We start from the raw sequence: 72,089 nt of genomic DNA on the forward strand, positions 1-72,089 counted from the left end.
AGGATACGTTACAATGTTGGTGTATCGTAACTAACCTGAAACATCACGTTATTTCGACACTACGTATGGCTTTGAAGATCTATTCGGAAGACTCAAAAAAAATGTATTGAGGATTCATTTTTGCGCCTTGAAAACGATTTTGAAGTCGCAGCATTCTGCAATTCCAATTAAAACTTGAAGCGGAAAAGTGTATAGCCTTGCATAAAAAGATAATAAACGTAAACTATTGAACTGTTATATCATTACATATTTTACCAATATAAGCATGTTAAACATCTTTATAGAATTAGGTAGATTAATTATTTGTGAGGTGAAATGAATGCCTGTTAATGTTGTTTTTTTTTATACAGAATATCGCTTGAGCCCAATTTGTGCTGAGTGATTGTTACCAGATCGGCTACCAAATAACGCTACGTACATATGCATATCGAAATGCATTTGAATTCTGTTTTTAAGACAGAACTGATTATGAATCAAAGTTATTTTTTATATGCGCGAGGTCAGTTGTTCTCGATTTGAATTGTGTTATCATAGGTTTTTATACGTATTGTTAAAAATAAATTAACCTACATTGATCTAGTTTCTTCTCTGAGATAGTAAGTACATTTTCTATTTTTTGCGGTATTCATAAGAAATCTAAAAATAGTATTTATTTTCATACTTATTGACGGTTTTCGTTTGTGGTCTGGAGTCGATGAATAATCAACTAAAAATAATAAGGTTCTGCACGTGACGCGTCACAAAGTCGATTGATTACATGGGTGCTAGCAGTACCCTTCTAATTTATTCATTTAGTTGCTTACTTTTCCAGTCGAACAGAGAGGCCTCATCGATTAGCAGGATTCACATGTAGAGGATCAGAAATTTGATTTCCGTATGAAGTACATTTAAATACTGTTTATTTCACTCAATATTACTGCAGTTTGTATCACGTATTTTCTAGGAGATACATCGTGGCCGGGAGAAACTGCCATATGCGCGCTCGCTGATATATCATAGTTACTTGGAGAATAATATGAAGCTGTAAAATAATCTCTAATAAATGGTATCATTTTAAAGAAAAACATAAAATTCGACTCATCTAGGATTGGGACCTCTCTTAGTTAAAACGAAAATCCAACTCCTAGCCACATTAGCCATTGTGTGTAATTTTCAGCTGTTTTAGCGGAATTCGATCTTGCTTTATCTTATGTAAAATAATCGCTGATTGGAAGCATTCGACTTAGTCTATAGAAAAATAGATAATTAAGCAAACGTATAAAAAACAATTGATCCTAGATGAGAAAGTTCATCGTTTTATAAGCGACCGTGAAAAGTTTTATATTACTGGACACAGGCGTGATGAAAAATGTTTCCATGAAAGTTCTCATGAAAATTAGCAGTGCCGAAAGGAAACGTGTTCTTGTCTTACAAGCCGTACAAAAGTTTGGATACATTAGTTATATTCCACAGTTCGTAATAATTTAGTTAATAATAAGTTAATGATTTAGAAAACTTTACATTTACAGTTAGAAAGTTACAGGCCAATTGCTGCATACGAAGCCTAGCCTCGTTAATGCCATTTACCATTTTATGGCATCGTTGCTTCGAAAGCATGCCTTCTGCAAAGCGCTGTTAAACTGTACAGGATTGCTAGAAGTATGAAGGACCATCGTTAGGCTCTTACGTGTAACCTGGCTGTGTCTCTTTATGCACTATAGTTGAATTTTTGTGTACGTTTAACTAAAGAAAGCACTATATTGTTCTCGAAATGATGCTGTCAAGGAGTTAGTCCTAAGGTGGCTACTTGATAATAGTGAAGCCTCACAGTGTCGAACTGCATGGTTAAGGTGACTCTGAGCTTGACCGAGTCACCAGATCTCTTAGGGTTCGCCTCTAGACTCTGCTGTGTATGACATTTACACACAAGGCCTAGATACACGTCTCCAACAAGGCATCACCTACGAAATGTATTCTGATGACCGTAATATGCGCCGAAATCTCAGGAGGTCGTCAGCCTCCTTCCCTTGTTGACCAACATATCAAACTGAGATATTAGTTAGCTGAAATACAGTTTAATTTGGTTAAATAGGGACGTTGCTTCCAGATAGACATACTGTGCCCACATATGTATGATCATTTGATTCAAAGGATAAAAAATAGATCTGAAACGATGCAACATTTCCAAAGACAAGATCATACTATCTGGCGTTGCTGAGCCCTGACGCGATGCTGGCATTCGATTATTTAAAAGCTTCATTGAAAATGGTACCCTTAGTGACTTTAGAGTTTGATAGAATAACCTAGGCAGGGGCTTTCAGCTCAGCCATTCAAGACGGCGACTACCGTTGTTGTAAATAACCCTTTTTTTTTTGCTGAATTGCCGACTGCAATTTTCGTATTACATTCTGATATCAAAATACATCATAACACTACTAGTAATATAATAGTATGCCGCAGAATTAAGCAGTCTTCATCGTAGATTGCACTCTAAATGACAATTTCGACTATACAGGAAAGAGCGATATAAACTAAGGACCTCTCTCGCCCAAAGCGAAAATCATACCCCTAGACCATCAATCCACACGTGACCATGTACCATCCTTTTAATAAAATTGTGTCTACTTGGGAACATTCGATTCATCGTCCGAAAAAAATGAAGTTACAGTGGTAATCGCGTGCACCTCATGCTGTTATAATGCTATGTTAGTTGTTATGCCGTTTGGTCCTTTTTGAACATAATGAAGCGCAGGAATTAGGGACGGAGAATATCGCTGTTGGCATTATCACGTGTCTCCGTAAGAATCGCATCAAGCTCATACGATTTGGGCCCTAGACAACACGATATATTAGGAGATCTCATTTTTGTTTTTTTTTTTTTTTTTTTTTTAACACGTAGTTGCTCTGTTTTAAACACAAGTTATGATGACTTTTACTGTATATATAATTAAGACAATAACTCAGGTTTTTAGTGGAATATACTCATGCTATGTAGACATTGCCAATCTACATCGATGGCTACTGCTCTGCGAGTAGATGGAGGCGGTTATCAAGGATGCTGCTTAATAAACTGGCCTTCTAGAATCTAGATCTAGAATCGATTACACTACGATTAAGTCACTTAAGGTGCATTCGTGTGTAAGTCAAAAGTTAAATATTTTTTGCCTACAGAACTTCAAAGATTCGCATAAATTTCTTATAAGCACATAGCTTTCCCTCTCTTTATAGTCAGTTTCTGGATTGTTTCTCTAATCTTTACTGCTTTCATCTCGTTTTTCAAAGCAATATTTAATGCAAACTCGAAAAATTTATTTTTCTGAGCCAGAAATACCGTTTATCCCTATATGTAACTACAACTGGAGTGCCTGTGTATCTTTGATTGCTGTAATTCCTATCCTTATCATTGTGGCTGTGTCTAACCAACGATAGATATCTAGATAACGATAAGCTACGAAAGGTACTCGCAAACGAGTTAACCGAAGATGTTTGAGCTGAATTTAAGAAGTGTTATTACTATGAAACCGAGTCTTTTTTATTCCACTTTAAATTTCTTAAATAATAATCATTAATTCTAATGAGGAATTTTAAATATTGTCATTAATAATCTTCTATAAATAATTCTGCCCGGCAAAACAGTTTGTGCAGAGTGGTAGAAACGATACAAATATAGATATATGTACACAGAAAAATAAGAACAAGGCGATCTTACATTTTTCGAAATTGACTAAAAAAAAGTTTGGAAAAACGCTTGCAATTAGACTGGAACTACATATATGTATATCTATTGAGCACTACTCACTGTTATCTACCCCGTGCGGGGTTCGCAGGTATCTTTATCGTATTATTCGACAATGTTATAGGCTTTCGTTTCGACTAGACGGCTAGCTGTTTTGATTTTACTATGTAACAACACATGAAAATTGAAGGTCCAAGGTTTAGGGCTTTCCGGCAATAGATCAGAACAATCTGTGGACATGATTATTTTTTGCATATAATTCTTTGACATTCATTCACCCGTACCAGCTCAGATTCCCGCTGGTTCGTACTAGAGGCTTTACACAATTATTCGCATTCTAGCTACGAGGTTCTGGTTATTCTGTCGCGTGGAAGCCTTTTTTTTTGTTTTAGAATCTCTACAAATAAGGTCGGAATATATATTTTCCTCTCAACTTTTGCTTCCCTTCTCCCTATTTCAAACGCTTTCAGAAATACACAAAAAAATAATAACTTATACTACTACCATGTCTGCTGTGGGAACAGTTAAATCCACGTTTATTATTATTGTTGTTGACCTTTTAGCTTGGCTAGAAATTGATTCAAACAGCCTATAACTTTTTCTGATAATTCAAAGTAGAGCCTCTCTACTTGTTGAAATATTCGTCAAGCCGTCTGTTAATCGTCGGATTCCATTCAGCGCAGAACGAATTTGCCCCTACCCAAAGCTCTGTGGTAATCTCAGATTTAATATTGATAACCGTTTCGCTCCATACGTGTTCTTCTTTAAAAGACAGAACAATCAATTAATTTCGTTTAGTATTGAATATAATTGCCTGGTAATGTTCTTCGGAGGTATGAGCACTGTTAATGAAAACGCTGGGCAGCGCTGCCTTCAGCGAAAGTTCATTACTAATGCAATGATTTCAAATACGGAAATTAAGATGTATAGGACCAGAAAACAGATAACTACGTCTCAAGACCTCAGTTAGAAAAACGAGTTATCACAGAAGTTCTCGAATGGAACAGAGCATAGATAATGTGCCTATAAATAGATCATCGAGGTACAAAAGAGGGCAACTTTTCATCGTAATATTGCGATCGTCGTATTGAAGCAGTCAGAATTGTACGATGGACCAACTACCCTCTTTATATTACCACATCATGCACCTATTCGAGTGTTCAGCGGATGTCGAAAGCTATGGAACAAAATTTACTAGTTCTTGTATAGGCCTGATCTTTTAGATCAGGTGTAAATGTAAACATCTGCTATGATAAATTTAATTACGATATTTCAACATATAAACTAATTTTAACATTGTTGTTGTTCCGAAATTTTATTGCTCACACTGTATTTACTTTCAACGACCTATCGTGAAATCAAGGTCCTAAATCATAAGACATTTATCATTGTGGGATGCATAAGTTTCCTGTCTACGTATTGTGTGCCCTCACGAACCGTGACATTATAATATATATATATAGAAATCTTCATCAAATATAGAATGAAGCAGTAAGTCAGAGCTAAAACGGGCACCAGTAAGGACCAACAAAAGTTAAAGCTGCCAGCTTACAAAAGAAACTCGGCTGCAGATAATAGAATGACGAGTTGAGATCTATACGATTACACTTATTATTTAAACGTTCATATCTGACGTTTTGGATTTGCTATTACTATTGTTTTATACCTTGAGATCAGTGAAAAAAAAAAAAAAACTGTTGGAAGTATAGGAACAGAAAAAGCCGTATTATTCTTTTAGAACCGAAAATTTTTAGTGATCGTATCAGCACAGCTGGCGTATAATAATATACATACGTAGACCAATACAAACGCCACAGCTCTTTTTATGTATTATTTAAAAAATCAAGAAAAATTGAAAATTTTAGTGGTCTAAGGTATCAAACATTAAAGCTATGATGGGTCGGCGGCGTCAAAAACTGCATTCATTTCAATGGCAGTAATAGATGTGCTAAAATTGTTACATTTAATTCAGACGTGGTACAGCGTCTTCCTGCAAAAATTTGTTATTAGTTAATAATTTGATTACGAAAAATGTTGGCCAGACCTATGAAAAATGTCTGCGGTTTGTAGTTCAGATGCGCTATCACAAGAAACGCCCTAAACCTGCTTCTGTCGCTTCCATTGAGAAATTCCTATCCAAAAGATGCTTCTCGTGCCATGGATCGTCCGTGTGGGACCGGTGCGAGCACTATTTTCAGCTCAGCTTACCTAACACCAACGGCAGGTATTGCAACAATGAAAGGCGCTGCAATCGGTCGCAAAGCCCTGATCGGCGCCAAAATAGGTAATTTTAGGTGTTTGGTAGAATTGGAAACGAAGCGTGCATTATGAGCTGTTGTCACGTGACAGGACGATTAGGCTGAACCTCTTCTAGTAACGACCGTCAAGATTATAGCAAGCCACTAAAAAATCGCTATCTTTTACCAAGGGAATGCCAGACCACATACATCTTTAACTAGTCGACAAAAAGAAATGAGGGACTTGGGTGGACTATTGAAATGCATCCACTATACAGCCTAGATTTTACCCCATCAGACTGCCGTCTGTTTCGATCTCTACAGAATTCCTTTAAAAATGTTAATTCAGTGAAGATATACAAAAGTCATTCATTGCGATATTTCACCCAGAAACCATAAACATCTACCATTATAGAATTATGAAGAATGACTAAAACTGTGCATGTATAACTTAACAATAAAGTTGTCAAATGTAAAAAATATTCGCTTCAGTTTTGGCTAGAGGAAAACACTTTTCCGAGTACCCAGTTGCAAACTTCCATGATAATTTGCCAACTCTGCATATGGATCAGAACCGATGATGTTATTCAGATGGAAATTTGTTTGACACGACCATTGAGGACAAATGTTGCTATTAGGAGACAACTATACCCCTTTTTTCCCTCCGGAAACGTCTCTGTTTTGAATTCTACTAATAATTCACTAGATTTCAAGAATGGATTAACAGAAAGATAAAAACACTTTTACATTTCGAATACTTTTACCGAATGTGGTGTTGTACTACTGATATCGATATCGTGCAAAGAACTTAACCGTTTTAAATACTTCGGCTACAGAAAATAAATTGTTTCATAATCGCTTTTTTTTTTTTATAGAGGACTTGAATTTTACATGTTACGTACAAGTGGAACTTACCACAGCAAAGCCGATCAGAATATGGGCCTCATGTGGGCCTTCACCCCGGACGACAGGGGTTATTCTCACCACTGCCTGCTAATTCTCAATTCCTTTATTACATTTTATGGCTTAATGGCAAGTTAGCTAAGTCTGTTTTCTATGAAATAAGTTAAATATCTACTTACAGCAGACTCACAGTTTAAATAGTAGTAACAGTATTGGAAGATACTAATTAGTACTACTAACTGTACTGTTAGGCAAAGCCACCAAATATATCTGCAGCTGACAACAATGGTTTTTTCTGACGGCTGCTCCAGAGGTTTTTTCTCGGGCGCAGTTCTGTAGAGCAGCTTCCCAAGAAATTTGATTTTCACTGCTTATGCCTAGAAACACTAACTCGATTCCGTCACCCAGTAGGCCTAAATAACGAGTAGCCTGTACCCATTCTGACGTACTGCATTGTAAGATTCAACAGATATATTGGCGCATTCGCTGAATATGAAATATTATACCGTAATTTATTTTTTAATAATTTTTTTCTATTTTCTTTGGTTGCTAACGCGAGTCGATCCTGCCATGCCAGTATTTAGAACAAGCCAGTTCACGAACCAATGTTTCTTTGAACTAGATGTTCTATCACACAAACATAGAATAATGGTTTTTTGTTGCAGAACAGAGTATGTTATCCCTAGGAGCTTGAATCGTGCTGGGCATCTTCAAAGGTATGATTCTCCATTGAAATTTACCTCCATAGTCAGTATCATCATTTTAGGTCAATTCCCAAAGCTGGTAATAAAAATAATGTTTGTATTCAGGTTTCTATTCAGCCGTTTCACCTCAATGCCGAACAGCCGTTTTCTCCGTGAGCACCGTTCACCTGAGATTCGAGTTAATTATAGTTACACATGAATCTGCGTTCTAGTAAACAGCAAAAGTGTCTATTAGATTTCAGCGAGAACTGGGTTTTACAAAGAGGCAACCTCCCCATGTTTGCAGGACAGTAAAGTGTAAGTGGAAGGAAGATATAGTCCTACCGAAGATTAGTAAACATCCTCCATTAACGTACCTAGATCACTGACTAACAACAGTTTTCATTCGGCAGCAGCCGGGACGGCCGCTGGAAAACTTTTTACTGCGAACCATGGACATTAATGATGCATATGTTACGTAAGAGAGTGTAATACACCTTTTTTTAAACCTCCCAAAATAAATGGATTGATAATTATTCGGAAATGTTGTTAGATAGAATTTCTTTGATCACATTTCTTAAACAAATGCGGTATCAAATTTGAGTTTTGATTTTTTTTATTTGAATTTTTAAAAAATGTTTGTTTTTTCATTGAATTTCTTCATTCATATTGAAGTTCGCCTGTACTGCATTTTTTTTAAATGTAAACAACTGCTGCTTTCAGCTCTACAGCACATGGCGTCCCGATATAAGTATTGACCAGTACAGGATTTTTAACGTAAATTCCAATCTCTTCCTACAATAGTCAAGAATCAACAATCTAGACGAGCGAGTGGATAGCCTAAATGATACTACATTTATCTGCAGCTATGTGAGAATACCAAGGTTGCGGCCTGATGAATGAAAAGGTTACACAAAACAAATTCTAAAAACTGCTAATACCCCTTCCGTGCCTTGACAAGCATGAACATGCGGCCACCGCAGGTTCATATTTCAGCATTGGCGAATCGTTACCGTGGCGTATAGTTACCGTGCATTTCCATAGATCTGTTGGAAAAACTTCAGATAGGTGTAGCAAGACCTACTATGCTAGGCTTTCTAATAGGGGCCCAGTTGATTATATATACCGATGTTTTTGAATAGGCAGTCCAGCAACTAAAACACTTAATGTTTGAGTGTCATCCAAAGAAAAGAGTAGATTCTTCTTTGATTTAGCTGGCTAGGTGCCCGATGAGCTGGTGCTCTATCACTTACCCTGTGCACAAAGTTCTCGTTAACATCGTCAAAAACCAGGACCCTAAGGCGTGTAGTTACTAACTAGTTTGATAGTGGATTCTGTGTATAATGTAAATTGTGAAAAAAAGGTGTGTAGACTCTGGAGAGTATTGAGAAGCTTTTATACTGCAATGTTTTGATAAGCTAGTTATATAAATTTTTCTGTAGATATATGCCTTGCCAATTTATCTAACACGTATCATGTCTGAAACTTACATTGTATTTAAAAGATATAGTTAAACAAAAAGCAAATAACTTTTCTTATAGCAAAAGCTTTTTTTAATAACATAGGGAAGTACATCAACTAAAAGAAGCAGCGCCTAATGTATAAGTGTCATTTTGAAAAAAGCCTCGAATTTCCTGGACTTTTACTGCTAAGGCAGCCAAGGATATCGACTGAACCTACTAGAATTATGATCACAGAATAAACAATATCCACTGTCTCATGATCGTCGCACCGTCGTTTAAGATTTCTAGACTGCTTAAAGTATTTGCTTGCAGTAATGTAAGACTTTAAAAAAGCGACTAACTCTGTTAACGAGTAAAATCGCTATCCTTAACGTACAGCTATAAACGCCATGTTCGATTCGAAAACGCTCACACGACATAGACATCATACAACGGCCATTCGCTCATGTGAGATAATGGATCTTGAATCAGTAATGATCCTTCCGCAGGTTCACCTACAGAAACCTTGTTACGACTTTTACTTCCTCTAAATGATCAAGTTTGATCTTCATCGCAATACAGCCATGTACAAAGTACACACCCGTCTACCCAGATGATCTCACTAAACCATTCAATCGGTAGTAGCGACGGGCGATGTGTACAAAAGACAGGGACGTAATCAGTACTAGCTAATGACTAGCACTTACTCGGAATTCCTCGTTCAAGGGGCACAATTGCAATCCCCTATCCCCATTAAGAAAAACATTCAATGATTACCAGCCTCGTTAAAGACTGGGGAAACTCATCTTGCATTCAACGTAGCGCGCGTGCGGCCCCGAACATCTAAGGGCATCACAGACCTGTTATTGCTCTGTTTCAAAGTGTTAAACACACTTGATCTTATTAAGGAACCTCACGGAAGACAAGATTCCGTGTATTATTTAATACGCTAGAGTCTCGTTCGTTATCGGAATTAACCAGAGAAATCACTCCACCAACTAAGAACGGCCATGCACCACCATCCACCAGATCAAGAAAGAGCTATCGATCTGTCAACCATTCTAGTGTCAGGACCAGGTAAGTTTTCCCGTACTGAGTCAAATTAAGCCGCAGGCTCTACTCCTGGTGGTGCTTTTCCGTCAATTCCTTTGAGTTTCAGCTTTGTAACTATACTTCCCCTGTAACCCTACTTTGGTTTCCCGTGGCCTCTCACTTAGTCGTAAGACATACGCAAGCAAATTGCTGGTTGGCCTAGTTTATGGTTAGAACTAGGGCGGTATCTGATCGCCTTTTTTCCTTAATTTTTCCTTAGTTTTACGAAAATTTACGAAAAATTATTCATTCAGTGCCTTTGGCTGTCTCTTGAAAAATTAAAAATGACACAGAAACACTAAGCGCTTCTGCTCGAGCTAATGCACTAGTTTAAATTGTTGAAAAACATCTGCATCCTGCTTACTAAAAAACATGTTCTTTTCGATTCTTTTACTTCCATACGTCTTATAGTTTTGACCAATATTTTTTGGTGCGTCCTCGCTGACCTAAGCCTACCACTGATTTCTCAAATACCCATAAGAGCGTGTGTTTATCAGCTAGTTGAGCTATAACACCAGATTTCCTTTCGATCTCAGTTACAGTTTGCTATAATGTTTCTTGAACCTACATGACATTTGAACATTTGATAATGTTTATGGTACTCATCAAAAAACTAAGCACCGACTTCTCCCGTCCATGATATTGACTCAAATCTTTTCATGCAGGTCGCCGTTTCAGAATTACCGTTTATTAAGTATTTTTATTTTATAAATAACGTTTACTTCAGCGACAAACAACACAAAGGGCCTGTATCCTCAAAGTCATAGCTAGTGATTAGATTGAACACCATTCTATATCGGAGGCAAAAAATAAGTTTTCTGTGGTATAAAAGCGTTTTTCAAGACTGTTGCGTCCTTTTGCGCTTATAGCACTAATAGTGTTTGTTTAATTTATACATATATACCCCTATATTCATGAGCATCATTCTAATCTAATTTACTAAGGTCACGATATGAGTGCGACTTGACAGACTTAGCCGAGGATTTAATTGCATTGCCACCGTCACGCGCGGTTGAACCCGGTTCGATTGATAACCGTAGATGTCAACCAGCAAACGTTTCGTTACTCACCCTGAAAGATAGATAGTTCAAGCATTTCGTTGATCGAGCAATTTCAGGTGCCAAGGATCCTTGTCGCCTCGCTGGGGTAATGAGTTCTGGTCAGGCGAGCTCTGGTCATGCCAAGGACCTTGGCATCTTTGCGGCTGCACATAGCAATAGTTAGTCCGCTGTGAAACTGTCATCATATATTTTATTCGACCTCTTCCAATGCAGCTTATTTGATGGCTATCTTTAATTATAATAGTTTTACACAGAACTACAAATGTGGCAACCACGATGTATGGGCTAAAGTTTGCTTAATGTGATCGTTGACAACAACTGGTGTGACGCTAGAGAAAAAATACACTAATATATTTGTCAAAAATTCTTCAATTATATTGCTTTAATGAACTCATTACAAATTATTCGTTTTAGAGAAAATATTAATTCATGCAAAGAAATCAGCCACTCAATAGAACTAAAAAAATACGTTTCCTTATAGTAAGGATTGTGATTCTGAAGGGATTATATTGACTTGTGAGGAAGTGTAACGTGTTTTTAGTCTTCAGACTTTGAAAATATAGTTTTGGCACAGGCTAGACAGTGGCTGAAAAAAATGCAAATTATTTTACTCCTTTACTATTAAAAAAAAATGATTCTACTTTTAAAAATTTGCTCACACTAAGAAACCGAGTCCCTTCAGTCCAAATATATAAATGTATATATTATTACATTTATTAGGAATACCGCCATGTATGACTTTCGATGTCTATCGATGCAACTTTCTTCGTCGTCTTTTTATCTCGCATACACACACACTGCTAAGCCTCAACGCAGCTATTTGCTTGCTGGTGTGGCTTTCTTGTTACGAGTGAATGGGTCGGCCCGACAAACCGCCGATCGCGCATGCTCACAGCTGACGCCATCTTGAAAGCCTGTTATGCTTGGGGAGTCGGGCTGTGTTTGTTCGGTGTAACGCTATCAGCCTCCCTCTGAGTCGCTGCCGTGGCGGAGCGCTCACTGTCGTTTGGGAACTCCGCTAACGCATCCTGACAATAACGAAGCGCTTGTGAAGTCTCTTGGATGTTTCAACATTCTCGCAAAACGTTAATGGTGTTGGAGCACTGTTAGAGGGGGGTTTTGTTTGTGAGCTGTGCAGACTGCTGTCATTCCGCTCACCTGATCAATTGTGGTCGGTATTCAGCCGATTGGCATCCCACTTCTGGGCAACAAGACCCACAAATAGTGTTACGCTCGAAATCGATTTTGGTGCATTTTCTTTGGGTGGCCGAAAATTCGGTGCATTGTGTGAGTGTATTTGCGCAGTTAACTATATAGGAGAAGTAAGAAAGCGAAGTTCGATACTGGCGCTAGTGTCAATTGCCTGTGGATTCAATTGTTGCGGGAAATATGGCCAGCTGTATAAACGGTCTGTCGCCCGTGGATCTCCTGCAGTTGACGATGGTAGCCCAGGACGACGATGAGCCTATGGCGACGTCCTTAAGTCCGACTCGAGCCGAGTTAAAGAGCGACAAAAGCCACGATGAGCCCAATCCCAATGAGCCGTATTATTGCCCGCTGTGTAACTTCACGACGAGACGACCGGGTCTATTGCTGCGGCATACGTTTGAGCACACCGGAGTCCAGCCCTACTCATGCTGGAAGTGCCAACAGCGGTTTACCCTACCCGAAAGTTTAGTCGAGCACTTTGTTCAAGAGCACAGTATCACAGGCACCCCGCTCAAGTGCGGTACGTGCCGAAAAACTTACTCTACCCGACGCGGTCTCATCACCCATCAGCTGCAGTTTTCCATACAGAAATCTCGATTTTGTTACTTCTGTGCCAAAGGATTCGGGTCGGACGGTGCTGAACGTGAGCATCAACGGGCCCATTCACCGGGTCTAGCTTCGTCTGATTGCTTTCTCCGCTGCCCGGCTTGCCGACGTCTCTTCCCAAATGAGGACGCCTTGAGAATCCACTCAGTATTTCACCTCAGCCTTCAGGAGGATCGCTACACGCTGCCTTCACAAGGTACAACTGTTGCTCATAAAGCACGGCGTTTCTTTCAACAGCGTCGTCACACGTTACACGGCTTCACACATAGCTTAAATTTGGAGTCTACCAGAGCTGGCACGCCGAGTTCATCATCGTCAAAACTGCGTCGTAAACCCCGAAAAAAGTTTCCCTGTGAACACTGCGATAAGGTAACTAAATGAGGAATATTTTCTATTACTTTTAATATGATTATTGTGAGTTGAGTCTGATTGGAACAAGAAGTTCAGTAACCCATGATGCATTTCATATTCCATTTTTTGACTGCGAGCGGTGCTGGTTACGACTATAGAAACGCTACTTCATTGATTTCATTTCCAAAAGACTACGGTTTCTTTATCAAGCAAATGTGTAGTATAAAAACAACACTATTGGCATTATTTCCATCAGTTTTAAATAGAAATTACGCAATCGTGCAATACGTTTTCTTAAATCCAGCTTACATAGATTTAGAACAGCATTAGCACTGGAAAGCTGCATTGACTACCCCTCACAAAGTGTTGCCACTAAAATACTTTAAATTTTGTGCCCAGTACCATCCCAGTTGAGCATTGCTTTAGATGCTCTCGGTTTCGAACCTAGGTAATTACGTCTATGAGTCAATATGTTACCATTCCATCGTCACACGGACCTACTTAGCTTAAACCATTTTCTAAGAGTAGCCCTTTTTATTAAACAAACGTATAAAAGAGACAAACAACGTTGCTCTTTGCAACACATATGTCACGAATTTCTCTTCTGAAACAGTTTTATGGTGATCATGCTAACCAGTTTGATATATTCTCTTTTGTATTTGGCTTTCCCTTTTCTATTTTCATATCATGTACACAGGTATTCGTCAGCCGGACATCGCTACGTTGGCATGGCCGATTCCACCGACGACCATTTACCTGCCGAGCGTGTCCTCGTGCCTATTCAACCCTGTGCGCCCTGCTCGTTCACGCGTCAGACCATGACACAATCGCTGCCATCGAAGAGGAGCATTTGCGCCATGTCGAGCAGCAGGTAGGTGCTAACGGCAAAAAGGTAACTGGTTCGTCGGGTCAGGGTTCGACCAGTGGCTCACAACTCGGACTGAGTGGCAACAACAGCAATGCTTTGGGACTGCCTGCGAGTATCGGCGCAACTACTACTAATCTCACGAACATTTCCAGTGGGTCGACCGCGCCCGCAGGATCAACCGAACGCCACGAGTGTCCAACTTGCGGTAAAGCGTTTGGCTCTGCCAACAGTTTGCGCGCACATAAAAAATCACACACTACCGGAAAAACCCCTCATAAGTGCCCGACATGCGGAAAACAATTTGTCCGATCATATGACATGAAGCGTCACATGCGTACTCACGATAGTAGCGCTCCGTACGTCTGCCAGATCTGCCATCAGAAGTTCTCGCAGAGTTCGTCGTTGAAGAAACATTACAAGACGCACAGGATTCACTGTCCGCTTTGCCTTAAACAATTTGATCTGCCCGATCAGCTAACGGCACACATACCCCAGTGCCCGGCGCAGCAGGCCCAACAGAGTTTGCTTGCCGCTGCCATTTCTAATATGTCGAATATGGGCCATATGACGGGTCTGAACGGAGTACCGCCTGAAGCGCTCGCAGGCTTAATGCAGGCTGCCCAAGGAATGATGCAACAAGCATCAGCCTCTGCTGGTGCTGCGGCAGCTGCACCAGTGACAACTTGCGCGACAAGCGGTGCTACAACATCTGCAACGTCAGGACAAGCCGGAACATCCACTAGCCAGGCCACGACTCCAGATAAGTGGTTGTTCAAGGAGTGAAGAACTCATCACTGAAAAAAGAAGTGAATCTATGAAGAGCTTCATCTTTAATTAATTCTAAATTATTCATTTTAGAGGAGGGTTGTACACATCGTAGGTAAGTGCAGTCGTATGTTGAAAATTTTAGTGCCGTTCATTTACAAGGAATTAATTAGAGAACTTTGAGGGAAAATACGTTGAGAAATTTCTTCATATAAGAAAGCTTTTCTACCAGTTTGAGGGCCACATATGATAAAAGAAAAAGGTAAATGCTTACTGATTGACTCTAGTAGAAGCTATGACAGAGGCTAGGAATAAGTGTAAAGTAAATTGTTTAACTGTAGTTCTCCTTTATTTCGTCATAGGTAATAATAATCGTTGTATTTTAGTTAAAAAATGAGCTTGAATAGAATCGTCAGCGGATGCTTTAGCGATATTAGAGCAAGTAAATGGAATCAATTCATAGGTCTAACCGGAGATGGGACTCTAATAGTACATTCTGCGCATATACATGAAGTGGTCTCTCTAGCTTCCATATGATCACAATAAATTATTTTAGGTGTTCGACTACACCGGTGAATTCGTCTGGTCGACAACCAGTAGCCACTTTTTCAACTAATTTTCAAGTAGGAAAAAGTATTTCAAAAACACGCGCGTTTGCTGATCTCTATATTTATGCATCGCGCAAACGTAAGGCCTATCGTATGAAATATTATTATATGATACATAAATATAAACGGATCCGAGGTTAATAGGTGAGACTGGTAGTAGAACAACCCCTACAACAAAAACAAATGACACGTGTTTCTCAGAACGCCATAATAGTATATGTGACCTCTCTCGCTTATTACTGCAAGGATCATATATCAAATGAAGAGAATCTCAGATCTACCCAGAGAGCCGTATACTCAAGACTCAAATCTGGCTATATATAAACACATAATGTGTATATATTTACTCTACGAATTGATTTACACATATACAATAAGTACAGGAATGACAGCATATTAGCAGACGAATTTTAATCAGATTGACGACTGTGCAGAAAACCAATATTAGCTGGATCAACGCAAATAATGATAAATAAAACAAACATCTCAATCTAATTAGGTATAGTTGTAGGTAAACAGACATACGCATAAGCAACGAATCGACGGTAACAGTATATGCTGCATTATATACTATGCTATTCTAATGATGATAATAGTATGCGCTAAATAAACCAAGCACGTATGTCCCGCTCTCGATATATATTCTTAGTAAAATTGTAGTAATGTGTATTTATTCTAAATAGGGTGTGATACCCATTCCCGTGACATAGAACAAGAAATCTACGTTGCATTAGGTTGCGCTTAGGTCTGATAGTGCCATTTCTACGGCCTGCCACGCGCGATATTTCGACGACGTAAACGAAGGAAGAGCTATCTAAATGTGAACAAAATCAAAAATAAACATGTCTCTGAATTAAAAAAAAGAGGTAAAGATAAAGTTGCTCTCTTTTTCTTAGATTACGTGAATAATATAAAAATAACATGACTCCAATGACAGTAGCGTAAAGTGGTCAATGAAAAAATTTACTGATGTTGTAGAGAGTCGCTAGCGTTTGGCAGAACATGAATCAGCAAGAGAAATCATTAATTCACGCTGGTATCTCAGCTTACAAAGGTAAGATGCGTTTGAATTGACAAACGATAAGTTGAACTAATTGTCACAAATCGAATCCTTAATGAATTTGGAGTACCACTTCTCTCTCTGATGAATTTCTCATATATCTGAGCAAGTTCGATGTAATTTATGACCGTACACGTTTTTTTTCAACGGCAATAGTGTAATCTCGGTAATTCGGACAACTCTGATTTTAAGGCTTCGACCCTAAATTGTTTCCGCTTTTACCGTAGCTTGACGTTTAAGTACTAGATTCTTCGATTCCTTCGTTGAAAATAACAGGCTATAAAAACTTACACATTTTATTATAATAAATGTCCACACTGTACAGTTCAATGATACGCCTGAAAAGCAATTTTTTTTCAATAAATCCCAGTTTACACGATTTGTTCCAGTACACTTCGTGACTTTTCGTATGTGCCTAAGAAAATGAAGCCGCCCAACGAGAGAGACATCGACCTCGGGATTACTCCAGCGTATAGCCTGAAACGCAACGTAAGCATTTTTATTTTTTGGTAGGCTGCTACGCAAATATAGCGGAACTTATTAAAGATGAAAAGCTACAAGCTCCACAAACTTTCGGATTCTGTGACCCGTTTAAGCCATAACTTAAACCAGTGGTAACGCTTGCAAAGGTTGTCTTTCTCTGATTCAATTCTGCTGGAACTGAATCGAGCAATCTCTAGTATTTTCCCAGTAGATCAGGAACGATTTGTTTAAACGCTGTGTCAAAGTAACATCTAGGGTAAGAATTCGAGTGGGTGCTGATCACATGTACTAAATGTAGCAAAGTAAAATAGGAGAAATGCTATAGAAAAACCCTTTTTGGAGTCAGCAAGAGCAAAAAAGTGCCTTTTTTGCTCTTGCTGACTCCCAGCTGCTTCTTCTTACCTTAAACGTCGCGTGATAGCCTCGGTTCAATACCCTATCAGGGCAGATGAAAATCAATGCAAGCGACACGGAATAATCATAAAAGAGAAAAAATTCCTTCTACACGTTTATCGCTATTTCTATTGTTTAGATTTTTACAAAATCTTGATGTGTGTCTACGGCCGAACTCGAATCTAGGCCATTTCGCATGCATCTATGATTTGTAGGCGAACACCCTACACTACAGCATTACGCGGGTTTGTCACACACTGCTACATTAAAAATTGTTTAATACAGACGCATACACACATATTCAGTTGAATTAGTTCTTTAACCGGATCCCCATATAGGAAACAGTATGGACAAACATTTAGAATTTGCAAATTATAATTTCGCTTGATTTTTACTAATGCATAACTAATATTGATATATCGTTTTCATTGATTATCCTTGATTACCAGTTAAGTGAAGTTCGTGTAATTTCCTACCCTTTAGCACCCCCTTGTTGATAAACCTCAGCTAGTGTTTGAGTCACTGTCTTGGCTTGCCCCCTATGGAGCATGATGCGTGTCTTAGCTACATCCAGAGGAGTTGTCGTTGCTGCAGCGAAACCCCCCGCGGCAGCGCCGCATAGAGCCGTTTCGAAAGGGGTGACCGAACGGCCCTGATAATCCGAAACGAATTTCTGAAACAACAAAGACATCCAAAGTGTAAATGCATCTAAATATACAAGACTCGTGCAAATCTAGGCCTAACAAATCTTTTAAAAATGAAAAAAAACTCCTCATATTTAGGAAGGACGCCATGTTTGTGATTTGTGTTTAAATATACTAACACAGAACATGCTCGTCTTAATAAAATAAATTACAAATGTAGTACGAAAGCTTTAACGACTGATGTATAACCGTATTTAGAAATCAAATTTCCTAGCGTAATAACGAGTAAGCAATATTAATAAACTCTAGGGTGAGCATTTTTACCTTGAGTACTTCCCAAACAGGAAATTGTATGAACGAGAAAGGCATCTCCCTTAGTACAGTGCTGCCATAGCCCCGAAACAGGCCTCCGGCTCCATCCCTTGCAATAATATCCTTTAGGGTAATCCAGGAAGTTACACTCGGTTGCGCCTGAGTTCGTTGCTTCACTACTTCCACTGGCACTCGAATTAAACAAGCCATAACCTCACCGAGCGATGCTGCACACATATGTGCTACTGGCTCCAATGAGGGGGAACTCCAGGGGGAGAGTATCCTCTTAAAAGAGTCGTACGTCACAAAAAAGGCCGCAGCTGAAACGAAAAGAAGGTGATGTAGTATGGGTGAGTTCCCACATCCCCCGTGATGGCGCAATGGCAACGTGTTTACCTATTGAACTTCAGGACATATGAAGTGGTCTAGGTTTGAAACTGGGCATATCTACACGTCGTTTTATACTGGAAAGGGCTAGCTGTTTGAAGCTAAGGCTAACGGAAATAGTGGATGTAAAAATTGAAACATTTATTTATTTTTCACGTTTTCACGCCCGTCTACGCGCCCATGTTTAAGTTAGTATGAAGGCAGAGGGAATCAGAAGTTACTTTAAATCCATTCAATTTTGAACATGCAATTTATTCATTAATCCTATATCTCAACATAAGTTTTATAACTGGAAGCACAGCTTTTTAAGCAAACAGAGTAGCTAGACATATAATTAACTTCGACATATAATTGGCTTCTATAACGTTGACTATCAATATTAAAAGATGCTCAAAAAGCTGTTGGCATGTAGTTGAAGGAATTGTTTTCATTTAGACGGATTATTCATATGGACTGGAAAGTTACCACAGTAAACGTAAAGCTGTTTTCCATTTTATCACAGTCTCGCGATCCAGTTTGTCTGGATAGCGGGGTATCTATCAACCATGATTGGCCCATAGGCATCTCCTGTATTTAACAGTAGCCAAATAGCGGCATTTTGTTTTGTACTATCCAGTACACACACATTTGAATTTCGCTTTAAAAATCGCTTCAAACTAGACTTAAAAATGGTGTAATCTTTTATTTTATAAACAGAAAGAGATCCCCTACATGCCATGCGAAATAATCTAAAAAGTTTTGGCTGTTTAGCATGGTATAATAGCAAAATGAAAAAATAACGAGAGTTACACGAATGAGTTGTGAGCTTGACATTATTTTTTCTTTGAAACTAGTCTTAGGCCTAATGCTGTGAATGTTCGTTATATTACGTGGTATGCTAACAAAGTGATTTCAGTGAAATTTTCATTATAGATCAATTGATTTTAGGTTTAGTTAAACGCCAGTTTAAAGTAGCTTTTGGACTCTATCTGAGGTCCGTATAATCGACATTTCCAATGTCCATATGATTTTCTGTCGTGGACTCGTAACTCAAATCCAGATAAATTTTTATGGAATATCTCCTAGACACATCAATAGGATAATGAAGATAACGATGTCTTAATAGGATTTTCAAAAACATCTATTCGGAAATGACAAAATGTCCTTTACACTAGTTTAATTATGATAATTTTGGTAACTTGTTAATTAAAGCAGCTATTAAGAGGCATAAAACTTATGAACGCAGATCTTGCATCTGTGTCTAGTGTGTGGGTGCCGAAATAATCAAGAGATATTAACGATCAAGCAAAAAAATTACTTACATCCTGGGGCGGCTCCAAAAATGACGGAGGCCAGACCAGCGTAAAGTTTGCTGAAACCACCCGCTTTTACGAAACCTTGAGGGCTCTGCAAACGTGTTTTTAGTGTATCCAGTGGAAAGATGATTAAGTCCACGCTTAGTCCGGCGCTAGCTCCCGCCTTGAAAACGACGAAATAAAAGATACACAAAAGCATATTATTCAATTATGTGAAGACACACAATTTTCTCACATAATACATAAATATTTGCCGCCAGCATCGTTAAAGCTTTACCTAAATTCGGACAGCTGTTTGTTTGACTATTTTAGATGATAGAAATTCAATAGTCCTTTAACTAGAACACATAATACGAACGAACTGTAAGTTTCGAAATAAACCTTTTAGATTTAACATTTGTTATACTGTTGCGAAGTTATTACCATGAATGAGAGGACAAACTGTTGGTCCCACGACGTCATCACGAAGCTTGGCGCACTTTGTTTATTTTTTACCTTCCGCAAGTCATCGACCGTTTCTTTAGCTATCTCAACAACTGAAACGTTAGTATCGACCATGGAACGAGAGGCAAGATGATTATGACATTGATTAAGGGAATTTCCTTGTTCATCTACGTCAGGGACCTGCCGGTAAAATCTATAATAACTTTGGCTTAGTGATACTAACGTTAGATGGTAGGTTGTCACGAGTAAACAAATAACATCCAAAAAAGGAAGAGGAGCCAGAAAAAATTCGTTCTTGTAATAATAATAATAATAGAGTCAATGCCATCTAACAGTATAGAAATCTAATATTAGAACTGACTTTGAAGAGCAGCTGGCACTGAAGGCATAACTTTCGCTCATTTAGTAATTAAGTGCATTGTTGTTCCGATTATTGTAGGCTTCATATACATTGAGGAAACATGTGCTGCGTAACATGGCTTGGACCTACGATGACTGCCTCCGTTGATCAGAAAAAGCGTTTTTCAGACGACCACGGTGACGTTATCAGGTCATTGCATTACACTGTACTCGTATAAGGACAGCCAGAATATAAAGGCACAAAACGTACGTAAATGTACCGTCAACACACAGATGGAGGCACATGTTCACCCTAGTACCAGACAAAGCCGTTTTTTAGGTAAACAAAAGCTTAAAATTGTGCTAACAGCAAAATGGAACGAATTAAAGGGTTTGGAACGTTTACTCGCTAATATGATGTTATAATTTTTAGGGTACTTCAGGTTCACCGGATATATTTGAAGTCAACGGCATTCACAGAAATACAAAAAGCAGCATATGTAGAAATGAATGCGCGATGCCTTTGTTCGACCAGCCTAACCTTGAAAACCCTCCATTATGTTTTTACGGAAATAATGGACATCTTCCCTGAGATGATGCCGAGATAAAGTAGGACGTATTCGTTAGCAAAATGTCAATAATATAGCCTTTAAAATAGGGCTGCTGCCACTTTATTTGTTTTTCTGTTGCGCTTGTCAATCACGCATGGAACGACGGGGGGCAGCCATTACCCAATGGATGAATTGTGTCTGATGCTAAACACTTCCCGGGACGGGGCGGACGCTGACAACCAGCTACTCCCCAAGAACAAAGCAGAAATGTTTTTACATACCATTACAAGTTCTTCTTTGATTCATAACAGTTTATTAGTGACGATTTAGACCACATACTGAACGAGATGTTTCATAAGACTGATGGCAATCGTAACATTAAGCGTAATCTTGCCAAGTAATCTTACGTGGATTCCAAAATTGGTATCTTCTAAGGCATCAGTTCTGGTGCACAGTATATCCTATGAATCATTCATCGCATTTAACATGATTGAAGCTGATGCACAAATGAATTACATTTTAAGTTTACTTGTGAATCTGACGATTAGGCCAATTTTACCCAGGCGAAGTGACACTGTCTTGTGAGCACTGTCACCGAAAAACAGGGTTTTCGGTCGATTTTCTTCGAAACAGAATATAATTTCCTCTCAAAATTAACAGATGTTAAACCAGTTACACACTGATGAATACGGCTCGACTAATTTCAGCCCGAAAAATTCTTCTTGTATAATTAATAATTACACAATAGAAGATATGTGGCAATTTTTCTTTTATACACGCATGCATTTGAGATGCAAACGGTATTTCCCGGCTACTTGATAATTGTACGGAAGCTAAAAATAACATCTGCTGAATAAACAATTTCGGGATTACATCTTTTTAGACGCAAAATAAACGTAGAATATATCCCTACAAGCGTAGGGATATCTTCTGCATTATAGTCGGGTTTATGCTAACAGATCAGTCAAAAATTTAAAAGGTTATGTAAATGTAAAGTAATCTGCACTGTTTCTTATAATATACGCAGCTGTAGATCCTGCGAATGATGTTAAGCATGCCACTAATCTGATAACACACAGCATTTCTGAAGACTAGCGAAAACTTTCACTTGATTTGAATGTCGTCACACTCGTGAGGTTCATATATCTTCAGTCTGGACCCATTTTCGATTCGAAAATGGAAACCAGCCAATTATGCCTACTTTATATTGACGTTGTCTATATAATATTGCTACAGATATACTTCGTCGTATTAGGGTAAATTGGTGTTTGAATCGTATTCCCACGCAACACATAAAAAAGTTAAGCACATATGTCTTTATAATATTTGTTTTATTAACAACTTTTACACTTGCAGCAATGCAAATATTTATGTTCTAAAATACCCAAGGTGACTATATACCTTACCGCGCATAATTTCATATATACACATACGCATTTATATATGTATATATAATTCATTTCTGTCGATAAGGCGCTTTTACATTGAGTGTCGACAGCAACTGGCCATGCATAGCTTGCATTTTCCGCGTGTATTCATATACAGCTTTTTTGTGCAGGGCGTCGATTTCTCTAAACTGCTTCCAGGACACAGCATATGAGTGAATTGCGTCCTCGTCCTGGAATGGGCCATGTACGCGTCGATGCAGCTTAGCAATATGGGCTTCCGTACCTAACGCCCTACCGAAATCCTCTGTAAATGTACGTAGATGAAACTTTGCTCCACAAAGCACATCCAGATCAATAAGTGGCGGATTAAAGTTCTTTAACGTGATGGAGTAGCAGATCGCATATAGAGTACACTTATGCACATCTTTTGGCATTTCAGAAATTGATTGACCAACCAAGCAATCATTGCACGTCGGCTTACGCTGCTCGATCAATCCTTTATACTTCTCCAGCTGTTTAAGTATAGCTTCCTTTGTTACGTGACTATAATCCTTGGTAGAAAGGAGTACTCCTTCAGAGATGGCTGGCAATCGTTCCTCGCCAAGCTTCACGGTGAGGTCGTATCGTCTCTCACCATATCGTATCCATTGAAGTTTATCGTAGTGCCGACCAATCATGATGGCCATAACCCCGGAAGCGAATTTCTCCAAGGGAGGACCACTTACACATTTGATGCCACTTGACGTTATTGTCGTTTGGAACTCGTGATCAAACTTCCGTTCTATGTGTCTGAATGCATCCTTGCTATCTTCGCCAATTTCTTTATAGTACGGAACAAGAGCTCGGACACCCTTCAATATTTTTGCCAGTTTAGCACCGGATAGCTTGGCTGTCGTCATAATGACGAACAGTCGGCAAAGATAGATTGCAATAAACACGACGAATCGGTACGATGGCACTTCGGCTAGGGTAGCAGCTGATTCTGTACGGTAGACTAAAGTCACAATAGTTTTACCCACTAATCGTGCACACTCCTTCCATAAGACCCCAGTCCAATTACAGTGCCGACACCAGAAAGTACTGCTTATGTTATTTATCGTAGAACATCAATTAGATCATTATAAATAAACAAAAAACTTTTGTTTTCAATAATAGAACACATGCGTCAGATGTTTTTGCTGCGGAGCGTTTATTTATATCAACACAGCGACTTGACCGATTGAATGAATGTATTCGTGTTCGACTGCCTTATTTCCATCTTATAGGGCAGCTAACCTCACAGAGCCAGCCAGGTGAAGTAGACTGGCCTAGCAGGTCACCTTGTGCTTCCAGCGTGAGATATAAAGCAAACTATTGCTCAAGATAACAATGTAAAATTGGAGAAAAACGTATCGTTGGCACTACTAAGTTGGCATTCCGGCTTCTACATCAGCGTCGTCCGCTACCGTCCCCACACCACAACAAAGGCCTCATCGTAGCTTTTGGCGGTTGTCGGTTGTGGCCTGCAGGGGCAAAGCCAGTTGTCAAAAACAATTTTCTTTGTAAAATTACAGATAGAAAATGAGGTATGAGTATGTGAGTGCTGGAAGCGGTGACGCCTGTGCAATGGTTGTCGTAAGATCGTTGAAAGAATTACCTTTTAAAATTATGTTATTAAGGGTTTATGATGCTTAAAATACGCACAAGTGAACGGGTCAGCTGGCAATGTGTGCCATGTAAAGTATAATACAGAAAGCGGGTATAGGATGATGTGTCTAGGATTTCCTCTCACATATATCGTGCTAACTGGATTGCCTTGCAACACTTTTATTAAGATTGTATTTCAATTCAAACTTCAGCAACTTCAGCGAACGAATACTAGAACTCTTGCGTGAACATGATTTTCCGGGAGCGGAAAAATTCGACGAAACTGACATCGAAATGATGGCAACAAACAGGCATGTTAGAGATTTTTTTGTAAAAGTAAGTAACTTTATTATTATATCGTTGGGTTTTTATGAAATGCTACATTTAAACTGAGTGTGTTAGAACTGTGGTGATTATATTATGAAATTTAAGAAGGAACTAAAAAATTAACTAGTTAATTGTTTAAGACTATGATAAATTACTTTTTATAAACAAAAAAAACTAGGCGATAGATCTTGTTTTTCGGCGTCGAATATTAGGTAGTTAACAAGATTTGTTTTGCGTAATTCCAGATAGCAAGTATGGACCCTCAGCTCTTCCTCAACAAAGACCAAGCCAGAATGTAAGTATGATATTGACAGATGTCGTTTGACTGTTTATTATTTATGTATCGCGATGCATAAAATCTTGTTTCAGTGATGTCATTTTTTACTGTTGTTTACAAAACAAATATGCTTGCTGCGTAACTATTAATACAGACAACGACATGTTCTTAGCACCATATCACTTTCCTATACACAGTACCTAAGCCTTCTGTTCTAGAACTCGTATTCATTAGCTTGCCGATATTGCGATAACTGTAAAAGTCCACCAGTATCCCAACGTTCCATTGATTTCTTTGTGATTTCAGACTTCAGCTCGCTGGTGAGATGAATGATCCTTCCTTTGTTCCTCTTGAACCAGGTGCGGTTCGCAAACAGATGTGTCTCATCGAGAGTAAGAGACGTCGTGATAAAATTCTGCAGTAAGTTAGTCATACTAACAAACAAAGTTATATTTATATTTTGGAAATGGTAAATAAATAAATTAAGAAGTGGCTGTTTTTTGGGGGGAAGAGGGTATTGGTTATAGTGCGATTGTAAAATGTTTTGCCCCTGTTGCAGAGTAATGGTAAGAAACCGTGTTGTTAATGTTCTGTCAAGGCCCTTATTTCGGTCCTATTCCTAACAGTGAAGAGACTTGCCCGATGTAGTTCGTAGAAATTGTATGAATACTTCGGCAGAATCGAGACTTTGATGCTTCCAACGGACTGCCGAGTATCCTGTGGTAGAATATAATACTAGTTAATTTCATAGTTGATTGTAAATAATTGATTTTATGCATGCTTTTACACTTCATCGGCGGCTGCTGTAGCTCACTGCATCGCTTTCAGTAATCTATTATCGGAACAGAATACCTACAAAGACCAGCTCAATTGTGAGGCAGTGGTTAGAATTTCTGTTGGCGGAACCTTAAAAAAAACCAAAAAATTGTATGATCGAATTTGCAGTTATGTGTAGCAGTACAGTATTCAACTCTGCTAAACTTGCCAACGTGATGGATTTTGCCTAGTTAAATTCGATCAGAATAAATTGGCGTGGCATTAATGATATAGTGGTATTTCAAATCAGTGGTTACGAACTTATTACCTCACTTTGTATAGAAAATTATTCATCTTTCGCGTTTTTAACCTGTTTTCAGAATGAGACTCCGGCATAAACATGAGGAAAAACGCCAACTAGAGGAAGCGATCGCCGTCTTAGAAGCAGATGAAAGATTTCGAACTGAACACCGCATTAAAAGGGAAGCTGAAATGGAATTGGAAGAATTACTTCGTAGGGCAGCAGACGATAAACTTAACAAGGCACACGAGCGGGTTCAGAATGCTATTACCATGGTGAGATGGGAAAAATTATGTACAGATAAAATAAATATTTCTACTAAATAAAAACATTCATGTGCACCAAAGTACCCTTCATAAATAGTAGGCTATCTTACTAAAGGCTTTCTTACGAATCAGGTGTGAGTTCAGTTACAACGTTACTAATTACTTTCAATGAAATAGAACAAAATAGTAAAGAATTTATTATTTTATTGGATCACCGTATTGTCCTTAACGCACGATCTTTTGGTCACAATGGAGCTGCCTAATTCCCCGGGAGGTGTCATTCATTTTGTTGCAGTTCATGACGAAAGGTCAGTCCCATCTGAAGAAATTGACAAACATTGTCGAGAAACTCAAGGAATCAAATGGACTGCGCAATATCATCAATCAGGAGAAATATGTCACTCTTGCGTACGTACAAAGTTTGAACCTCGATTAACTTTCTTGCGTCATTTAATGAAAGTGTGACGAGTTTATAAGAAGAAATCCATGCCGACGATAATATACTATAATGTTTATATTTGAGTTCACTAAATAACAAGAAACTAACTCATCGTAGGCTCATTAGTTTTAAAACACTGCACATGCACTAAATACAGCTGCGTGTCTTTTGGAGCATTTTGTATATGGATTATATGAGTAAATGACGTTTTTAAACAAGATTTGTGTGAACAAAAGTAAAACTATTGCTGGCTGAAGAAAGGAAATGCTTACCTTTACCATAGCCATTCGTAGAGGGCAAAAGGTGGGCAATGCGACGGAAGAACTTACACATAAGTTGAATGTTATGTATAATGTTCTTTATGCCTGTAAGGATGTATATAATATTAGTTAGCGGGTAGATTTCCGATAGAGAAAGTAGTCTAAAGTCACAAAAATAAAGACTTTCGTAGTTATAGAATTCGTCAAGGAATGAATTTTGATAGGTAAACAATCTTATATTCGTATTTTGTGCTTTTTCATTCATCAATAGAAATGATATCGTAGACGCGTGCGAGACGCTCCATAAAATTGTCAACCGACCGGACCCAGACCCGGAGCGCTACGCGGTACCACTAGGAGAAAACAAGGGTGTATACCTCCTGAAAACGCTTCGCGACGCGTCCGCTCAGTGAGTATTTATTTAATTATCCTTGAGCACCACAATGAAGCGTAAAGGGAGCTACGCACCTACTGCCTTGTGTTAAAACAATATCATCGAGCCGAAAACACCAAGGAAGAATAGAGTATGATCAAAATGAGGTTAAGCATTGTTTTCTATTGAAGTCCAGCTGTGAACTTTATTTTTCGACTCTTTCTTATTTTTGAAAAGTATATTCGAAACAGAACATTTGAGAATAAATCGAATTTGTTACGGAGCCTCTGTATCGCCGGACAATGTGTTACTTTTAAGGTTAGATGGGCAGTGCAATGACATTTTGTCTGTCATGAGGCAGCTTGGTGGCAGCTCTTTGCTATTCGGCCGTTTCGAAAAAGCTTTGACATCTTACCGAGAATTGATCCAGGACTCCATAAAGATCTTTATCAATGAGCTGTTCCAGTCGACATCAGCAGCTTCTAAACGACAATTGCAACAGGTACTAAAATTAGTTCAGACCAAATAGAAATTTTTTTTCATCAAAAGAATTAGTTAATCCTTAAAGTGTGAACAATCAGGTTGGTATAGCATTTTTTTTACGTGGTAGTTTATATGATTCTTACATATGTCGTTTATGAGGAAAGCTTTTTAAGACACGAAACAAACGTTGATGATTTGTAAAACACGATAATTCAAGTTAGTTGCTGCTTTTTCGGAATTTTCTTCAATTTTGTAGTTGGAACCTTTAATGACATCCCTGGAAGCTGTAATCTGGGCCCAAAGGTGTATTATTTCCGAAGAAACTGTGTTTCTCCAAAAATGTCACGAATCGTTTGAGTCAGGCGATGAATGGGCCAGATCAATAATGTTGGCCCTGCCCGGAATCGAAGGCGGCATCAAAAACACGACGGTATTTATAAAATTTGCATAATTCGATAATTAGTTATTCATAATATTCAAATAAGAGTTCTAGCGGGCGGTGTGGAGAAAAGTCGGTCGTTTTGTACTTATGTATCTTACGTACGTTTCTCGGTTATCGGTCTCTCTATTTTGCAGGCCACGAATAGAAGGCCTGCTAACGTTACCCAAATGGGTGACGGTTCCTGTCTGCACCCTTTATCTCAATGTAAGTTATTTCGGAACATCACCATAGCTCGGCACAGAAAAGTTTTTACTCCTTGTATCTATCTTAGAAAATAAGCTGATCTATTATTAATCCCTGCAACACATCTGTGTATTCGTTTGCTATAAGGAATGCACCCTTGTCTTTTACTCAACCAAACTAGATTATATAGCACATGGGGTCATTGCTTTGTTTATCTGGTTTCAGCCGCGATTCTTAGTTCAACAGTACTAGAGACATCGGTGAATGGTACGGTCAAGTCTTTCTGTACATCGATGTCGAGCGCAGGTCCTAGCAACGCAGACAATGGAGCTCAGCTTTGGCGAACTCCCCAGATAATTGTACAGATAGAAGATACTCTCAGCTCAATGACACGTTTTTGTAATGCACTACATCGGGCGTAAGTGGCAAATGTTTTGAAATTGTCTATGCTGTAATTGTTTATCTCTTTTTGCTACGAGACGAAGTGAGGCAAACACAGACAGTGACTGGAGCTACGTTTGTTAAACAGTAGATGTAGGGTATTAAAAAAAATATAGTTTCTATTCGCAAATTCAGTGAACAAAGTAGCGTTTGAGTATGACGATGAAGTCTGTCTTTTATCTCTTGTTTTATTCGTTTCCCGTACACGATGACCGTACAAAATATACGGAATTGGGTATTATTAGGTGTGAAGCGATTCAGAGTGATCGAAGGGTGCTTCGAGGATGTCAGGGCGTTGAGGTGATTTCGGATAGCGCTCAAACTCAGCTCAGGTCACTGAAAGCGGATATGGAGAAGAAAAAGTCTTGTATTATGCGGCTTCTTCAAGGACGAGATCAACTCCTAAAGGTACACGTACGTGTAGAGGAAGACGCGACTAACCCTAGCTTAGCTAGCAAGTGGTAACACTGAATAGCTTTAGATAATGTAACTAATCCTGTTAGTAGGTGGCAAATTTTGTATAAACTAGCTGCACCATATCATAAATGCGTTCGTATCTAAATGAAAATATAATAATACACCAAAAATTACTTAGAAAACTCTTATAGGGATTTGTGTATAGGCTTCTGTTATAGCGTCACCTCATTATTCCAACAGCATCGACTAATTATTTGGTTGATTTTTAATTTATTTCTATTTTTTTTGCAGGACCAGCAGGATCAAAACGAAGCTCATCAGCAACGAATTCTAATATCATTTTCCATTGTCAATCGAGACAGCTATGAGAAAGCTGTCGAACACACGAAGTTATTCAAATAACAACAAAACTTGTTTATAGAAGTGAGCAACGATTACCGGACTTTGTGTAGTGTTATGTTTTGAATAATAGTATTTGATATTTTGTATTGTGTACATCGCCAGCAGTGCTTTGCCTTCTTCTAGTATTTTCTACTTTTACCTGTTTTTAGAAAAAGTCAGTATAAACTGGGACTCAGGGTTTTTTGTATTGAAGAAAAGCTAGCTTTTATTTAGATAACTACTGTTGCTGCTGCTGCTGTCCTCTAGGTACAAGGGGTTTTTAGAAAAATGGATTGACGAAATAGCCATATAACAACGTTTGATCAAACATATATATTCCATATGGTTCTAAAAATTTCTTGGTTCCTATACAGAAGACCACTTTGTTGTTGTTTAGATGGGTCCTATTATATAAATAGCAGACGTCATTTACATGATAACAAGCCACATGTTCGAAGTTTAGGGTATACGTTTTGCTCAAATTATGACAGTAGATGTCCATGTTCTAACCTAAACTAGGTACTCCACACTCGTGTGTGTCGTTCCTCGGTCAGTATTTCCTCTTATACTTAGTTCCAGTGATGGCTACAACAGGTGGAGGGCTGATACAACGAAGAATTCGTGTGCGAGTTACAAGTATGCTACTGACATGTGAAGGCACGAATAATGATGGGGATTATGAATTTGCCTAGGAATGTAAGAGTAAATACTAGAAAATTGACCAGGACATAACCAACCCTTAACCTTTTAAAGATCGATTGCAAACAACACTAAAAGGGCGTATACTGAGATTATATGCTATGGATTCTTGACACTTGTTGTCGAATAGTGGCTTTATTGATGGCCTGTTGGCATTTTGCCTGCTTACTGGATGCAGGGGCGGATAAATCTTATCCTAGACACGTTTGTTTCACTGTTGAAGGTTCAAAGTGTAATGCAACGCTAATGCAGTTCTGAACGTACTATTCGAAACTACGGTCATCTCGTTGTGTGCGATCAAAATAACGAAAATCATATCTGACAACAAGGCCAAGCCAGCTCCGAGATCCGGAATTCAATAAAGCAGACATGAGTTATACTGTTAGGTTGTCTAGATCTATTTAGTTAACTGAAAGTGTGGGCTAATTTTCAAATCATATAACATAGAAGAGAGATATTTTGGTAAATGTTAGACACGCTACACCTTCCTGTGTCAACAATCAAGTCAGCGCTTTAGGTGCTTTCCCATAGTATCTGCTTGCAGCTTACATTGCCATACTAAATTTCGAGAAAATCAATGTCTATTGATACTACGCCACCTATCGTTTCTTTTAACGCGAAGAAGCAATTGAACTTATGAAGATATAAATATGGGAAATATGAAGACTAAAGCTACCGCTAGATTCACTTTCACTCGACCCAGACCCAGATTGATGTACAGCGATGAGGTCACATTGTGCATTTGAGTAAATATTTGACGTACTGTGCAAAAATATGGAAATGGAGTAATTCGATATTGTGCTAAAGATATGAAAAGAAGATTGAAAGCTAAGCTGTTGTAGAAGCTGTAGGACATGCGATTTGGAATCAGATTTATTTCGGTTTCCATTCTGACGACGGCTCAGGTGTTTTAAGCTGCCGCATTGGTGAGAGGATATTAAGCCTGAATGCATACTGAAAAAGAAATGATCACTCTTTTTCGCGGCAGAAATAGATTTATCATCAAATAACGTATACACCGTACACCGAATTTTTTTTTCTAGGGAGTTTATTCGTTAATGCGTGTATCGTTTGAAATTTCAAGTACAGAAGTGCTACCACCAACTATTTATACAACTGAGGTTCGTAGCTCTCTGTCTGAACGATAATACCGAACGTAAAATACATGTCTAAACATTCATTTAGCTCTATCAACTTCGACGCGATGAATGCTTTTAGTCAAATTGCATGGTAGTCCCCAGGGCCCTCATCAAATCCAGTGAATCAGGCAAATGAACTTTTATTTACTAGGGGCCTTTATGTAAAATATGTAAATGGCTATAATTTATTTCAAACCTGATGAAGTGATAACCTCAAAGCAGTAAAGCACAATCACGGGTAACATAGTTTTGAAATCGAAGCATGTGTATTATATTGGTGAGCTTTATTATCTCAGAGTTTACTGTTGATAGGATTAACACAAAAAATGTTCTGATACTAGTAGATTCTTCCATTAGCTAATGTTTGATGAAAATACCTTACAGTTAGTTGATAATGAACGCTCTTTTTCTCTCCACCAGCCACAACCGTTGCTATGAACTTTTCGCTATTGTAGAAATATAACCTTCTAGTAAATAATATATATATATATATGTGTGTATGAATATATATGTGTATGCATGTACGTATACTAATATTAGTCCCTTCCACGTCGACAGTCACGTCCAACGGTAAGGATTCCGCTGGAGCTGCTATGCAGGATAATCTGCTAGCACGACCCTTTTTGCGGTAGGAACCATAAATTGGGGCAAGCACGCCTCAAAAGAAGCAGCCAGGTTCTTTCTTTACAACGTATTCTTTGGCTCCCTTGGATCAACGCCGCTCACCCAAACTGCATCCTATTAGAAATGGGACGTTTCAAAGATAACATTAACGTCATATATTTGTTGGGACGCTGTACGATACACGTTTCAATTGCTTTGCAAGCTGTGAGAGAGCTCGGGTTTTAGGCATTTTAAGTGCGCGCGGGTAAATGTAAGGACTGGCTAACTGGGAAACGCGTTCGACTAGCCGGAAGTGCCTATGGGCTTACACCTTGGGCGTCTTCGCATAAGCCCTCTTTCCCGTACAAAGTTTTTTCACTGGAAAAGAACACTAACTATATCTCAGAACTCAAGTTTTATTGTATAAAGTTTATTTATCAAACAGTACTAACATAAGTTACCGACACCGAGCGCGAACGCACTTGAAATATCGTTTGATGATTGTTAATTTTAGAGAATTTGGCCGCATTGATTCAGGCACACAGCAGCGACAATGCATGGTCGAAGAAGGCATAGTTTAGCTTAAATCCGTACGTAGACGTAGATATATTAAAGTCCTCAGTTTAGTAAAACAGCCAGGAGGTGTGCGTCAGGCATTATTTAAAAAGCATATTGCAAAGCAGTGGATGTAAGAGCAGACCTGCTAGATAAATTTCTCTCATCTCAGTATTATCATAAAAATTGCCGTATAGTCTTTTGCAGATTTCAGCTGCGCCATGCATATATTCGTAGCAATTATCAAACCGCACTACAGATGCCAGCTAAAAAATCTTTTAATCTGTACGACAGGGCGTAATTATATGGCGTCAGTTATAAATCTACCAGACCTCTCAATTCAAGCATGTTCGAACCTCTGGCGTCTTTTGCTGGGGATCGCTGAACGCTGTTGGCGCAGGCACGCCCGTGCACGTTGGCAAGTTCTCAACCTCAATGCCCCTAATTGCTTAATGGGTAAGGTGTTTTCCTGCCGATCTTAAGGATACGTTATGCTCTACGTTCGAAGCCGCGCGTAGACACGTTTGGGAGCCAACAATCTGATGGAATGCCTAACGACGATACTGTACGTAAAACTCGAAACATAGAGACCCTGGGACCTCATGTAACGTGTGCCCCGCAGTGGTAACGTATTTATCAATTGATTTTAAGGACACGGAAAATAACCTAAATTTGCCTTTGCCTGTTTCTTTAAGACATTTTTGCTTAGCTCTGGAGTGATGGGCACTTCGGGGATATCCATTATTATTATTATTATACGACCAGGTATTCGACCTTCCAAAAGATCTATTGTTCGAAGTTATGGCAGATCCTCAAATAAAGGATAAAGAATATCACGAAGGCTCCAACCACGAAATAACGAATGAATCTTAACGTTTCTGTTGGCTGTTTGCCTGGTGCCTCGAATGCTGTACAATTTCCTCCAGACTTTGGAATCCCTTTGGACCGCCCTATTACCGAAGTCAAAAAAAAAAAAGAATGGTTGCTATTTACTGTGACTATTGTGTGTTGTCATCGTGCGTAATGGCTGAATTACGCCTTTGCTTATATAACCATAACTAATCATTTTTACGCGCTTGCTAGACGCAGCGCTCATCGACAGCTATAAAATCAAAGGTAAGGCCGCTTACAACATGGGCAATCGAATCACCGAAATATATTTCGGGTAACTTCTAGATGTTCACTCGCCGGCACCGGGTCATTTTTTCAGTGTATTTTGAGAAGAATTGAAACGATTACATGATATACATATGACAGGCGCAGTTTGCATATAAAAGACTTCGATGTAAGGGTTTAGTATAAATAAACAGTAGACTAAATGGGTAACAAACTAGATTTTTTTTGTGTGACCCTAAACTGCATTCCTGTTACATTAATGTACTATCCGTAGTCTCCGCGCACTCCAGAACAAAAGGTTCTTAAGTGAGCTGGTATAATTTATGTGTTATATTTGTCTGTTGTCAAGGTACTCTTTGTACGGCCTTTGTCTTTGTCAAGGTAAGGCTTTAGCGATTTTGCAGGTATAAAAGGTGCAGAATGAACAAGAGGAGTACCCAATGGGACTACTTTTGTCAATCCAAAAGTGCAAAGCGCTCGCTTTCCAACCAGTCAACAAGCCATCAATATACTTCTGCATGAAAGTTACGTATTCTGCAATGCATTTCAAACCAGGTTCGCATGTAATCTTATATATGTGTGTGTAATGATTTCCCTACTGTAAAGAATGAACTAATGCTAATTGCATGCAATTTTAGGGTCGTATGGGGTTAGATGATGTAGACAAAAAAATGAAAATTAGCTGCTAGAATTGTCTGCCTGTACAATAATGAAAAATTCCAAAAGTATACATTAGAAGGAAGCTACCTTATGGTAGTCTTGTCTTCATATCTAGAGATATAGCCAAAATTGCGGCACACGAAAGATTTGATAAGGCAGAGCGGCCGTATAGTTGCCTACGACTTGATTAAAAATTTGATCATGTTAGGAAAGCAGGTGCCTACAAACCACTAATCAGTAAAAAAGACAGTACACGAAGGAGCAAAAACTCTTACGAAAAAGGTCCGACAGACCGATTAGATATACTTAGAACAAACGCTAGGCCCGTGCGTGAAGTATTCCTTCATGGCACTGACAACACAACATAATAGTAGAACAACCACGTTTTTTTAAAAAGAGTTAGGTACGACATATCACGAAATCAAGCCACTACGTTCATAGAGAATTTAGCTTAGCCGGTAATGTTCTGCGATTTTTACCTGTTTTTTCCAACCCGAGTAGCGTGTATTCAGGTAGCATACACGTGTATCGCTCTGTCCTGCTCGTTCGAGCATGAGGTCGAAATTCCATAACCATGAGACACTGTAACTCCATGTTATATCAGTTTCACTAAACGTCGAAGAGATTATTTCCTTGTTTGCCGATTTATATGGCTGGATTAATCTTAGTTCGACTACTTAACAGTCGCAAAGGCGATGCTACTTTGGGCTACGATTCGGCCAAACTAGATCTTGCTCTAACTCAGCAAAAAGCGAATCCAAAGGTTCAAAGAATCATCATACAAATGCATAACTGAAGAATAGGACCATTCTGTTTGATTTAGTGTGGCCAACATTTTCTCTAACATGTCATAGGTAAGCAGCAGCCATTCCTTTAACATGCAAACATGAAAAAACCTAAATTACGTTCTACACACGATCAGTGGCTCAAGGCTGCGACTCACTTGCTAATCAAAGAAAGAACTTTAATAGCGTAAGCTGCGTGCAAACCCAGATTCCATTACTATCCGTGAACGCTTATTAGGAAGACTGGCAAAGACAACACGGAAAAGTACATCTGTACTTACTTCGGAATAACTTTCTTAACTTTTTTTTTTATTTGGTGCTGTCCGGAACTTTTATCATTATTGTTATATGCACTCGAAAAAGGTTCGATCCATGGAAAACAGTCATAGACGGCAATGATACGTTTGATGATGTTATTTGCCGACATAAAGATCTTGTCGAAAAAATCCGCTGTTGTACGATGATATTATTTGCATTAATAGTCTTGCTTCAACTTATTTCCGGCAATTGTCTAGAACAACAGCCTATTTCTCTAATAATAAATTATTAGTTACTGTAAGAACTGCAAGTTTAGTTGAGACGACTGTGAAGGGTTTAATCCGCCAAGAATGTAGGACTACAGCAATAAGGTCGTGCTACCCGAACATAAAAGGATCGTTCTAAAAACTTTCTCTGACTTAATAAAATTATTTCTGTCTAGCTTAACGCGCATTCGAACGGGTTTGGGATCAGTTTACGGATCAGCGATCGATGTCGTCTGGACTGATTAGAGCTGATCTTATAATAGTTAGAATATTTAAAAGCTTGCAGATTCCTATAAGAAAAAACCTTAAATAGCAACAAAATACATTAAGGAGCTACCAAGTTAACTGTGGACACTTCGATGTTAGCGTTCTCTGTTTGGCTGCTAGATCTGATCCATTATTTTTTTTAAATGCAGAAAACATTCTTAATAGAAACTCAATTTAAAATATGTAAACATTGTTATAAAATCAAGAATTTCGTCTGCTATAAACTTCTATGTGAAATATTTGTTCACAAACCATAAAGCACGATTGCTGAGAGAGGCTTCATACAACTCCATCAATTTGATGAATACGATTTAGATTTCCGCTTGAAGCTTCCACGTTGTTGGCGTGACGGGGTAGCGGGGACATGTTTGCCTACTAAACTTACAGGCACTTAAGACGATTAGGTAAGTTCTCGGTTGAAAAGTGAGCACCGACAGAGCCACGCCAGCCGCATCAAGCAGCAGTACTTAACTGAAATAGTATCAAAGTCGTACGTGAAACTCGAAACATTTATTTAGGATGCTTGCGTTGTCTAATCTGTTGCTGTTAGGGATTAGTCGAAATACACGCAATAACACAATGCTTCTCAATTAAAGTAAGCCGTTTGCATAAACTGAATTTTCTGAAAAATCAAAAAAAAATTAATTCTGTGAAAGCCCTCTTATTTCGCCCAAAACTAGCTATGTTCTTTGCATTGCATTATTAATTGCAAATGACTTTACGAATGATATGGAGCTTTAGCAAACACTTACGCATCTAAATGTATCTATTTTATTGTTGAAACACCGGTATATGAGTGGTATATACTGTGTTTACAACCGAGTGATTGATACGGAAAAGTATCAAAGCAATCATTAAATAATTTATATTCTAGTTAAAGTGGTTAACTGTGTTTTACTGGCTTAATTTTCAGTATAGCAAACGTGCATAGCTGAAGGCATAGAAATTGGCATTTCTATTTCAACTCACGGTTAAAACTAATGAAATATTTAAGAATGACTTGATTCATTTTATGTTTCTGTGTCTCTTCGTGCTAATTTCTGCACTATACGCAAACCTGATATAGACTTTAAAAAAAAATGAATGAATTATAACTAAATAACTATAACATGCGAAACTTCAGTATCTAATAAGATTATGAAGTTTCGACGTCCAACTTCGTTCCTGAAGGATACACGTTTGTCACATGGACCCTTTTATTACCCTGCCCCTTTTTCTGTGCGGAGGCGATCCCATCTGATGTGACCTCTTGTATAAAACCTTTGAAACGACTGAACAAATCCGTTCGTTCTCTCTCCGAAACCTCCTGTTAGATGCAATGGGCTGAGCATGAGTTTTGAACGTGTTCCTCTTCTATTCAGGAACATTATTTCTCCGTTGCTCCACATTGACCCATATATATATAGATATATATATATATATATATACTTTGCTTGCATTAGCTTCTGCTGTTCCGCGGAGAGAAACTGTAATTGTGCGATACCCAAATATGTTTGCTCAAGCCATATGCGGCCTGACACGGCGCTTAGCTAATTCAATTTTTTTCTTCGAACCCAACTCGCGGCGTTCGTGACTTCCGCTAAACGGCTGTCTATTTTTGCATGTTTTATGTGAACTTCATAATAGACCAAAGGCATCGTACGCGTAAGTTCACCGATAACTTTACCGGTTGGAATGATTTAATACAAACTATTTGAAAAAGCTCTATATTCAAATTTCGCCAGCATTGCTACTTATATTTATATATAAAACTTCTCGGGACGGATTCATAATCTACGACCAATCTTTGGTGGTTTTGTGCGTTATTTATGAACAGTGTGTCTAAATGCGATCAACTCACAAACATTTAATAATAGCGTAATTTAGCTGAAAATTTTTTAGGCTATTAACCATTGGCGGATCTCCGAAGCAATCAAATACCTGATCAGATTGGTATCGTATCATAGGTAAGATTTTCTCTTTGGGTGAAGTTTTTCTCCTATATCGTCGAAAAAAACGCAGGAAGAGATTTTTCCATTGACTGTGCCGTCTAACTAGGTGACTCTTCTCTTAAGGGCTAAAGAGTTTGCGTAGTTTAGTTATCGACACTCTGTAAGTAAGGCGTACATTAGAAAAAACTACGAGTTTTATTAAATTATGTTAAGATTTTTCCACAAGGTATAGAAGTGAATAATACGACTAATGAATGACTGGTATGCGATTAATTTTTATATCATATTTAAAATAATATTAAATATTTAATTGTAACTTAACACATTAGTGCCGTACCTGCTCTTCGGATGGATACCGCTGCTGTGAAAGCTCTTAATATTAGTTTCCAGAATACAACTGTCTTTCGTAGGTAACTAAACGTTTTTCGGGTTCTAGTAGTGACATATTGGGCGCCTATAAAACTGTATATTGTATGTCTCTCTTTACTTTGCTGGAATTCTATATGAACAAACGACTAATAAACCATTTTTAGATGATTTAATTGTGGAAAATATCGGCTAAGTTAAAGCGTCTTCGTGAATCCGGGTCTTTTTAATGCAAGTAACAAAAATTCAAACCTTCTTACGGCCTTTTTACTTAGAGTTCGCTATAGCAGGAGTGTAGGAAACATTTACGCCGATTGAAACCTATTCCTCTCGTGATACATTTTTCAGCCCACCTTATTTCTAGGGCCTGTATTATAATTCGCTTCACGTTTGACCCCGTCTAAATTTTCCTACTGACCTGTAAAATGGAACGGTTATATGCAATCAGAGCACTTCCAGCTTCTTATCGCATGGTTCGAACGCATTAATCGATGACAACTAACAGAGAGTAAAGCAAAATTATTTAAGGAGCTGAGAATTGCTTGTAACGTATCAAAGAAAACCCCTGAGACCTATACATCATGGTTTACTTGTATATAGGATACAATTTTAGAAATCGCACGATCAGAACAGGTTCCGAGTTTCTTTACTCAGTATTTAGCAACCAAAATTATCTGTAGTTTCTCTTCGCTATTCAGCAGGACCCTATTGCCTTCATCGTTTATTCTTAGCACGAAAAATGTACCGCGAGGGGCTGCTTAGTTTAGCTGCCAAAAACCTTGTATCTTAAGCAAACTTCAACTTTCACAGCTCTTTACTTTCTAAGTAGCCGAAAACGGAATTATTGTTAGACAACAATCGTAGAGAAGAAAAAGTGTAAAGAAGGGGTTCTATAAAGCTAGAAAATAGATAGCATTTATTCTCGGTCATTAGATGTATTAGGCAATATATGACGGTGTTATCGGAACGAAACCGACCTTGGCTTATGAAAGCGTCGAAATTTCTCAAACGGCAACGGAAGTTCTTTGGCGAGCACCAACCGTGAGAGATAACGACGCTGCAGCTTGACATTTATAACAGATAGTAATGTTCTAACCAGTGTCCTAACAAACAGGATAAACAAAAGTCTTTGACATTTCGGCGCTTTAAGATAAAGTTCGACGACAGGGAAGGACGGAACAATGCAATGGTGAAATCGCTGATGAACACTGCGTAAGGACTTACGAGAGAACAAAGTAAAGGATCTGGTGTTAAGTGGATGAGTTAAGCATTAGGTAATGGCAAAAACGGGTAAGATCAGGTAGCATTATTTTATATCAAATAACTACGAGCAGTTGGACTAAATGACGTCAAAGATTTCAGTCTCTGTTTTGAAGCTTTCTCTATCTACAGGTATATTTACAATGATGAGTAGACGAACATGCACGCCTGCCATTTTTCTTTTAGTAAAAGATGTGCAGAAGCAATTATGTTAATACAAATCTGTTGCACTTAATAGCACGAGATGCTATCTATGAAGATTATAGTGAGAAAAATAGTCCATAGGTTATAATAACGGAACGAATCTGAGATGCCGTAAAATCAATTGCACAAACGATTTCATTTTATGCATATGTATGTGCATGTATTTACCAACGGATGGGTAGCTCATGCGAATCGGAGTTCCTTGCTAAATGTGCATCGATGCTTTTCGATCCTCGATCATCGATTTTTCAGCCTTCAAGAAGCCTCGTACTCTGCATTTAGAAAAGGGCTATCTCAAAGCCAATACTGGGTTTCATTTGTCCTACCGTAATATCTAAACTAGTGTTTGAGCCCATACGCTAGTCGTACCGCAGATGCTATGAATCTGGGTTAACGACTACTCATTTGGCAAATCAAAGTGAATTAATTTCAATTCTTCGAATTTCTTAGGGAAACCTTAGTGAACATATAAGCATACACAGTGCTTCGTTTACAAATCTACATACCGATAAGTCGGTTACAATAATATTTTCCTATATGCTATGCTAATTACATAATATCTACCCAAAGAAAACTCCAGTATTCATTTAATTGTTTTCAACCAAAAAATAAATCCTTCCAAGCTTTTACTCAGAACCGCCGTCAAGTATCGAATAAGCAACATCAGATGAACCTAACGTTAAACTTCCACTTATCCTGCGCATGACGAGCGCACGTACGATCATAAGAAATCAAAAAAACGTGAACCGTTTATCTTCGTATTCATTCGCTTTGTTTTATGATATTTGTATTCCAGATAATAAATCGGGTTAAAGCTTAGGTAGTCGACGCATAGCTTAGGGCGTTCATTTGTCACAGGGCGACCTTGGGCTGAGTAGCGAGCTCCTAGCTATCGTTTACTTCCCCATTAAAGTCGTCAATGTTGTCACGTCTATGTACCTTCTTCTCACTTCAATAGCTTTCGTCTTGCCATTCTCGCTCGTCGTCATTGCCGCATCTTAAAACGAAACAAATGATGTTCCCATTGAGGCCAAGCTGTTTCGTCTGCGAACACTTTCGTCTTCCTGCAAAGCGGCTGGTAACGATAGCAGTAAGCAAGCCGTTTGCTACTCGGCACAGGGCGGCTGTTTTTCAGCGGCAGTAAACTTGCATGCTGGATAGGCTATTGAACTGCGCCAATATATCGAGTAGGGCCCTGACCCAAGAACAACGTTCTAGTACCACCGACGGCAGAGGTCATGATCGGAACTGCTACAAGATACCCAACAGCCACAGCTTCACAGTCCGCCTTCATTCGTTTCCTTATTGTGCACGAGATTTGGGCAACGAGGGTGCAAAGACCACCCAGCATGTGGTTGTTTTCTCAGCGGTGGCAAACCGAATCCAATCTAGAGCATAAAGGCAATCGACTGTAATCAATGCGTCGAACGGCTAGATATGAGGAAAACGATTTTCGTTGATTAGAACCCCCGCCAAACAACCTCAGTCAGAGAAAAGACGAAACAGGAACGAAATGAGGTTGATTGGGGTGCCAGCGATTAGCAGCAAACAAAATGTATCGTGCGGCAGCGTCTACCTTTGGACACAGCAGAAAGTGCATAGAAAGGGAAATAATATAAAGCGCTGTAAGAGCAAGAAATTAGGAATTCGAATTTAATAATACGGCCATAATTTCCTGTTTAAAAATACAACAAACTTTTCTTTCCATTCATTCGTTTACTATTCTTTTGTTGTTGAGATGACGCATGGTCTTCATACACTAGTTCAGAATACGCTAGTTTCCATAGTGGCAGAAAAATCCAGCTTGCAGAAACCAGCGTGGAATTGTGTCGACAACCTTGCAACAATTGACCTAAAACTATTAATATCAATAAAGTAAATAAAAGTGTCCTAATTTTTTCGAATATTATAGAATATTAGCGTTGCAAAAATATTTCATCAATGGCTAGTCGTAAGCTCACACCCACGATGTCAGCTCTCCTCTGACTCTCGCATAGCTGTTTTGTGAAATATACGAGTTATCGAAACAAATTACAAAAAACCGAATTACATTACGCTAATAAGTAAAACGAGTTTCTTATTAAAAAAAAGGCTAGATAAACCAGAGGCCTTGCGCATATTAAGAAATCGTATCAGCGTGCATTATGTAAAAATATTATAAATATAATAAATACATAAACATATTTAATTGGTAACAGTGGTGTGATATTACTAGTTAAATGCTTAACGTACAAATTATACGCGGTATAAAGAATATCTTTTAAAAGAGCAACATTGGGCGACTGCAAATCTAACGAACGAAAATATCTTTTGTTGGAATTTGCTGAAGCTATTAATTCCTGGCTGATTTTTTGCAGGTTGACTGTAACCTAACGACTAGAGCATTCCTGAAGCACGCATAAAGTTTTATGGCCTGTTCTCCAAGTGATCTGAAAAATTAGCCTTTTCCAGTATGTTTACGGTCTGCTGGCTTCCGACAGCGATTGTCAGACACGCAAGATGAAAAAGTCTAGTTCTATGCTCTCGTAATAGTCATTCGACGCGATTTAGGAGACATCGAGTAACTATCATATAAGGTACTACTAAGGACTGCGACTCAGAGAACACAAGAGCAGTTTGACATAGGACCACGTCTTGATTCAAAAGACATTAATTTTAATGATAATCATTCCATATTTCGCATAATACAAAATTTATTCGCTTAATAGACAATTCAAACAGCATAAAAATAGAAACCACTAAAACCAAAAAAAAGAATCTTACCATTTTGAAGTTATGAAATTGATATAACATTTTATTCGTGTGTAATAAGACCGTCTCTGTTTTGTGGCCTATCGTTGCTCGTAAATGTCCAGCGATATTTTGTTTATTTACGCATGATATAGGTATAACGTGAACCGTCGCCATCGGGAGTGCCATTAAAGTGGATGGTACCTTTGCGCTGTTTGTCGCAATAATTTTTGACGTGCCTATGGAACCTGCGAAACTATACGAAGAATCGATAGGAACTTCTACGTTTTGATTATTAACGAGCTTACTAACCGCAGTTATGAGTCCCTCCACTAAACAAATGGATTTAACAGTAGCCTCTTGGTGTGTGAAACGGACATCAGAGCCCTCTTTATGTCAAAAAGTAGTCGAGGGAAAATACAACTCCCTGGATTCATGTAAATTTGTCGTATGAAGTCCGGCCGTAAAGAAAGACGTGGCCGAGATTTTGCGAGTTTCAAGCAGGAAAATGAACAATCCCATCAGCGATGACAAGAGACACTGTCGTACAATCTCATCATCGTTGTAATCCTGCTCAGACAAGATAGAGAGAGGGTTCATGGAAGCATATAGCACTCAGCAGACCAACGGGCTGAAATAACCGAAGCAGCACAAATTTGAAAACAATGGACGAACACCTTATCAAATATAACCCCCTACCGAATATTCGGGGACTCCGTTTTTGTTTTTTCCTATTTCTACAATCGCCTAAAGGTTGCGACGCTTTTTAATGAGCTGAACTATGGCCTAAAGACATACTATGAAAGGCTTAGCGTCAACATACACTTGCAATCCAGTGACCATTCAGGGTTACCAGCTGTATCTGTTGTACGAATGGACTCCTCAGCTCGTTGTTTTATTCTACATATACCACAAATTAAGAAAAAGAAATCAGATCTCTGACGCTCATACCGTAAGTAGTTAGATTGCTAGAACTGGACTCTGCAGATCCTAAAAATGTTCCTCGTGTGACTTTTTACACAGGTGGCAAATTCTTTATGGAATGATAACCGCTAACTTGGAATAAATAACTTGCTCGAATAGTGACTGAATAAAATTACGTATATTATGGACCTGAAGGGCAACTGCCTGTGTCAGCGCTAATTTCGATATATTAATTTAATGAGTATTCTTAATTTTGATATGTAAACTAAATTAGAAAATAAGTTTATTACTAAGCTGTTTTAATGAGAAAACTACCCACTCGAAGAGAGTCCCTAGCACCATATATCACCATATTCCTACGGTGGTAGGAAGTCTCATTCCTTTAAAGTGCTAACAGATATGTGAATACGATGATAATCCAATATTCTACAGAATTGTTTCTGTTACCACAGGAACTCGACCCGCTGTTACTTCATACCACTGGCGTCCAGCACGAAACGCACTGCATTTAGGCCCGGATTCGATCGTAGCCCATCACGTATCCTTATGTTTTGAAGGACAATGCGCTACCCATTGCACTATTACGGGACAATATATTGTATAATTACAGTTATCCATGTGTGTAAGCCCATATGAGCGGTAGTTTGTGATACTGACGAGAGATCATTAAGGTCCTTGAATTTTGTATGAAATGTAGCGGTTGAAGAAATTGATGCTAACTAACTCGCGTGTACAGTTATAAATTAGTCGCGCAGATAGAGAAATGCACAACAAAACAAGAGAGCTGTGTTAGAGATGGTTGTTACTTCTGATTATCGGCATTTTTTAGCATTTCAGTGTTAAGTTTCTTCATATCGTCCGTTCGACGAGTTTTACTTATCACCGAATCAAGAAATTCAGGTCGAAAAATTCTACCTCAGTTACACTAAGAATACACAGATAACTACGACGATCAGCCTCGTTTAATCGAACAGGCGACATTCAGCATCGAAAAAAGTCTTCAACCGCCAAACGACTTCCCAAGCAGAACAATTCAAACGAATATTTCACTAGGTGCTAAAGTTGACTGTTCCATTGAGAAATGGAAGCCGCCAAAATTACAGTAGTCACGAGAACTGAGAATGGCAACGTATAAATTGACAAACTTTACAGAGAATAGGCGGGTTACAATATATTGCTATAGAGATAAGCGTAGTCGGACAATATGTGAAGCACAGGTTATCGCATTCTGACCACCTGGCAGAGCTGGGTATTCATTCGACCTGAAACAGGGCGCTCAAGGACCGTGCGGCGTCCTGGTCGGCTTCCAGGCGCACAGAAGCAGTCATCTGCTTTGGCCATACAAATTCAAGTCAAACTTTTACGTACTATTGAGAGCTGCTGCTGCCGTAAAAGAACTAGATTTGGCGTTAGTGAACGTCAGTGACGGTATCTTAATGTGCGTGGCTATAGAAGATTGGCCAATCTTTCGCTAAGTTTTGAAACTGCGCTTCTATGAACTCCCAGCCGAAACTGTTCTGCGAAATTTCGTATTAACCAAAACTGAGGAAACAAATCGTAGTGGAATGGTAACGTTTACTGCTTCGTTTATACTTACCCGCGAAAGGCTTAGCTGTATAGAAGATAACAGAACAGGTAGTTTTAGCTAAATTATTGGTAAGGTTACGTGGCTCTGCGAGTATAAGAAGATCGGCATTGATTTGAAGAGGATCTCGTACGCTACGCAGAACATTCTTAATATGAGTGAAGCTGCCAATGGTTTGATAGGTCAAAAGCTCGTAAATTTAGTACTGACTGGACGTGTCGCCCTAAGCACAATGGATGAAGTAAACCCCGAAATTTTTATATCTATACCTTAACATTGCGTCTGTGGCTTCCTTGGCGTTAGTAGTAAATCGTCTAGCAGACTGGGTATTAAGTGGTCGCATCCAATACCTCCAGTTTGGATCATCCTTAACACATGCCATTAGTTCGCGAATAGTTAATTTTACTCGACGACGAAAAACCAACCCCTTGAAATGGACGCGGAAATCTCAAAGAATAACCATTGCGAATGAGCTATTTGAATACATCTTCAAACACCCTTGTCGCTATCATGGCCTCTTAACCGAAAATCGAGGTTTCCCTGTAGACTCTATCGGCAAGAATTTTATTGAACGTTTCCCTTATTTGCTTTCCTGAACACCGTATGATCACGTACTACAACCCGTTGAAAGTCGGTGAATAAAAAAGCTGACAAGTCAACCGAGCGTTTGTGTGACCTCGTCATGGAAACATAAACGCGAAATAGAGCGCTAAGCTAAGGAAACAAGCGAAAATAAAATTATTCAACTTCATCAAAGTAAATAAAACGGCATCAGCGATAAGCGCTGATGCCTTTGTGGGAGGTGAAATAAAAGACTCACCCGTTGGTAACGATTGCTCTGCCTTTTCAGAGACTCTGTAATCGACGAAAATATTTTAGGGACAGTCACATATTTCCGAGTTTTTACGTTACAGTTCTACTGCCATAATTAAGTGTTGATTCAGACGGCTAACCACTCCCAACGGGAAACGTTCGGTTTTGGTCCTGTACTACTTTACTACTAAAAATCTGCACTTTAGATATTTCTTTGTCGAACCAATTGTGAAATTGGTAGTTTGGGCTGAGTTTTTTTGAGTTGAGATACATCCTGGAAGATAGAACCAATTGACCCAATGCTTTTTCTTTCGTAGGAAAGCCTGTTCCCATAAAGCATACTGTTAATTTTGTTAGTCGTAAGCCAAAGACAGCAGCCCATCTTACATGTTTACAAATAATGCCACACCAGCGCTCACAATAACCAGCGTCGTCTGCTCTGCTCTGCTATATCATTAAATGTATACTTCCGTACGAAATGTCTTGCTCGTATATAAAAAGCGCCCACCTACGGTTGATGGGGAAGAGATGATATTCACATATCATTAATAGCTTTCTGAAAATTCCGTCCGATCCTTGCTTTTTCAATACCTAGTGTTTTGCATCTCTTAAAGGTAAAACACTTTCTCTCGAGGTTTAGCCGGAAAGCCGGAATTGGAAAAGCCGGCTGACATACGGCCGAAGGTCACCGCTAGTGACAGCTAGTAGATCACTGACTGTAATTGTCTGAGCTCACTGTTTTATAAAAAAATAGCCATTAGCACTCGTTTAGTAAACTATCGATAGTATCTCTCGATCTTTCCAACAATCATGAATACGGTGAGGCGGGTGATGGCACCAAATTACCCTGGACAAATCCTCAATATGAGCCGCTCGAGGGTAGTACATTGTTCTTTGCTGGGTGTGTGTCGAATCGACCATTGCGAATGATGAGGTCCATTTCACAATGGCTGATTGACGTATAATTAATCAGACAATCGAATATGCTTTAGGCACCTTATTTTCTCGGAGTCGACCCACGTTTTACTTTATAAAATTGCACTAATATTCCAAATCTCGTTATCGAATATTCTGCCCACGCTGTTGCCGGATATTCCGACCAAGAAACAGCTACAGTATATCCAACCCGCTTTAAGAACTGAAATATACAATAGAAACTATACAATAAACGAGGGAGAGATATCGACAACATTAACAGCAAGGTTTTAGAACTATCATTTTTCCGATACGTACACAATGTAGGTAACCTGGCGGGTTTTTTTAGCTTTCACCATTTGATTTGGCACAGCGGAGCCTTCCATTAGGTTGAAGCTTTTCGTGAGCGTGTTGACTGTCACGATTGGGCGCACTCGCCAGCTTCTGCTGGCGTGGACTGATTGGCCTAGTTTTTCTGCGTCCGCAGTATTGAACTTTCCTAGACTAAGGCTTTACGTCGTCTGTGAGCTTTAGCGCAATAGCTTATCAACTTCCATCGACAGTTTGCCCCAGCAGATTTTTTATTAATAGCCGATACCAACATAGACGACGCTTAGGTTTCTTCTGAATAGACTGACAGACGAATTGTGTCAGTAAACACACTTGTCTTTGCATTTTTATGAAATCCACTTGAATATTTAGAAGAGGCGTACGGTGCGGGCCAGAAAGCAAGGAAAAAAATAACTAGAGAAATGTAATTTTCTACATCACTAGCACATATCCACCCACATCCAGTTGGGACTGAACGTAGATACAAAATGTTTAAGATCAATTCGAATAACGAACTCGGTAGATCAATACAATAAATGGCATAGGTGTATTTTGTTATCATCGTATCGCAACATTTTTATTTGCACCTCTGCGGGAGACTAAACATGTTGAACTGCTTCCAACATGTTAAACTTTTTCCATTTATAGCTGTGAGAAGTGACTATTTGGGCTTATCAACCAACTCGAACTTCCATCTAAATAGTCTCCAAATGTAAATGTATCATATTTAAAGTAATTGTCGGCTGTAGCCTTGCCACATTGCCAACTGTACGGTGGCTAAACGAGGTGCACATATAGAACACTATGATTCGACTCGAAATAGCAAAGACTAACGAGACCTCATATAAATAAATTCGCTTGAATAGGAATAAATGTAAAATACCCTTAGTTTTCCTTATTGATATGAAAAAACTTTTCTTGTACAACGCACGTTGTAAATGTTATTATTTATGGCGGAAATTATATTTTACGTTCTACACATATCGTGCTTAATTCTTTGATGTCACTCACAACCACCTACCTACTAGGCAAGAACAGCGTATCCAGTCTATTATAATGGCGATAGTGATAAACGGCAATTTCAGAATTACCCGCACATCTAAAAACAGCATTTTTTTATATCATGTATTCCGGTCCACTACATCAACACCACCCGTGAAGTGTCAGATAGGTTACGATTGACGTAATTTCATTGGCTTAAGCGTGTGGCGATCGCAGTACAGACCAGAGATCAACCCTGCAATCGGGATGACTTCTTTTAACAGAGGTGGCGTACAAAATCAGTGTCCTCAGTCTTATTATAACCAATAACCCTTGTCGAGCAGGGTTTGAAGTATACCTTTATATTTGCACACGTTCTGGTGGCCCCTGAAAACGTGCAGCTGAATGAGTCGTCAAAAAAGCCTGTAGCTTTGTATCATAGACGTGGGCTACAGTCAGCTCTGTTGTATTGATCTGGGTACAAAGCAGCATCATCATGAACTTGTTATAGCATTTATCTTTAACATCGTCGATGATATTCATCGTAGTTGCTTTGTAGATCTAAAACAATAGTGATCATGTGTCCTTCAGTAAAGCCCTCCCAGAACCAAAGCCGTCGTTGCAGAAGCATGGAAAACCCATCATGCCTCTATTCTACGCGGAAGTAAAAAGCGAACCTAAGTTCCTTCAGCATATCAAAGCTATTTTGAACAGATTTCAGCTGACCTGTTTCTTTGCCTCAACTACACTGCTGCCTAGTCCCGTCGGAAAAAATTCAGTAAGATAACCCCACAAGATGTAGCGTCCACTAACCTCATAAGGGTACGTGTCAGTGGAGCAAGCAGTGCGCAGCTTTTCCCTTTACCTAAGACGTCTAACAAAAGCTTTAATTCTTGGTAACTTTGAAGCAGTGCATTGATCTTTTTTTGCTACGGAATAAACACATTGCACCAAGCAGATCGACGGCACGGACGAAATTCCAAGTAACTTTCGGACTCTAGTGTCTTCGATGAGGGCTATGTGCCGAGGTGATTCAACATAAAAGAAAGCATAGGGTACGTGCATCTACCAAAGGGAAACGTATTGAACGAAAGACGAAGCTAGGATTACATTTGAATGTTTTCAAAATGTCGCGGACAATATTTTTGATAAACGAAATCACTTTGTTGCACTCATATCTGCACTAGATTGTTCTGAGGCCACATATATTGAATTTTTGGTATGGAATTGGGCATTTCTCGACGATAGCTGAACGATGTATTCTATCTCACGATCACAGCACTCTGTTGCGGAATCCTGAAAGCATCCAGTTGCACGTAGAAATATGTGCTAGATTCTCAGTAGGTGCTTGGACGGTAAACACAATACGGTCCTTACGTGATTTTATTATGTGGGGATTAGTTTTTGCATGTCACAATGTTGAAACAATGTTGCGAGACGACTGATTTATTGTTTTCCCGTAGGTTTTGTTTCTGCTTTAAATTCACAGTGTACGATAGTAAAAGAGATAAACGAACTGCTCGCTCTATTTCTGAAAGGCGTAAAGTACTATCATTATTTCTACAATCAACGTACCTAAATATAGGGCTATAGCATTTAGGTCTTTTACCAGTTTTGCTGTAGCCCGCTTTAGTTCGCTATCTATTGCAGATTCATTATAGTAGATGATTCAACAACGCTAAAGATAAGTTTGACTAAGTAACAGTGACTGATAACAGAGTACTCCAGACAGATTTAACTCAGCTTGGGTTTAAAAGGTCAGGTGCCAAGAAGGTGCGGCCGCGTTACGACGCGCCTGTTAAACAGTGGTCATATATCTCTTTCGCTTATAGTAACAATGATTTCCAAAAGTCATTATGAAAAATCAAATCCTTCAAATTCCACGTCCGCTACTATTATTAAGCATCTTCTCTAACGGCGGGCTTCCAGGACGATGCAAAATGCGTCTACGCCCGGTTTTTAAGCTAGACCACCGCTTGCCTTCAGGTTAAATAGACAAACACGCTAGCACTGTAACACCTCAGGGGCTATATAATTTTCAGTATTTACGAGGCGCGGAATTGAAATTAAGACGAACTTTAGCGGGCATGCATTTGTCTGCCACTCTCAAAAAAATTTGTCGAACTCGGAAAGACAAAATTAGATACCTAACTCTCAAGGCAACGTTAAATTACAGTGAGGCTGGCAGGGATGATAATACATCGTCAAAAAGCAGGTATCTTAACGTTTCCTCGACGTTTCAGTAAGACACTGTCTCCTTGATAGAAGGTACCATAATAAAAACTCATTATATTTATTTAGGTGGAACATAAATGTCTAATTTTGTTTTTAATACAGTCAGAATACAGTGTACAAATCTACCAAACGGACATAATAAATGCCATAAAATGTACCCCATGCTTCAGTGAGGGATAAGGGTGTATCAACACATCAGAGCGACGAAAACGTTTATTTGTACTACCGTTAATTGTCTATTACCATTTTAGTGCGACTGAATGTATCAATTTGAGTACTTATTCTCGCGCATAGAACGATCTTTTTGATCAGTTCGTGTGAAAAATTCATGCTATTTGTTACAATCTAGATAATGGATCGCTGCCGGGTTGTTCTATATATTAAGATTATCAATTTATTCAGTCGAGTTCTCTTCTAGTCTTTTAAAGTCATTTACCATGGAGACGCGTTACCCTTTCTCTTTCCGTTATAGACTACCAAAATTGGCAACCATAACGGACAAAACACCTTCAACGGATGCAAGATGACTCTCACTGATAACCTAAGTAAACAATGATTATCTTGATATTTGTCAGCACGAGTTTGTGTATCGATAATTTTAGTAATCAGCCGATTGAGCGCGTACTTTTACGCTGATAAAAACCAGTACTTCGAATTCTTGCTAACAACACACGTACATGTGTGTGACCATTGCGTCGAGAAGTCGTTATCAGGTGCCCTACAAGTAGGAAATAGCGGTTGTTCCAAAAATCTTTTTAATACACATCTTTCCTTTCCGCTGAAATGAATGAATATATAAATGAGCTTATTGTTAATAGTTGTCGCTTTTGGTATCATATTATGTAAATATATAGATATATTACTAAACGAAAGATTTGGGTTATCAATTAACGCCCAGCTGTACATTCTTGTGAAGATCGAAGGGTATGACCTTTAAATGGGATCGTCACGCTGCGGAGTGTACGTGACTTAATTGAAAAATTATTATTTATTACATATTATAATGAGATGTGTCATTTTGGCTAGAAATTTGGAGGCAAATCCACTGGCGAAAACGCTACGAAACAACGAAGTTATGATCATCCCTGTTTAGAGTGGTTTCTCGAGAAACGATTATAATTAGTCTTTAATTGTGTGTAATTAATAGTGATAATTTACAAAAAAAAAATCACTGGTGATAAATGGGTATTTCAAGTGTTTTATCAACACTCTAATTATATTTGCTGCGCTTTATCAGAGTTCCTATTGCCACCCATATTGCGGGGGTCTCACCGGCTCCAACTCAGCAAAGAGTAACCAGTTTATATTTGTCTTAATCATCGCATAGAGAGACCTTACTGGATGACCCCGCTGGCCATCAATGACGGCGTTATTAGTTAAATTTGAATTTACCTAATTAGCTAAAGTTATGGTTTGAGAAATTTTGTGGATTTTTAAAATAAGTCATTGCAATTATGTCGATTTTGATAATGATAAGCGAACAGTTTAATCTTCTTAAACAACAATTTCTATAATTTCCTGGCACGCCGTTTGATAGGCTTACCTTATAGCGAAAAGTTTACCCTTTAGTTGTATGCAAAATAGTCAAAGCACCAATTATTGTGTGCTATGATCGCTCAAGAACCGTTCAATACTAATTATAAGCAAAATTGAATCTTGTTATTATATTTTACCAATACGATAGTATTTTAACACTGACACGTACATTCGCAGCTAAGCGGGCATACGACAACATCCTTTTTTTTCCATTTTTTACCACCATGTAGTTTATAGCTAACTTAAGGACATGATTATACTGTGGTCCATCAATGAATTTCGTAAGCTTTAATTATCGCAGATCGGAGTTGCTCGTTATAGCTATGCTCCCAAAGATTTACTTTCCGTTACAGGATTCTTTACGACGATGTTATTACATAACAGCAAGCGAGGCCACCTAGTCCTTACATGAGCCTGGTTAGCAACGCGCTTCAACTATATTGGTCTAATAGTCCGGACTTTTCAATATGATACAGCCTTGTTTAACTGAGTTCTAACGTACAGGGTTGAAATGAAAATTCTTGTTATAAGGTTATTCGTCCGAAGTTTGTACACAGTAATGACGTGTTCAAATGTGTCAACATGCTATTTACTGCTGTGATAAAATGGACACGTCGGCGTTGACGTCGCGATGATGGTGTCAGCAGCGAAGTTCCTCACTGTTTTGCTGATTGATAGAACTGATACAGGACACAGGAACAACTTACTGCTACACGTTCAAATGTAACTTTTTTTTTTTCCACACTGTAATGATTTCATTTGCCTCATGTAGTCATGTTCGTCCTATATATATACCCTTCGAGATGCTCTTACTATAACGGAGCTGCTAACCTTTATAAGCATATTTAATTTTCAAATTATTAATATCATATCTAGGTACAACATGAGCAATTCTTCCTAATGGAGCTTCGTCATCTTGTCGTTCCAGCGAAGCTGCATAGCTTCGGGGCTTTGTTAACTCGCGATCCACCAGACATGTGAAGCGCTCGCTTCTGCGCTCGATCGAAAAGTAGCTATGGTATTTTTATGCGACTCGAATTCCCTCTCAAATTCCTCCATTCACGGCCATTCAGTTCTTCTTATGCCTGCAGGTATCCCCATTATTTTAAAACGGTGCCCCATGGCTCGCTTCTGACGACTAAAGTATTTTCTCCCACAAGCAGTATGCCTGGCCTTAAATTCAACCATGGTATAAAAGCAGGAACAGCAACAATTCGTTCAAATCTCTGATTTTTTTTTGTTTCAAGCGCTATGCTCTCAGATCGACGCCGACAGACAAACTGTGAGGGAGGGAGAAAGGGAACGGGTCTAGACAGAGCAGAGTATTGCAAACGGGAGTGGGGGGTGGGTCTCTGGAATAGAGGAGAAACGGTGTCATTTGCACCAGCAAAGATCGGTATGGCGTGCCAGATTAAAGCCGTGAGCTGGCTGGATGTTCCAGCGTTAAACGCTGTTGAGATCCCCAGGAGCGACATCAAAATGTGGAGCAGTGAACGTTCCCGCAATGTGAAGAGAGCCATAGCGGTGAAACAGTGACAAGGTGGAATGGTTAATCGCTTTGAGTCTTTTCACCGTAGCTGTGTATATATTGGCCTAATTTTTCCACGCCAAATACTATTTGATCTGCAAAAAGCGAATAAAAAAAGAAAAAGACTGGAAGAAGAAAAAGCCATCTTATAGCGTAGGGAATCTCAAACAGTTTCCACATTACCATTAGTATCTTTCGATTTTAGGTAATACGTAGCGGATCCGCCGTTTGACTTGGCTCACCAGTTCGTCGGCGACATCGGATCTACTCGGTTCTTTTGCCGGAGGGCTACGAAAACCTTACGTTAATATCAAATGGGTCACCGATATAGTATTAGCCATCCATGTGACAAAGTAAACCCATCAACTTGAATTCGTTTAATCATTTAAAAAAACTAGTTGCCTTCTTGAGCAAGAGGATTTCGCAGACAAGTACTCAATTAGTTTTTCATATATGTACATGTATTGAACTATGTTTCTTTGTTATTAGACGATATTGCTTTTACTACTTCGTACCGCGTTTTCACTAGCGCTGGAGGAAGTTTTTGAAGCCGTTGCATCTACACCTTTGAAAGAACAGGTAGAAATTTAGATGGATGAACGATTCAGCATACTTAACGGCAACAGTTGGATAGATCATTTATTGTCAGTTATAAAAATAAATTGCCTTTCTACGTTTGAACCGTTCATCGGCTAAGAAGACGTATTTTCTCGAATTAGATCAGCATTACCATTACCTGGGAGATGCTGCTTTCATGTACAGAAGAAGCTAAAGGGCTACTTATTCTGCAAACAATTATACGTCCGGTATCGCCGGACGCAGACGAATATACGGTAACGCAGATAGTTTACCTACAGCACGAAACGTGCCTACGCCCGGGCTTGAACCCTCACTACAGCGTGTCACTAAAGTTTGTAGGTAAATACGTTACCCACGAGCATACTACGGGTGCATGACAATAGTTATTATCCGAGCAAATCTCAGCTCACTAATATTTATTTTAATAATAATCCTTTCCGGCCCACTAATCACTCAACCGCCCACAGTAGCGCTGCTTATTATTTTTATTTTTAGCTATATTTTAGCCAAAAAAAGGAAAGCACCTGTTTTCATATACTTAACTATAACTAAACCGTACAGACACAATTCAGCTGACGAGCTCTTCTTCGTCTAAAATAGTAGGTGCTCCAAAGAGACAAAATATATGCCACTGATTGCCTCGTGATGCAATTTAGCTAGTTTTTATGTAGTTTGCAATGCTCGTTTCTACAAATACTATACATTTTAAAAGTCAGAGTCAGCTATCTGAACTGTTCATAATTAAAAAGTTTCGATTGGTCTTTTCCAACAATGTAGTCTGTCCTTTGGCCGTTTCCTGTGACGTTAGTTGACGACAGTTCCCTCTGCCTTAAGGAAAAGTCCCTCTCGTTACTTCTAAGCTGTGCATTCCTTTTAGTCCTGTAGCGTTCCACATTCCGGCGTCGCTCCCCCATATTCCCTAATATATGACTCCGTCCTAGTGAGTTATTTCCACCGGCGGCGCCTACGCCTAGCTAAGGGTACCGCTTCGTTGCAACTAGGAGCAGCAGGGGATCCCGGCCTTTTGATCGCTCCGTATCCATCGCGGAAAAAGTACACTTCAATCCGAGACTTTTAGGGGTTCTGAAAGAGGGGCTGGAGAGGCCTCTGCTGAGCCTGTTTCTGCCATTGCTTATGCCGCTCGGCTCGCGAAAAAACATGCAAGCACACCTTCAGAAGTGCTGTAGTTAATTCTGTTGCTAATTAGTAAAAGGGTCAGATCAGTTACGCTGACGGCTCCGGCCTAAGCCAGCTGCAAGGCGGAAACCCGAGCTGATCGAACTTTACTGTTTTTTTCTCCAGCAATCCTGCTTTTTTTTCGTTGTAAAAGACAGCCTGCCAGATGAATGGCTGATTGAGATGCGAGCCCCTAGCTTATGCCGACCAGAACTAGAAGGCTGCAAAAAGGAACACTCGGGAGTGAATGGTTAGCGGCAATGGTACATTATCTTTGTGAAACTGCCCCCAGAAGCTGGACTGGGGTGAGTGAAACCAAAGGAACTATGGATGATGTAAACGCCTGTCACACCGAGAACCATGCGCAATGCGAGGCACGGAGCCAGCATAGATCGCCGATTCGAATTCATCCCTGTCCTTTTAACCTAAAGCAATTTTCTATTGTTCTCGTTTGGGGATTCAACTGTAGGAAGAAAATCGAACACGCAGGCGCTCATAACCTAGAACATATCCCAGCCCCTCATATCTGCGTACACATTTTTCTTTTGATGGGCCGACTGGGACGTCGGCGCACGTGCCACGATTGTTCTTGTCCTCATTTTGTATATACCTACGTATTATGATAGTATTGACAAAGCTATTAGAAAATATCTCACACCAATGTGGGACGACACTGACACGTTCCAAGCGCCAAAAAAGTAATCCATAGACAGAAGCCCAAAGATATACGATAAAAACTGTCATTCACGAAGCTTCCCTACATAATGATCATTTGTTATGGTTCACCGGCCGACGGTTGTGAAAAAGGAATGATTCGAGAACGGTCAGACCGGGAACGAAACCACGACACCGTTGAAAACGATTGCAATGATTGTAAGGGCTACGGGTAACGAAATTGATAAAGTATCCCTAATTAGTGTCTTACTTTGGACTAGATTGTGGCGGCTCCGGGCTAGAAACGCGCTTCCTTCCTCCTGAAGGGGAGAAACGATCGGCAAGAGAGAGAGGTGATGATTTCGAGTTCAATAAACTTGGACCTCAGTGATATCAAAGTGCCTAACGCGGGTTCCGTTGTATTATTGAATTATCACGTTTATGAAAATGATGTGCTGAGAAGAGTGATTGGACCAGTACGGAAATTTTTGTCGCTAGGAGAGCTCCTACGTCGGAGAAAAGCTATTGTAATCATGAGTAGAAACACTGGTATATATATTGACATATATGTTTTATGACAAAAAAGGCATCTCACTCTGACGCATTAAGCGATCCCGTTCAAGGTTAAAAGGTTCGCGTTAGTGGATGGGCAACAATTAACATCCAATTCCGCTTTCTAATTCAAGTGCAGCATAATTTCATAGAATTATTCTTATATTATCATTATTGTTTTATTTTATGAAACGAAAAGGTGACAACGTTCAAGTGCTTGAGATTAGGCAATTTTTTTCGGGGGGCAAAAGCGAATCAGTACTAGTTTCATCATATCACCAAACTGGTTCGTATATAAATACACGTGTGTCCGTTCATTTTCTCTTTGTGGCGCACCATAATATGCTATTTCCGGTTCAGGAAATGCTTCAGGCCCTTCTGAAGAAGTTATTCCCCCCCCCCCCCCCAGTGCGTCGAGAGCAAGCTGTAAGCAAACCGGCTTCGTTTGGGGTCGGGGTTTTCAGCTTTTTTCTCCAGAAACATTACCTAATCAATAGGGCGCTATAAAGCTAAGAGATCTGCCTCACTATTAATGGCACCAGTGTAGTTAGGAGAGTTGTTCCTCTCTGCTATTCCCCGATGTAAGAGCGATTGAGATGCCTTTGTGGATGATGCAGATTCGTTGGAATCGATGATAAAACTGAATATGGGAAAAATTTACATCGCTACACCGAATAGAGGAACTGAGACAATATGACTGAGTAAAATAGAGTACATAAAAATAAATGCTTTGTTGCCGCGAACTATGTAACAGTCATGTGCTGTTGATTGAAGGGCTTGGCTTAAAAAGCCGTTTTCAATTGCAGTTTTACCCATCCAGACCACCCTGTCGACCTTGATAAATCTTATACTTCCATTATAGATAACTATACAAACATCTCTCAATGCGAATGCTTCGATTTTAGCTTAGAGCATCCAAGATTAAGGCGGTTTTATTCGATGTATGTGATGGTAACAATTCTCTTCCAGCATTAATCTATGATATCTATAATTGTTTTGGTCAAGAGCTTCGGTCGCATACAGCGCAGAATCTAAGCCAATTAATTCAACCTGATCACTCCTTTTTAGTTTGAACCATGAACAAAGCGTTCGAAACAAATTTCCGTAAGGTTGGTACAAAAAAGCGATTTTAGATTCCCCAGGAAGGACGGAATTAAGTGCAGATATGCTCTTTACATATGTACATTGCAATAAATGATACAAATTTTATTTGTAAGAGTATTGCCCGTTGCTATTTCAAGAAATCAAAAACCGGCTTAGAAAGAAATCGGGCAAAAATCAACGACGAAAGTCGTCTCGTAGCTGTACCACATTTATTAATTGAACTAGGGCTTCTCAGTATTTCACAAAATTTCAGCCCTTAACTTATGTGCTACTTAGAAATGTGCCTTCCAAATTCAGGCCGAAAATAAATGTTATTACAAAGAGATTAAAACAAATTCTTTCGCATACCTATATGTTATAGCTTATAGCTACCGCCGATTTAGCTGTCATTTTTGATAGATGATACATAGACGAAAAAACAAAGGAACCAACTTTGTTCTATCCGTCCCGCAACGAAAGCGCATCCGTTTCATGTTACTGTTGATGTTAAAATCCTGCACAGCCCTCGTGGTGATCCCAATTGCACCGCGGCTTCAACGGATAAATAGGTAGAAAAACCCTTTACAAGCGAGCTTTGCCTGCCGCCGAGTTGAACAAGGCCTTCGGCGCCTTGGGCCTCAGCTGCTTTAGGCACTTCCGATCGACCTGAACATGTTCCTTGTTTCCGCTATCACCCTTACGTACTTTAAGGTTCTGGTCTACCTGCCGGTCGCTTAGCAACAAAGGAGTAAGCAGTCACTGGATAACTGATTTGTTGAAACACGCATCGGGTTGCCTTTTTTCTTTTTCGCTAGCCTGTTCTTCTGTAGTCGTAATAACGCGGGCGGTCATGCGTTTTCCTCCGGGTGTTACCTAAAACGCACACAAACGAATGACTGCTGACACGAACAACGGTGAGCATAATCAATGTTGCAGATGCGTTTCCTAGGCAACTAACGGATAGGCAAAGAGGCTCGCTTCTAATCAATGATAACTGGCAAGTGTTTAGCGATCAGTTGTTTTTTGATCGATATATATCTATCTGTGCAACAAATGATCGATACAGTTCAGTATAAAAAAAAAAACTAACTTCTCTTTGCAGATACACATGCACACGCTGGGTGGTCGAGTTAAATTTTTACTTTTTCAAGTATAACCCCACATAATTTCACAATACATTCATCTAAACTTTGTTAAAAGCCTGTTACAAAAAGGACGCAGACAAGCTTGTAGCTGTTATTATGAGGTGCTAAGCTTCTTTGTGATCCTAAATGGAAAATATACGATATTGCATAGAATGGCTGCACAACAGGCGGAAACACGTTTCAGCATAGAAAAGGTTCACATTAGTTTATGCTGAAAGCCAGTTGTCTAAAGCGATGGCTAACGGTAATGCTTACGCGAACGAAAAATATCTAATTTACGTTTTCGCATAGCATTATGGAAAATTGTCGGTAAACAAAGATTTCAGATTTAGCCGAAGCCGTAGGAACGTGCGTGAGCCTTTTATCTTGATAAAAATGCTGAAAAAATTGTGGATACATAATACATACACATAAATACATAAGTTACCGATCATTCACGAAGGCGTTCGATACAAATTGTATGTCATAAAAGTCAGATCAGTCATAGATTTCTTCTGGGGGTTGCTTGTATTCCGAAATTTACTTGATGCCGTTCGCCTTTTATTCCTCTCGAAAATGGAGCCGCAGAATCCATCTTGAAGCGAAAATGTTTCTTCTCAATGCAATCATCAGTTCGAAAAACTTCGCTGGGTTGTTCACGGTTCGCCTATCGTAGGTAAAGCCCAATTTCCAACTAACGTTTGTATTTTTAGTGTGATGTTTAGCGAAAAGGACAGCATGTGACTGTACTTCTTCTGGAAAAACGAAACCATCGACAGAGAAATTTACCTGAGTGTCGTTCTAAAAATTGTTATGTGCTTGCAGATGGATGAAGGAAAGCCGTACGTTTTCCAGTAGAAATCATCGGCTCATACTAATCGGTCAGAATACTTTTCTTCGAAATCTGACCACGCTTTGAATTTAGTACATATGGCCACCGAACAGCCCACATTTATAGATCTGATGGATAAATGGGAAAAAAGCTACGAAGCGTTGTTAAAGAACAGTCCATCAGCCTAGCCATGAAACAGTCGTTCACACATAGTATTGTTTCAAAGATGTTCTTTAGATCATTTTAAAGGAAGCTTTAGAATGAGCCTCGGGTATATTTAGGCAGTCTCCAAGTTGAGACTGTAATTGAGGCAAGCTGTGGTTATATAGGATAAACGGTTACATAAAAAAGTTACGTTGAAATATATTTTATTATCACAGTCTCAGAAACAAGTGGTAAGCAGGATTTCATGTTTTAGCCTTTCGCCGCATACACATAATTCGAATCAATACACAGCAAAGATTTAAGCGTCTATTATTTCATGAAAGTCGGTGTATATCCTATTAGCTGCTTAATAAAGGTTAGCGTGAACTCAACACGTTAGCTTCTGGTTGAAATACGTTGGTCCAATTCAAATATCCTCTACAAAATTGTAGCTCTACATGGAAAAATAGGCCCCTTCACCAGTGGGCTTTCGTTTCACTTTACTGGAAAAATATTGGATGATAACTAATCTTATGTTAAAATAGTGTTCTTTTTCATATTTAATCTCACAGCTTTCCTTAGATTCCACAAATTGTGCTGAATTTGTCATTCGGTACCTTGATACAACGATTAGGTAGCATACTTGCCAGTTTCTACTCTTTTGTTGTAAAAAAATGATACAGTATCTTCCCATCACCAGTTTCTATTAGTCTATCTGAGGCAGTGATGATGGGGAGTCGACCTTTTCAGGACAGAACACTCTTCATCATAAAATATGCCTAGTGAAGCCATATACATGGTTACTGTTATTCGAAGTATAAGTGCCACTGTTTTGTGTTACGAATTCTGCTAGAGCGGACCCCCTACGCCAAAAGTGTCCCCTTCATGCAGGAGAATTTATCGTGTAAGTTTCTAAGACGAGTACTATGGAACCTTGAAAGAGTAAAATAGCGGTGTCATTAATGGATGCGTCGCTGAATGGATGACATGATAGCCCCCCCCCCGGGGCGCATAAAATAATCTTGGCCTCGCCAGGAATCTCTTCGGTCACAGTGGGGTGTAGGCCAACCGAACTTAATATACACTTTTTACACAGAATAAAGCGGTCATACGTTTTACAGAGTGTTTGCTTCAACAAACACTCCTTTCAGATTACAACCTTGGTAGGCCGGCAGGTTGATACTTCTATGCAACATAGGTTAGGTAGTAAAAATCATGACTTTGCTCGAATGTAGTTAATTGGTGTGAAACAACGTCCATTCGCTGAGGTATGTATCCTTTGTTAGGAGTATGCCACATATAGACATTTAATATTAGAGCGGATAGAAGTTCTTGGAGACTACAATTCCTTCTCAGCTAAAAACGATCCTTTCACAGAATGTGAAACTTCTCAGCGTCTATTTTGTGGCTCCACGACGGCATATACGCTCGGCTTCACTCAAGTGTCAAACGTTAAATGAAATTTTTGCACAAAATGTATACACTGGTCAAATTAATGTCATTCTAGTGTTATGCAACGGGCCTGTACCATCAACGTAGTACCTTGACCGAAACACAGCGTTTCTCGCTTTTTCAGTTCAGCAATTTTTCTATTTCTATTGATCTTAAGGCGTAATGCAATCTCGCCCTGCTTTCCCAATGCATTAAAAGTACATCGATACTATGTTACGAAAGATGTTTAGAATGTTTGTTTTCAATGCTCACACTTTGTCTGCTAGCTTTATTAACGAGATGTATTATACAAATTTATTGTATAATCATCTATTCTGTTCATCTGAAACAGTTGAACTCACAACCGCCATATATATATATATATATAGACTAAAAAAATTATAAAAAATCTTTCTTCTTTCAATCCCATATGTCCATCTACGACGATTAGACCATATACGACGATTTACCGCGTCAGGCGCGATTTTCATTGAATGTCTATAGCACGTCTTTTACAGAATGTTTTTCGTGCAGCGTCATTTGGTTGCCATTATGAAGGTTACTTGTAATGTAATATAGATTACTGTTTTATATTTATTGTTTAGCAAACGATGTCAATAAAAAATTTAGAATCTCAAAAACCGATTGACGAATGTATGAAAAGAGTATCTACAGAACAACTAGGCGCGGTACCGTAAATATACTTCTATGTATAACGCGTACATCAATATAGCCCTAATTGGAACGCATTTAATGATATGGTACACCCATAACAATATAAGTAGGGAATAAGATGGAACGGGCGCTATTGTTGTTACGTGTCATTTCATTATCGAGGTCATGCTGTTTAGTTTATCGGCATTTTGAATATACTATAACTGTCTGTTTCGGGAGGTTCACCGCAAGAATTACCTAACTTTATCCTATTAACAAGCTGATCAGTGCAGACAACGTTGGCGTTGATTGCAGTTAACTTATATACTTGAATTGACCTAAATGTCTAGAGGCATGAAATACGATTGTTCCACTTAAAACCTGTTTATTGTCAATACAGTTATCTCGTCGAATAACAGACTGTTTGCATAGTTGAGCAGCATTATGAGAAAGCATAGGCCTCATTGTAGGAGTTAATGAAACTACCTCAGTGATTTTGTCAAATAGAACAAGTGTTCCAGCTAAGGGATTGCCATGAGATTACCTATAGGGCTACGGCACGCAGCTCGCTCTATTATAGGACTTAAGCTAAACCAGCGTAACTGGGCGCCATGATCCGTTAACTACTAGTAATCCATACCTATATAAAATATTAACGCGCTATTTTCTCAACGTGGACTTATACAAGCTGATCTGTCACAAGCGTCAGAAATATCGAAATAGTGTTAGTCTAGGCGATGCAAACAAACTACGAAGTTCAGTGTATATTTTGTGAGCCCTACAAAAACGACCCTATCATTGCTCATGCAGGCATTAATGTAATACTAGGTAATTGAAGCGGTTAGCATGCCCAACGGGGTCTGTTACTTCCAATCATTTCAGACTTTCGCACTACAACCGCTAGAGATTCGGAGGCCTCACTAAAGAATAGTGAGATACGCGGTAAACTTTTCAATGAAGTATAGCCATTGTTTGGTATTAGGTGGATTTTGCAGAGGGACGAAACGAATGCCCAAAAAGGCCGGACTTACGAGCCAATATATCATGTTAGGCAATATGTTTGTTCATATTCCCAATTTTATAACTTTACTATGACTAAAGCTTTATGAGCACAAATTCAATTACTATAGATGAGCAGCGGGAGGTTTTTCGACCTCAATACGCTTTGCAAAGATAGTTTTGACCAGCTAAAAATCACAAGCCAACTTCATTGACCTATGTGCTATCAACGTTTTTATTTCATTAGGTACGATACATCACGAACTTCGTATTGTCGCACCTAATTTCAACAGCCCTCATCAGCTCCTTTCGAATTATCTTTTGATGAACTTTGCACCTGAGTGCAGACTTGTGTTATTACATGGGCATCTGCCTATTTTGGGTAGCAAGTTGGTACGGTGCAATATATACGGCGTTTCAGGTTAACTGAAGTCCATGTATAGTTTTCCAGTAGTCCTTTACTGTAGTACCGACTCATTCACATTCTTATGCATCAAAATGCCATGTATTTTTTTTGCATAAACCACACTGTAGGTGAATCCATCAAAATATGGGAAGTGGCGTATGGCTTTAAAAAGACAGTGTGTACTTAGTTTTTTTTTGCCTAGTACTTAGTCTTTATTTATATACGATTTACACTGACGAGGTATACGTACGGGTATACCACGACGTAACAATCAGTCGAACAGAATCAAGGACAAGTGTCGATGCGGAACGGGGTGAAGGACAAGTAGCGGTGCAGGCTCAAGTTCAAACATAGACCCGGCCGCAAGCGCGACCGCAGACAACGCCAACGCCGACACCCAGGCCAGCGCTGCAACTTGGTAGTTTCGATCCTTATCTGTGACCGACACATTAAGGGTTTTGTAAACGAACAGTAGACAATACATTTATGGTCTATTTCATATAATTTTATTAAAAAAAATTTTGCTCGAAATTTCAACTTCTAGGCAAACATAGCACCTTCTAGAGAACAGTATTGTCATTTTGGATATAATAGGGGTATAATTACTCCCTATAGACAAAAAATAGACAACTATGGCTTGAGCAGGTCTGTTTTTCGTATATAATGCTCCTACTCTGGTGAGAGAGCAGGCTGAGGCTTCCTAAATAAGATAACTAGATCGGGACTTCTGAAGCAGTTTAGCGTTCGGAAACCTAAATTATATATATTTGAAATGGAAATGTATAAATTACGTTATTATTAACGTTATATTTTCTCTTAAAAGCAGTATTGAAGTTACGTTCTTTAATCGACAGCACTAACAGGCAAACTAGGAATACACATGTCATAGTTGTCAACCGTAAAATTGTTACGTAAATGCAGTAAAATATATTACAATTATGTAAGTGTGCAAATAAACGTACCTAAAAATAGGGTCCGATATAATTTTTCACTCTAAACTGAGAGGAACTCGTTGTTACGAGTGCACGAAAATCATTCACCGATGGTTCCCATAATAGTCCACATTGAAGTGATTTAGTACTCCCAACTACAGTTATTACAAAGTGCTGCTTAAGTACGCCTGTCATTAACTTGTAGTTCGGGACCCGATTTCCTAAGGAGAAGGGCTAATTTCCTAATATCTCGTGCCACTTCACCAGGGGTAGTGTCATACCCAAAGTATGCACCGCGAGACAAATTTGTCAGATTTTTCTCGGTGTTATTTATTACAGTAATAGTTAAACACTATCTTTAATCACTTCTTTGGGATGTGGGTCTTATCTGGAAGATATTCACTGGCAGATTGTGAGGAAATGTTGACGACCTATGTAACTGAGGTTCTCAAATGTGACTGTTGAACTGTATTTATTCCTTACCAATGTATGCACCCTCGCTAAATTCTGTAATATAGCATGTAGAGTTGTATATGAACACAGTAGGGGAATCAATATAATAAGTCGTACATAAATTTAGTGTCAGACGAGTACAATCTCATAAATAGCTTTATTTGTTTTTGCAATACTATTTAATGTTCAGTTGAAGAAATATGATGCGACAGCCCCAACGTGGGTCAACGCGCCAACACAATAGCTCAAGACGGAAGAACTAGAAGTTGTTTATGGTCAGTGAATCCTTATGCACTTACTGACCGGTGGCCATAAAAGTACATCTACAAACTGGTACAAAATGATTTCAGAAAGTCATATCACATATTTTGGCATGTGAACAAAGTTGACATTTTGGCAGGCAGCAATTCTATTCATTATGTCAAGTGTCCAGTAGCCTGCTGACTGAGCACAGCATGACCTAAGAGCGTTGCCTTATTTGAACCTCATATTGCAAAAGCAGATCAGAACACATCACAGAAAGATAGAAAATGGTAGGTACTACTTCAAATCAAGGCTCCGTTCCCCTTTTTAAGGTTCTGCCAGCTCTGTAAAAACTTATATATACAGGCTTCATTATGCATATGTACATAAGCTTAATGGGCAGAAACATTGTAAAGACTTGTGCGAATATTAAGTTTTAGAAGTTTGGCGATAGTGATTTCTTTGTGTATACAAAGAAAACACAGTTTGCAGGGTAATATTACACATCACAATTCAGCTAAACTTGCTATCAGGTAAACATCGTTATGAATCGTTCTAGCAAAGTGAACTTCTAGCGAAATCAGCGCCATAAGTCAGTTTCAATAATCTCACCTGCACATTTCTAACCAGCATAGGTACACTGTTATGGGGTTATATTTACGTCGTTTGCTTTCGAACTCACGAGATAACCCGCACTATACATATAGAAAACCAACAACCCAAAGTATAAAAAAATCATTTTAAATTAACAGGTAGCAAAACAAATGTAAAACAAACAAATCGTATCCCTACAACAGCTCTTTCGCGCCGACTCACGCCATCTACCAATTCAAAAACAGGCGCCATTTTTTCCGAGCGCCTCCAGCCCTCTCCGCTCGCCTCGCAATACTCCCAGTCACATCAGCCGCTAGCCTAAGCAATCACGCGTCGCGAGCTCCCTCAGTCGGACGCTAGGCAGAGATGCAGGCGCGTTAAGCACTACGTTCCAGGTGCGCCTGTAATCGCAAACGGCAGAGAAAAAAAAGATACAGAACAAAGCAGAGTTAGTTTTCGGTCCTGTGTAAGCCTCACGGGTGTCAATGATAATCTATGGGAAGAGGGCGAAGCAGCGAATTTAATTGTGTGTGCCGTTACTAAAGATACACTTACTTACGCGGAGGCGGACCGTGAGCACCACTCACAAGCTCGGAAACAGTGCAATAAGAAAAGGGTCTAGCGGTATCTACGAGGTTGCAGCGGATAGATCTATTGTTTAGCTCTTCATAAGCCGAGTACGGCAACAGTGTACGCGTCGAGTCGGATATTAGTGCTGAATAAAGGAGACATCGCAACAAAACGGATTGCTGTTGTGTGTCGATAAATGTTTGGCGGCGGGGGCTCTGAACGCCCACCGCTAGTGACCACTCTACGCCGCCGCGGTGAACCTCACAACAATAATCACCAGCCTTCAGGACTGAACTAGCGGCGGGCAAAAAGCACAAAACAGTAACAAATCGAGCCGGTTGTATCACTAGATCTATATACAGTTTACGGGCTTCGTATTCTAGGCTCTGGCGTACGATTTCGGTCTTTTTGATTTCTCCAACTAATAGTACCCCTCATACTTGAATCATATGAGTGGTTTATCATAATATGCAGGCCTTTAACACACTTTACGAATGAAACACGTTAGAGACAAAAAAGCTGCTTGAATTACCTGAGGAGCCGTTGTGGCAAAAAGACGGGAGAACAGGTGAGGGGGACTACGAGGATAACGAAGAAAAATCGACGAGATTCGATTCTGCTGTATTTGAGACAGTGTATGGGCTAGACGAGTGGTGGTGCAGTTCGGAGAGAAGAGTGCACATTAAAGTGGCCGTTGAATCGTGTCACGATCTCGGGCGACGTACCAACCATATCGTATGTGGCCCTTTGTATATTTGCCGTCGTAGTTGAAATTAGGCCGGTTATTCTTTGCCTGTTGTGTTAGTAGAAAGTCAAAGCAAATGGTAAAATCACTCCTTCCCGAAATGTTTACCTAACAGGAATTCAAGTGAGAGAATGAGGTGCATATTATGAAAAGTGTAAAATTGAATCGAAGAATATATGTCGATGCAGATCATTACGACTAACAATTGTATTGCTGCAATAACAACAATTGACTGAACGGGAGACAACAGGGATCCTTATTGGCTTGCTCCCGATGTTCAGTTCTTCCTAAGTGCCATAAAGGGTAGTTTGAGAAAGCGACAAATTAGTCGAAGTGAATAAAGTGCTTAAGAGGTCGAAAACGTCTTGGAACGATATACACCATGAAACTGGATTACCGTCTCGTCAGCTATGTACTTGCTGTCTTCTTTTTCGCGTACTACACCGTCGACGTCAGCGATTCACAGGTGAGTGCCCATAACAAAAGTGACCATATAATGGTTTGCAACAACGAATAGCTTCAGCCATCACCTCCAATTCCCCATCATGTTTCTAGTGCAAGAAACTGTGAAAAATAGTCAGATTCTCTTCTTCGAAAAAAACCTCTGAAGGAAATCTCGAGTGCAAGCCACCGAAAACTCTTGGAGATATCAGTTCTCCAATAATTCTAACCTAAAACAGCCACTATACATCAATTGGTCTTCATCAAACATCAATTTTAGATTGACTACGATTTCTATCCGATTACCATATATATATATATATATATATATATATATATATATATATATATATATATATATATATATATATATACATTAGTGAACGACATATATTTTCTGCTGAATCGTCGCTACTTGCGCCGTTTGAACGGCGCTGGAGGTAACCGCGCATCTTGTTTGAATTCCAGTTCACCGTAGTACAGTGGCCCGTTCCCCTCTCCACCGGTTGTCGTCTGGTTAGTGAACACAGCGAATCGCGCTACTAGAACTACTAGCAGTTCTGCAAACAACAGGGAGTTGCATCTGCCTGTTAGAGCGAAAAGAAGAGCCGAGAACAACGAACGAGAGTTCCTCCTTCCGACTAGAAGCACAGCATATACATTTACTAGATAGTGATAACTTACAGTTAAACGACCGTCGGTCATCACACCGCTGCAGCGTTCATTTCTAACGGGCAATATTATCTCTGTGTTTGCGTTGGAAAAGTTTGCTTACGTTTGGCATCACGCAATACTGGACAGTGAAGAGCTCATTCACGATGAAACGCCATGACTTCGGTAGCAGCCTCTATGATAAATGATATATTACCGATTTGCAGACCCACTAGAGACTAATGTGCGTAAAGTAACAATAAGACAATTATAAGCCTTCGCCAGCAGGATACGGTTATTTATTTGAGGCACTATATGTAGTCTTCTGCACTAAAGGCGCACAAAAAGATCACATGGGTAACATACCTATATAACGCGTGCGTTTATTGCAGGTGTTAATAATAGATAATAAAAAAAAGATTTTCTCTCTTCACTGTAGATACAACAATGTTAATTTGCATAGCAATTAATTTGCAATTTTTTTCAATACCCTTCTGTCAAACATACTAAAGCCGTAGGCTTGAAGGTCGGTATGTAGGTGGTTGTTTGCTTGACAAAAAGTGGCCTTTGGTATGTCTATTTTGACTTCCGTTTCCATAGATAATGTAAATGCTGCAAACTGATGATAAGGTTGACTATAGGCCGTTGTAACTTGCCATTTTGTCGATCTGACTGGCTCACCATAATCTCAATTCACCTGGCGAAATCCAACAACTACTATTATCATAAATGCACTGGCTATCTCAACGTGATTAATAAATCGAGCCTCCGCGTACGTCTCATTTTTCCAAACGAATCATGCTAACCTCGGCTAGTCTTACAAAGAGGTCGAAATTACTTTCATGTTGCAGAATCTTTAAGCACGTTTTCCTCCATCTCTCCTTATTGGTCTTTATTCTTTTTCACCGAACCCGACGCCTGGTCCCCATAAACTTTCTTCTTGCACTGTTACATCTACACCGCACTTTTCCCTGGACGCGGTACGATGGAATCCTGCCATTCCGTCCTCCAACGCATCAGTTGCCTTATCAGCCATAGAAGACCGACTCTATACAGAGGCATTCAGTGATACCTTTTGTCCCTTTTCTGTGCTTCTATCATGGCCGTCAACGCCGTCACCCTTTCCATCATGATGAGATACAAATGGATACACGAGCACCCACGGGGAAACGAAAAGCCAAGTGTTATGCAGCTACGAGTGGCGCCGAATAGTGGATATGGATCATCCACTCACCCGGGTCTGTAGAGTCAGCCGGTAACTGAGAGTTTGTCTGCGGTTTGACTGAACGAACGCCTATTTTCACCGACACTGCTCCTTTGACGGGTGTTAAAAAAAAAAGGATGTTTGTGAAAGATTTAAAAAAACAACAAGGAACGCCACCTATGCTGCTGGGCAGTGAGAAACGTGCCTTACTTGTAGAGCAATGGTAAAGCGAAGGCTATCAGTGTACTCCGAAGGCGGATTGGCAGGCAACATTCGAAGGGAAAAATAGAGATAAAAACAAATTCCATCAAATAGCAATTGGAGACACCTCCAATTCCCTCCACTGCCGATATAACGATGCGCGAATAGGATACGTATATATAGCCAAGGACAAAGTGAAGGAACATAGAGATAAACCGGGTCAATCAATAAGAGACCGGTCAACGGCAGAACGGTGCACCGTCTGGCCACCGGGAGCAAGCAAGCGAACCATCAAACGCCGTAGAGACCAGTTCTTCAAGCATCGAAATAGCCATAATCAGCAATATTGTAATATTAATACTCTTCTACTGTATCGGGATGGCAGCATGAACAAACGGAAAGGTTTTCGCTACGAATGGGCCAAGAGCAACGGGACCGCTGACGACCGAAGTCGCACGGCGGCGACCAGCCGATCGCACCCCGCGTTGTTGTTGCTCGTCCCTTTTGCTCTATTTCTGCCGTTGATGGCGATGTTTTTTGGGAGGTGGTGACGCCGTTGTCGACTCTATGACGGTCGTTTCTACGACTAGACATTTGTGCGAGCTGCCGCTGGTACGCTTGCTGTGTGTATCAGGAGCGTTGGTGGCCAGAAGAAATGAACGGAGGGGCCTTATGGACGTTAGATGAATGGATGGATGGTTGAACCCACAGCGTACTTTTCATTGTACCCCGGTTCCATTTCTGATGACTTGAAAATAACGGAAAGGAAGCAGGCAAGGAATTAAGTAGAAGATGAAAAAGAAAAACAGTTGCTGTGCTTACAGCCGCAGCAACAACGGCGGTACGAATAGCTTGTGATTTGCTGAAACTGTCTGCTTTCAACAGCAACGAGCGAGCGTTGCCGCGGATGCCATACATACGCAAGTGAACACCAGCGTATAAGATCCGCTCATAGAGACACGCGCACATCAATAGCAAGCCAACAAAAACCTGACGTCGGAGAAGCTGCTGTTGCTGTCAATACTATGAAAGGTTGTTGTAGCTTTGCTGCTGAGATAGCCTTCTAGAATAGAGTGCTTTGTAGAGTTTTTTCTCGTTCATACGATGAACAGCAACTTGCGGATTGTCTAACTAATTGGCTGATCATTCACTACAGGAAGAAGGGATGGACTCACAGACAGATGAATTGGGTAGCACGATACCACAAGCTGAGTAGAAGCCTGTTCCAGTGGGGCGGTTAGGGAAATGCTTGGTATAGGCAAATAGTCAATATAGCAACCTTTGGAGGCGTTACTGCCGTTGCTGGGGTCGTCGGGGATGGTGAAACAAACCATAAAACGAGTGATCTGAGTAGCTCGATGCGTTTGCTCGAATAAGAGCATCAAGATATAACAGCTATGTAAGTGGCATGACAAACAACGCTCCGAATACGGTCGAGCATCGTAATGCTACCGTAGGCGAACGAGTAAAGAGGGGAAGTAGCAGAAATCGGTCCTGCTCATTTCTGAAGACTTCGCTAGCTGCTCTGAAGACTTATGGTGATGCCTCAGCTAGCTAAAGCGAATAAGTCTCCCTATTTTCTTATATTTACTGCCAGCTTCGGTTTTCTGGGGTCTCTACAGAACAGAACAGAATGATGTGGACGGCGACGGGAACCAAGGAAGGCACCGAAACGGCCACCTTTTTGTTATGCCAGCGACAGTGGACATTGCCGGAGAATCTAGATAAAGGTTTCAGTGATTGCAGCAGCCGGGGAAAGCAACAGGCAACGGCAAACTGAACTATTAGAGATTCTCTGCAAGGCCAGTGTTGGTTTGCGATGATGCAATTTGATGATATATTATACCATATCTGTAGTATCATATTCGTGCTGGTGACAATTATGGAATGGTTACGGTAATTAAAATCCTACGTTTGTCTACGCTACATATATATACATATAGATCTTTGTTGTCAAAAATGATAGGAAATATGAACTAGTTCTTGTTGCACACACATGTTCACTCAAAACTTTATTAAAAGGTCCAATAACTGTTCTTGAAGATATTGCAGTGCGACGGGGTTTTGTATAAAAACGTGTATTGTTGTTTTGTAATGAAAAAAAAATAATTCAGATTTCAATATGCCTAAAAATATTATTTGCAGTTACTTAACATGAGCTGTTTAAGGAAAAGCAATTTAGTAAAATTTGCCTAGTTAAAAGATTGACTGGTTTTATCAGCACGTATTGAATGTACGCCTTCTATTACACGTCCTTCGGGTACATGCGGCTTGCAAGCGTTTAAGTGTAGTTTATACATCTCACACGTGAACGCACACATAGAGGCTCGTGCTCCACAATTTCTGCCTCTTCTGTGTTTTCTAGTTCGATTGTTTGTTCGTACCCCACGCCACACCTTCAGCAAATGGTCGACAATTATGTGTCCTTTGTATCGCGAGGGTCTTATTATTACTGCGGTATCTACGATTACTACAGCGACTGCTATTAGCCAAGTCAGTTGTACATCTACACTGGCGCCCACGACTTTTTACTTCGGCCTTTTCTGTCAACTGGGACATCGTCTTACTGAAACAACACCAGATACCAGTCATTCATCATTACCATGACCACCCGTCTTAGTATCACCATTACGTCGAATGTTTCATCAGTTCCGTTCCATGAATCTACTTTGAGGGAGCTCCTTGATGGAAGGGGCGCACATTTCGTAGAAGACAATCGATTGGCTGATGGCCAACCATCGCATCTCCGGCCTACTCCGATCCAACCATCCCCTTTGCGGTGCCATGCCGTAACTGGTTTTGCTGTTCAGTGGTAGATGTGGCGAACACCGGTGCGTCGCACTGAATGGAGACAAAGAAAGGTAAAGCAGGCGGCTTTGTACCCTATCCGGTGTTTTTATCTCTATCGCCTGTCTTTCTCCGTACAC

At 39.5% G+C, this 72,089-nt stretch overlaps 3 protein-coding genes, 2 long non-coding RNA genes and 1 pseudogene across 14 annotated transcripts in view; 3 read left to right on the forward strand and 3 right to left on the reverse strand.

Moving 5' to 3' along the window:
- Positions 1-9,472: 9,472 nt before the first annotated feature.
- Positions 9,473-10,435, reverse strand: LOC147757794 (small subunit ribosomal RNA; annotated as a pseudogene; the record flags this gene model as incomplete).
- A 1,596-nt stretch (positions 10,436-12,031) lies between these two features.
- LOC111244318 (uncharacterized) lies at positions 12,032-16,417 on the forward strand. Its single transcript, XM_022791279.2, has 2 exons — positions 12,032-13,317; positions 13,997-16,417. The coding sequence occupies exons 1-2, from the start codon at positions 12,523-12,525 to the stop codon at positions 14,948-14,950; spliced, it is 1,749 nt and encodes a 582-aa protein (XP_022647014.1). The 5' UTR covers positions 12,032-12,522; the 3' UTR covers positions 14,951-16,417.
- On the reverse strand, positions 15,927-21,644 carry LOC111244320 (mitochondrial S-adenosylmethionine carrier protein-like). Of its 6 annotated transcripts, none has more exons than XM_022791284.2 (7): positions 21,439-21,644; positions 20,538-20,650; positions 20,121-20,277; positions 18,445-18,752; positions 17,953-18,149; positions 17,486-17,519; positions 15,927-17,077 (listed from the first exon to the last, which is right to left on the reverse strand). In XM_022791284.2, the coding sequence occupies exons 1-7, from the start codon at positions 21,452-21,454 to the stop codon at positions 16,802-16,804; spliced, it is 1,101 nt and encodes a 366-aa protein (XP_022647019.1). In that variant the 5' UTR covers positions 21,455-21,644; the 3' UTR covers positions 15,927-16,801. The 6 variants fall into 6 exon arrangements, with proteins under 6 accessions (XP_022647019.1, XP_086835498.1, XP_086835499.1 ...); XM_086979372.1 differs by lacking the exon at positions 21,439-21,644 and adding an exon at positions 21,308-21,436; XM_086979373.1 differs by lacking the exon at positions 21,439-21,644 and adding an exon at positions 21,169-21,270.
- A 2,607-nt stretch (positions 21,645-24,251) lies between these two features.
- LOC111244319 (uncharacterized) lies at positions 24,252-30,892 on the forward strand. Of its 3 annotated transcripts, none has more exons than XM_022791280.2 (13): positions 24,252-24,401; positions 24,675-24,798; positions 25,035-25,084; positions 25,373-25,486; positions 26,203-26,398; positions 26,685-26,797; positions 27,360-27,497; positions 27,780-27,963; positions 28,201-28,374; positions 28,521-28,590; positions 28,795-28,987; positions 29,256-29,418; positions 29,719-30,892. In XM_022791280.2, the coding sequence occupies exons 1-13, from the start codon at positions 24,397-24,399 to the stop codon at positions 29,827-29,829; spliced, it is 1,635 nt and encodes a 544-aa protein (XP_022647015.1). In that variant the 5' UTR covers positions 24,252-24,396; the 3' UTR covers positions 29,830-30,892. The 3 variants fall into 3 exon arrangements, with proteins under 3 accessions (XP_022647015.1, XP_086835496.1, XP_086835497.1); XM_086979370.1 differs by having other exon boundaries at positions 24,276-24,411; XM_086979371.1 differs by having other exon boundaries at positions 24,311-24,450.
- A 26,819-nt stretch (positions 30,893-57,711) lies between these two features.
- LOC147757795 (uncharacterized) lies at positions 57,712-65,633 on the reverse strand. Of its 2 annotated transcripts, none has more exons than XR_015322004.1 (3): positions 65,369-65,633; positions 59,111-59,417; positions 57,712-58,411 (listed from the first exon to the last, which is right to left on the reverse strand). It is a non-coding gene; the product is annotated as an uncharacterized LOC147757795 (long non-coding RNA). The 2 variants fall into 2 exon arrangements; XR_015322005.1 differs by having other exon boundaries at positions 59,092-59,417.
- Positions 65,634-65,697: 64 nt separating this feature from the next.
- The window catches only part of LOC147757796 (uncharacterized), a 190,639-nt gene continuing 184,247 nt past the window's right edge, over positions 65,698-72,089 (forward strand). The window contains exons 1-2 of one of the 2 annotated variants that reach the window (XR_015322001.1): positions 65,698-67,131; positions 67,575-68,543. This is a non-coding gene — a long non-coding RNA (uncharacterized LOC147757796). Of the gene's footprint in view, positions 67,132-67,574; positions 68,544-72,089 lie in introns of those variants that run through there. The other variant, XR_015322000.1, reaches the window with a different exon arrangement.

This window comes from Varroa destructor, unplaced genomic scaffold (assembly GCF_002443255.2).
Source record: "Varroa destructor unplaced genomic scaffold, Vdes_3.0 BEIS01000002.1, whole genome shotgun sequence".
NCBI lineage: Eukaryota > Metazoa > Arthropoda > Arachnida > Mesostigmata > Varroidae > Varroa > Varroa destructor.

What these genes read in the sequence shown, in the direction of transcription:
- LOC111244320 (XM_022791282.2), bottom strand. Translation starts at nt 20,947, where the DNA reads ATGCCTTCAGTGCCAGCTGCTCTTCAAA. An exon ending in CAACAAGGGGGTGCTAAAGG is followed by an intron (nt 17,520 to 17,952) that starts GTAGGAAATTAC and finishes CTGCCCTGATAG; the next exon opens with GGTATTGAACCGAGGCTATC. An exon ending in GCTATCACGCGACGTTTAAG is followed by an intron (nt 17,078 to 17,485) that starts GTAAGAAGAAGC and finishes GTTGCGTTTCAG; the next exon opens with GCTATACGCTGGAGTAATCC.
- LOC111244318 (XM_022791279.2), top strand. Translation starts at nt 12,523, where the DNA reads ATGGCCAGCTGTATAAACGGTCTGTCGCCCGTGGATCTCCTGCAGTTG. An exon ending in CCTGTGAACACTGCGATAAG is followed by an intron (nt 13,318 to 13,996) that starts GTAACTAAATGA and finishes TCATGTACACAG; the next exon opens with GTATTCGTCAGCCGGACATC.
- LOC111244319 (XM_086979370.1), top strand. An exon ending in CGTCGTGATAAAATTCTGCA is followed by an intron (nt 25,487 to 26,202) that starts GTAAGTTAGTCA and finishes ACCTGTTTTCAG; the next exon opens with AATGAGACTCCGGCATAAAC. An exon ending in TCTGCACCCTTTATCTCAAT is followed by an intron (nt 28,591 to 28,794) that starts GTAAGTTATTTC and finishes ATCTGGTTTCAG; the next exon opens with CCGCGATTCTTAGTTCAACA.